Genomic DNA, 60948 nt, shown 5'->3' on the forward strand with positions numbered 1-60948 from the left:
AAAGAATACATTAGAACCGCTTATAAATATTATTACAGTATTACTTACCTTAATTTTAGTTTTCGTAAAACCAAACAAATATTTTGTCATCGATCACAAGCAAGTGATTCCTTTTAGCAGATAGCAAACAATTGGTAACAAACATTTGTTGCTATGGGTGTTGTTAATAAAACCAAAGCAACGAGAAAAAGCTGCAAACTTCCTACGTCACAGAGCATCGTGCCGTCCCTTGCCCTGCACAACAAAAGCTTTTACTCCACTTCGCCTACTGTTGATCATTAGCGTTTCACCATGCTCTATACATCATGATTACAACATTATTTAAAAAGATACATTGGCGTTGACCAGCATCATTCACCCAGCAAATTATGATTATTTAACATTTTTGGAGTTCTTCTCGATTTGTGTTATTTTTGCAGGAGAATGTTTTTAATGCAAGTACGATTGCTACAGAGTCCTTTTACCTTCGGGTACGATGGAGGTTGCTTATCAGTGATTAGCGCTGTTATAGTGATAACCTAAGCGACTATTGGAGTCTGCAGGCTAATAATTATTAATTTTAATATTCAATGGACTTAGTAAACAACTTTGTTTGTATGTATGTCTGCTTGTGATACCCCCAGTAAATATTTTTTCTCATTAACTCACTTATTCAACTGTTTAATAGTCAAAATGCAAATAGTAAGAGATTAATATGCTATTCTACAACTATTTAAATGCGGTTTTGCAATGGGGTGAAAACGGTACTTTTGTTTACTCAAAACCCAAGGAATAATTTTGATTTTACAAACGTTTATTCGATAAAGTTTTATTCAGCGCATGCTGTACAGCCGCTTTTAAAGAATACAAAGCATTACTGGTTAATACTTGTACAATTTATGTTTCCATTTTTCTAAAGTAAAAGATTCATTTATTTCAAATCAAATGTTTGTTGTATCACTCGGAGTGATTCACTCCTAATTATTCAGCTAGTTTCCACTGCATTTGACAAGGAATTTCCTCGCTTTCAATTCTTCGTCTTTGGACTTTTTTGCCTGCCTAGAGCGAGGTTTATCATCACCACTGAAATCTTTAACAACTCGAAATAATTTCCAACACAATTTTCCAGTAGAATCATTGTCGTTATGAGTGGTCGTCGTCGTGGTGAGTCAGGTTGGTGAATAGCTGGATAATTATCTGGCAACTCCTATCCTTGCCTCCTCGTGCTACCAACCGAAATACGAGTTACCTTAGAGGAGACCCCGGTGGAAACTAAGGTCGTATACCGTCAGAGATCCCCAGTGTCTCGGCACCTAAGATGGCAACCCCATCACGAGACTTGGTAGCGTGGCTCTAGTAAGACAACCTACCCAGATTAGTTACTACGGAGATTCAAGCGAATATGGATCGGAATATTCGGCATCAACCTAGGCGACGAAACAAGGACGATGAATGGTAACTCGGTACTTAGAACTGCAGATCGTAAAATTTTACATTTTTTTTGGGTGTTGCTCGAACAGTTTAAAACCTGTAAGTTCGGCATCGTAGCTCTGTAGAAAATTGGTCGCAAAGGAGAAAAAGTTAGAAAGTTTCGCGGTGGAAAGTCCCAGTTTTACCAGAGGACTGGTACTACCTACGAACTAGGAACGGGCTGTGTAGTGTAGGGCAGAATGCAGAATCGCGTGATAGATTGGAAGGCGATATATGAGAGAATGTTTCTATTGAGCATAAAGGGCCGTTTCTTCAATTACAGCATCATCAATGTGCGCTACGGTAGACCTGACGATGAGAAGGAAGCGTTCTACGCGAGGATGTAAGCAATATACAACAGCTACGTGTCACCGGAAATCAAGATCGTCATCAGGGATATGAACGCCCAGGTCAGTAGGAAAGAAATGTATAGATATATGTGCGCTCAATTCTATCAACTGGGTACCAGACACTACCAAAGCCGTCCGCCTTCGCTAAACACCAGACAGCTAGATAATCCGCAATTTGCCGAGAATTACGCACGAATGCTTCAAAGTTCGAAGACGGTTGGGGCAGAATACACTCATTATCGAAGAGGCCGCTACCGCAAAAGAAAGGCACTAAGTAAACGTCCCCGGAGTATACAAAATGATTGGTTAGATGGGGAATGCCAACCAGCGGTGGCCAGCGCCAAAAAGGAGGACAGAGATAGTGATAATTTAAAAAAAAAAACTATGTCGAGCTAATGTCAAGCGTAAGTTTTACGAGAAGCAGTTCTTCGATGAACAACTCAGTGGCGAAGTTGCAGAAGGAGGCTATACGGAAGTCAACCTAGGAGTCCGCATGGAAGATAGTAATGTCCGACCAATTGATCTCCAAGAACTCTAAGAACGAGAAATCGGGTTGCTAAAAACCAACAAAGCCGCTGGTAAGAACCGCCTACCGGTAGAGCTTTATAAACATGGCCGAGAAATGCTGGCAACGGCTCTACGCTGGGTTATTTCCAAGATTTAGGAGCAAGAGAAGCTACCGGAGGAATGTATGGAAAGAGTGGTTTTTTCTAAAGGATGGTCTGCTAGACTGCTGCACCGGTAAACATCGTCTACAAGGTACTCTCCTAGATCATATTACGCCGGCTGTCATCGATAGCACAGGGTTTCTCAGGGAATTACCAGGCGGGCTTCATGGGGACTAAGTTTTTACCATCCGACAGATCTTGCTGAAATATCGGGAGTACAACGTGCCCACGTATCACATCTTTATTGACTTCAAAGCCTTATATGATACAGTCGATCGAAACCAGCTATGGCAGATAATGCACGAACACAGTTTTCTGGATAAACTAACACGACTGATCAGAGCTACTTTGTAGCGCGTGATGTGTTTCTTGCGCATCTCGGAGACACTCTCGAGTCCCTTTGAGACGCGGCAAGGATTAAGACAAGGTGAAGACTTATCCTGCGTGCTGTTAAACATCAGTTCTTGAGAGGGTGATCCGACGAGCGGGCATCGCAACGAGAGGAGCGATTTTCTCCAAGGGTCGCCAATTCCTAGGCGGAGGCAATCTACGCCAAACTGAAAGCGGAGTCTATGAGGATCGCGGTAACAATAAATGCGTCGAAGACCAAATACAAAGAAACAGACTGAAAGGAAACAAACGCGTACCTCCTACGGACGATAACCGTTGACGACGCCGAACTGGAAGTGGCAGATGAGTTCGTGATTTGGGATCGCTGGTGACCGCGGACAATAACACTAGTAAAGGTGATTCAGCGGCCCATTCAAGAGTGAAATCATGCCTACTTTGCTGTTCGGAAAAAGCTATACGATCAAGAAGCACACCGCTGCACAGTGGGGCGACTCCATACAAATGCTGGCCAAGCAAAAAAATATCTTTAAATCAAGGATGATATGTGGTTCTTAAGTAATTTTGGGGTGCTGAGCCCGAATTTCAGGTTTATTTTGCATTAGAACGTATATTTTTTGTGTGAGGGAGAATTTTCAACTATTTTTCAAGTATTTTTTAAGTATAATGCCGTATAAGAAATGAGAGTCACTTGGAAAACTATTGCAGATGGATTTTTATAGGACAAAACATTATATAAAACAAAACAAAGCAAGTATGAGCTTCAATAATCAACACAAAATCCATATAAGTTAATATTAAACAAAAATCAAAACTTTTCCCCTTATTAGTTTTCTTAATCTTCTTCATCTCCATCTTCTTTTTCTTCTTCTTCTTTTTCTTCTTTTTCTTCTTCTTCTTCTTTTTCTCCTTCTGCAGAATCACTCGTTTCACGTTTCGTCTTCAATAGTAATATAGCGTTCTCAGAAAGATTTTTCTAATTACATTTTTTCGTTTCGAAGAAACTATAAGCTTCATCCGGCGAAATAAGAAGACGAGTAATTCTATCACGATTTATATTTTTACACTCATTTTTGCATGTAAAACATTGTTTTGTATTTTTATCACTATTTTTAGCATAAGGCAATAACCTTATTTTCGTGATACACTCAAGTCTTTTTTTACACGGTTTGTTTTTTTCGATTACTCGAAAACGGTGCAGCTAAAGAACTATTTACAATCTACGTGAGGAATGTCGAGCTACTCCCAAATGTATTGAGAAATAAATGAATGGTCTCTAATTTACCCCGTTCTTAATACTCAAAAAACTAAACCGTGTAAAAAAAGTACTTGGGTGTAGTCAATACCGGTGTAGTGGCTAACATTCACGCCTCTCACACCGAGGACCGTGGTTCAATTCCCAACCCCGCAGAAGTCACGAATGACCCGAGTTGTTAAAGTGACTATAATTAAACAAAAAAACTCCTATCAGCAATATAGTCCTATCCGCAATATAGTTGTCTAGATTCATTTATGACCGCGAATACGAATTCTTTGCATTGCAGTGGACGCATTATATGAGGACTATACCCTGATATAAAGGTTTTTGGTATGCAAACAATAAGTTCCGAATTTTTCTGAAATAATGTGTTCAAGAACTTGCTATAAGAAAGTTTCTCAACCTTTTAATTAATTTCATATCTATACCCGTGATTTCAGAACTAATACCAGAATTGGCATAAGATCTTCGAGCTGTATTTCCGTCATTACTATCGCTGTATCCTCCAGATTTCCTCCAACCTCTAAAATCTAGTCAATATGCAATATGGACCATACATTCGAAGCAGCTTATCCAACCATGTAAAGGAGATATCCCATAATTAAGATATCCTACGTTTACTTGGAGTGTTTGCATTTTGCCTATATTGTTGAATTCTGATATAGTAGCCTTACAAGAGTAATATTTGTGCTCTGCGCTACTCTGCGCTAAATGAGACTATATCCATTTGAAAGCTCATATTTTACGCTAATTTTTACCGGTAGTGTCAATAGTGGCGAACCGTGGCTTCAAAACTTTTAAGCGTGTTTTACGCGAAAATATGGCACTTTTTTAATGAAAATTAAAATTGTGGCATACTATGATAAAATTACTGCATACTCAATTAATGGGTTTTATTCAGCACTATTTTTTGAAGAACTTTTCCTTAGACACCGTTGAAATCCGAGCTACCATTAGACCTCTAGCATGTTTTGAAATATTGGGTTATTTTTCAAAAAAACGCTAAAACCTGCTGAGATAGCATACTTTCATGATTCATAGAAAATTCAAATTTTGTCATATTGATCTAATATTTTGGATTTGAACACTTCAATAGTATAGAATCACAGGAAAAATACAACGGAGAGTCGAAATGAACTTTCATTTTTTGGCTGCTGGCCAGCGATTCCCCACTGTGCGCTGTATGAAGCTGACAATGTACAAAACGCTTATTAGACCGGTAGTTCTTATGGACCTAAAGCCGTGATGCTGCTCACGGAGGACATATGTGCCCGTACCGCGTTCGAGCGGGAGGTACTGTATGAATCACGAATCACGAGGAAGTATTGTATGGAGAGATTCCCATCGTACATCTGGCGAAAGTCAGTAGACTACGGTGGGCCGGACCCGTCGTTACACTCAAAATATTCTGCACATAACTAATAGTAAATTTCCATATGAAATTCCCTATAATTATCATGAGCCGCATATAAACACAATTCTCCTAGAAATACACATAAAACTTATATGCATATGAATAGTATGTGCAATTATACACATAAACAATATACACATATGAATAGTATGTGCAAAAGTTTCGTGTACCCATAAATTATAACTGTTTGGCATATAAAGTTCATTAACTGGGCACATTGCAAAAATCTATGTGTGGGACTCATAGAAACTATACGAAAAGTTTTCTCAGTGTAGGATGCCGGACAACAGTGTGACGAAAACAGTTCTCTTCGGCAACCCCACCGGCACCAGGAACAGGTGGGCTCTACGTGTAAGATGCCTCGACCAGGTCGAAAAAGATTTACGACTTTTGAAACGTCTGAGAAATTGGCGATGAGCTGCCTCGAAATTTTCCTTACACACGGCTCATCATCCTTTGCACTGAAAAACGGTCAGGCCAAATTCCCTTTTTGTTGCATTTCGGCATTCTCAGTTCTATAGTTCCAGTTATTCCTCCGTCGGCGTAGGCTTCTGGATATTGGCCGCTTTCCACTTGTTGGGCACTGCGATTAACGTTGCACCACTGTTTGGTTGAATTTGAATAGTGACGGTTAGTGCCAAGTAGGAACTCAAAAGGTAGTGCAACCTGGTTCATAGCCCAGGAGTTATGAAAGCGACGTACTCGGGATTTTATGAGTTATATCATTTTTATAATCATTTGTTTATCCTTTTGTTTCAGCCGATGGGATTAAAAATAACTGCGATGCAGCCTACGCACTGGTGAAATGCCTACACAAGAACAACCCAAAATATTTCTTCGCTTAGCTAGGAGCACACCCTCTTCCCTTGTGCGTCCGTGGTTCTGTACGTATTCTGACAATTTATGATTCTGTCAATGGATTGTGTTGTGTATATAGTTTCCGTAATAAATTATACCGGCAAGCAAAATAAAAATGAAACTATGAGTCGTTTTTTATATATCAAATATATCACATATATTTTCTTCTGGTGCCTAATCTACACACATAACATTTAAAAACTTCTTACTCAGTAAGTATATTGCGTTATTTAAATCGTTTGCCAAAAACGTTAGCCTGCGGTTTGCGTGGATTATTCAAGGGAAGATAAACTTAGGATTGTTGGCGTAAAAACAGTTTAGTAAAACATAAGCCGATTCGCAGTGGTCCTTCACTCCTTGAGCTGTAAAAGAAGACGGTAACTGTTGATCAACCTGAAGTCGCTAACTTAATGATAAGAAATTGAAGTTTTGGACAGGCTTGATTGTAAATTTTGAAGTTCTATCTTTAACTTAAAACTGTGTTTACTTACTATATTTCCTCTATCGAGGTTTACCTACCAGCATCCTTGCATGCATCCAATCCCTGTCGATAGGAAGGCTTGAAGTCTTCAGGTAGGAGCTGATCAATTTGCTTGAGAGATTTTTCGTAATTTATTTTACCTTTTTTCGTCTGGAAAAGTCAAACGTATTTTTAATTTTTATTTTTTTGAATTACCAATATTCACATCAAGTAGGGAGAAATTGAAGTTTTCGTGCAATCTGTTTCAATTTGAGTGACGTAATTAGTGATTGTTCATTCGATATTTCTTATACCACAGTTCTTTTTAGAAAGTGATAAACGATTATAAAAATTGAAATTTTTATAAACAGACGTTGATGAAAGCTGCAAATCGTTGACGCAATGCACTAGCCAACTGTTAGAATAAAATATTTAATAGAATTTAACCCCCAAAAAATTTCGATTTTTCTTTATTTACTCTGAACAAAGAAACTTAAGTTTACTGTCTTCAGAATTTTCTTCAACAAGTAAAAATCTGTCATGAATGCTTGTAGTAGAAGTAGTTTCATCTGATCACGCCATAAAGTCTACATTTTAGAGAATACTTCGGTGTTAAAATGATATAGACCTTAGAGGGGTTGGTTTAATTAACTTAGAAGTCAAGTAACAATTGCATTGGCTCACCACTTGCATCATATCCATCAGACAGCTTACGTAACATTTAAAATTCTTTGTTTCAGGGAAAATTCCACTTTTACCACCTTCCAAAATTTCTGTAAAAAGAACGAATATTGTCATGTTCATGGTTCGTGCGGAAGCATTTGCTGCGAAAGTTTATCACCTACCGTCCGATAGTTTGTGTTTTGGTTGGCACACCTGGCGAAACATTTGGGCCGTTTTTTCCATCTGCTCCTTGCTAACACCCTGTAGAGACACCATCAAAAATGAATACATCAATCACTTTCATTAGTTATATGCATCATTCAATAACAATAAATTTAAAGACGAATGAGAAAAATCACACTTGAAGAGGTAGGTGAATTGCAAATAACAACTCATTGCATCCCCTATTTGTAAACACCTACACAGTCATGTTGACCGAACAGGCTGCACCAAATGAGGGTTGTCAGCACTAGAAACCACTGGTTGAGTTCCATATCTCTTTACTCCGTCACGCGATGCTTCTTCACTGGGGACGTCATCTTTTAGGGGGAGGAATCACGCAATTCGGAATGGGATTTCGGGTTCGGTCAGAGCGCACTTACAGCCACTTTTAACAAGTCATCACTCGCTCGAATAACGGTCGGGGTGTAACCCACCCTAGTTGGGTTCGGCAAAGTACTTTTATGGGCTCTCTAATGGGCGGGATTTATCTCTGATTGGTTGCACTTGAGATTGAATTGTTTTCACTTAAGATTGACACCTACACTCGAACTGATTAGCTTGCTCCGGAGGGGATTTCGTTTTATAGCTGCTGACAGCTGCAGGGTATTGGAATTAAATTAATTGATTAATTAGGAAGTTGAAAATATGTGGTGAGCTGCTAATTGCCCGTTTAATATCCGATTTCAAAATGACTTACTGTATCTTGAGTGGGGCAGCAATCGTGCTCAGCATAGGTAGTGATTAAACATGTCAGCATGTGAAATTGATTATCATTGGTTTCAACGATGCAATTTAATGCATTATCATTAAATCCTCTTGAGATTTCGTAAATGGTACTTTCTTATCTGGCTGCTGAATTATAGACATTTGTATTTGCTATGTGGAAGTTTATTAAATTTAAAGTGTATTCAATAAAACAAAAAACAAAATAAAGGAATGTTTTACCCATTTATAAATAATCTTAGTGGAAAATTTTCCTTTATTGGAAAAATGGAAATGTCTAGGCTGAAGCTGATTACATGTACGAATTTCTACAAACATGCCTTTTTTGTCTATGCCATGGTTGACACAACTTAGATATGTTTTTGAAGTCATATATTTTTAAAGTCATGTGTTTTTGAAGTCTCAGACAAGTGTAGTTCTTGGTAGGCATGGTGATGCTAATTCGTGCTTCTAAGCTAACAACATTTTTTGTTTTTCCGAATGAATTATAACTGCGAACGTAAAACCGATCCTTTCAGAGTAAACAAAATTTTAAATCTTTTTCTTTAAATTCATAACTTTTGTACCACTGATTCAGTTTTATTTATTGGTAAATGATAGCAGAAAGTAATGAAACATTGATGTCTTATAGTATCATCAGGGCGGGGTAAGACGTGAAGAAGAAAGCGCGGGAAACTAAGTAAGGGGTGGGTAATTGAAACCGCACTCATAGTTCTTTCCTCCTATTTACCAAACTGGGAGATCCGCAAAATGTTGTTCCGCAGAATGTTGAGTTTTATAATTATAATGCAAGGTACGATAATATTAAGGTGCTACGGTACTGAATCTTAACATGGCCGGAAAAATGGCGTCCATGTGAGGATATAGTACAGAGACTATATATTACAGAGGCGACAACTCAAGTAACAATTTGGGTTTTATTACACTCTTATGATGACTATAGATTACAGAGGCGACAACCCAAGTAACAATTTGGGTTTTATTACACTCTTATGATGGAATTTAAGACCAAAATTGGTCTTGAAGACCACCATAAGAGTACAATAAAACTCACATTGCTGCTTGGGAAGGCACTCACAAACCGCTAAATTTTGAATGATAGCGGAGAGTTACCTTTATTTATGATGGTACTCTCCGCTGTGATTCAAAATTTAGCGGATTTGAGCACCTTGTCGCCTCTGTAATCTATAGTCTCTGAAGGATATAGGTGCCATCGATGGTCATGTTGGGTTCAGGTGAAACGGTACCTTAACAGGCATTTTAACACTCCCCCTTTTCCACTTACTTTTCTGAAAAGAACAGAATGAAATTTTGTTAATGAAGGTTAGATCCTCTGATTCATAGCCTCTAGCCTGATGAAGTATGCCATCAAATTCTGAGCAGATGATGTGGCACGTGCTATCGATAAATTAAATTGTCATTGCAGCAAGTCGTATTGAAGTGTCTTACGCTTAGTGCTTTAAAGTTTAGAAGTATCTTCTCACTAATGACTTAATAAATCAGCAGTAAAAAAGTAAATGGCTGAACAGCTGTAGTTTAATCGCTGCGCGAATTATGCACCACATTTTCGATTACATTTCTAACTAAAATGACTTTCAGTTTTCAAGCATCAACGCTAGGCCCATAATTATTTTACTTCAACTTGAGCTGCGGGAATCTGAACAGTACAATGCTTTAATCGTCGATGCAGCTTGTTCACTTTTTGCGACAATTGACAGTGAAACCTGCTATCGTGAACAGCGCGACGACAGCTACTGATTTTTGGATATGAAAAAATTGGCTGTCAATTCGATTTCAACAACAAAATTTTCAACAATTCAATTTAATAATTTTATCCCATTTAATGGCCAAAATAGTTAATAATTATACCACTTAAGAATTCCAGTAATTCATAGGTACAGAGAAAATTATGGGGTGCCAAGTTTTTTCGTATACACAGACCTGAACTTGTGGCAATGTGATTCGTATAAATGTTATAAGTACTCCAGCTACCCAATTTAGTTTGTATTTAACCTTCTGATTTCGGTGGAAAGAAGATCCGGGATGTTGCGAACTGGTGTGCTAGTGACAATTGCAACATTAGCATTGTTGGCGGAACGTGATGGTGTCCTGGGCGGTATGACACAGGCAGATATGGATCGAACTGCAAAGGCAATGAGGAGTGCGTGCCAGCCCAAATTTAGTATTTCCGATGGTAAGACCGAAAGTGACCTTGGTAGGTGCTGTAGTAAGATGTACACTTATATTTTTCGTTTTCAACCGTACGCAGATATTGCTTCCGGTGCGTCAAAAGGGGAGTTTCCGGACACGCGAGACTTTAAGGTAAATTGTTTCCAATGAAATCATACCCAGAATGGATGACAAAGCAAAAGTCTATTCATCGTTTCAGTGCTATGCAGCGTGTTTGATGGATCTCACGCAAACCGTAAGCCGTTACAATGTTTAATCTAATGGTTGCTGCTTAAAATGTTTGTTTTTGATTTAGGCTAAGAAGGGAAAATTAAACTATGAGGCGGCCGTCAAGCAGATCGAGCTTCTCCCAGACCACTATAAGGAACCATTCCGTCTCGGATTGGATGCATGCCGTCAAGCGGCAGATGGAATTGAAGACCATTGTGATACAGCGTATGCACTTTTGAAGTGTTTCTTCAAAGCGAGTCCAGAATTCTATTTTCCGTGAGCTGCAGACCACGGAAATTGTGCTTTGAGCTAAGTTTTCTACTTGTCAAATAAAATGTTTTGGTGACAATTGATTCGCAGCGTTTAGTTTTTGTTGTTGCAAGGGTTTGGTGATTCGAAAGTTGATATTATCCTCTGGAAATCAATTAAACCTGCTATAACTGAAATAAAAACTATAGTTGCCAGCAGCAGTTAAAACGGAAGTACAATCCGGATGCCTAAAATCGGTCGATCTTCGTATCTTAAACACCAAGATCGCCTCGCTCTCCGCTTTTCAATCCGTATGAGGATAGAAATGTGTACCGCGTCTGATCCAATGCCAGGGGCGGAACTTGACGAATTGACATTTCCTTAACCAATCCTGAATTTGTTGCACGACGTCGGCCGTCTATACACGTACCAGCGGGGTGCTATCCGTATCTTAACGAACGGTGTTTGACAGTCCACTTAACGAAGGGCGCTATTTCAAAAAATGCAAGAAATAGCGCCCGTCTGACAGGTAGATTTGCTGCCAACCTTTGTCGAGATGTGCTGAGATGTTGGCAACAAAAACATGGCACCCATCGCAAGCCCCTGACACGTACGTACATGTTGGCCGAAAATGTTGGTGAATTCATGTTCGTCCAACACGCTCGCTTGTGTGTGAGTGCCACGAACCAAACTGGCAGAAGAAAATGTTCGGCTCGGCGCTCGGTTGGAATGAACCTCCAACATTTTGTTCATTTCCAACCCAACATATGCGTACGTGTATGGGGGGCTTTGTCAATCGCGAACTGGTTTACCGCAAAAAAATGTTCGACGAAATGTTTCCCAACTCAACCTCAGTATGGCTTGGCCATAGACTTTTCCTCTCTAGTGATGGATTAATTCCTTAGAACTAGTGGTCAAATGTATGAATAGTAAAAAATTAAACATAAACAATAGTAAACAGAAACGGGTAAACAAATTAATTGGACCGGCTGAAGAAACAGTTGTAGGGATGGGAACTATCATTAAAAATCGCTACTGATAACTATCAGTAATTTCAGTACGTTACTGATAACTATCAGTAAATATCAGTAATTTTACTCATCAGGGCATATTGAAGTAAAAAATGGAAAATTGTAATATTATAACTGCGTTCTTCACTGTAAGTTTACTTTGTAGTTTACCAAGCTGGTTTTATGGAGGCTCGCGCAACTACGAACCAGATTTTTACCACCCAGTAAATATGATCGGAGCACCTCATACCTACGCATGACATGAATCAGTCGATCAAGACCAGCAATTGCACTTACTGGATGAACACGGTTTCCCAGATAAACTGACACTACTGATCAGAGCTATTGGATCGAGTGGTGTGTTTTGTGTACATCTCAGGGACACACCCGTCGAGACACGGCGAGGGTTGAGACAAGGTGACAAGATGACTGATATCATAGCTAGGAACCTTGCGATGGTGGAGGCAACCTACGCCAGGTTGAAAGCAGTAGTCTAGGAAGATCAAATTAATAATAAATACGTCAAAGATCACATACATGAAAGGAAGAGGCTCCAAGGAACCAAACGCGTACCTCTCACGGATAGTAACCCTCGACGGCGACGAACTAGAAGTGGTAGATGAACTCGTTTATTTTGGATTGCTGGTGACCGTGGACAACATTAGTAAGGCAATCCAGCGGCGAAGTCAAGCGGGAAATCGAGCTTACTTTGCCCTTCGCTATACGCTACGATCAAGAAGCATATGCTACCGTACGAAGCTAATAATGCACAAATCTTTTATTAGGTCAGTAGTTCTTTATGGACTCGTAAGGTCGCTCACGGAGGATATACGCACCCTTGCCGTGTCCGAACGAAAGGGTACTGCGGATACTTGGCGGAGTTCAAACTGAAAGCGAAGAGTGGTGGAGACATATTAATCACGAGCTACAGGCATTGTTTGGAGAGAATCCTATCGTACATTTGGCGAAAGTCAGTAGGCTACGGTGGGCCAGACGCGTCGTAAGAATGTCGGACGATAGTGCGACGGAAACAGTTGTCTTCAACAACCGTACTGGCATCAGGAACAGGGGCTCAATGTGCAAGATGGCACGATCACGTCGAAAGTGATTTTTGACTTTTGAGACGACTGGAAAATTGGCGACGAGTGGCCAAAGTTCGAGTTAAATGGAGGCGACTGCTTGTATCAGCACGAGCTATCCCGGCTTTAGGCTACTGACGATGACTACAATATATTGTGTCAGCCACGTTTATCATACGCAACTACCGACTAATAAGTTTAATCCAATTAATTTTTCTAACGGGAGAACGTGTAACTATATCAGTAAATATCAATAATAGTGAAACCTTACTGATATTTAGTGATATTATTGCTTACTGATAACTATCAGTAGTTAATGACTAACTAAACAGTTGAATCGCTCACGTAGGGTTTGCGTGAGAGGTGGAAATCGAATATGGACGCTACTTTGTCAAACGTCCTCTGGAGACCGCTGACGGCTCCGTATTTGCTATAGTTCGTACAGTAATGTGATATTATCAACATAGCAGTATTTCGGAGAAATCTAGACTGCATAGGCCGAATTTGAGGGTAGTCCGTTTTTCCTCGGAGACTGCCGAGAACTGTCAGGGCTTTAGATATTTTAGCGCCTCCTAAAAAATAGTGCGCACAACTTCGCCAAACGTCAGCCGAACAAAATGCACACTTCGTCTGAAACTGTAAAATTCTAAAATTGAGACGAATATCACTTTTCTTGTTTATGACTGGTCTGTTTTGGTATGGTAATGATTCCTCACAATTTTTTCTCATTTATCCGTGAGTTCTACTGCGTCGCTCGAAAATAATTTATAAGTATAGACGATGTGCATGATTCAAGTGATTCAGCGAAGACTACAGAACTCAAGTCCAAGATTGCGCATAATGTCAAATGTCTACGGATAGGGTTAATCACAGAGACAATTATAGAATACAGAGACCACACGACAATATGTTCGCATGTCTTTGGGACCTTTAAACACAAATTTTGTTGGCTGGTACTAATTCTGTATTGTACAACATGTTCGTTCTTGGGGACCTTAAATTAAAATTTGCCAAAAAACAATTTTCTACTCGCGGCACTTCAATTTTATGTTACGTGGTAATTATCTGGGCCTTGAATATTTGACAGGGGAACTTCCCCGTCTGATTTAAGCGGTGAGTGTCTTGACGCCTCTGTATTCTACAGTCTCTCTAAGGAACCCTTGTAGGGATAATGGCGTATGTTAGTGCTGTCGAGGTGTAGGTATGGTATGGGCCAAATCAGATCATCAAATAGCATTCGTGTCGGATAGCATTCTGCTCCACCTTTAAGGTTTGTCCAGTCTTGAGTTAATCTTTGGATTCAGCTTTCAGCAATGAAAAAGACAAACGGCTTCTGATAATCAGATTCAGCCGTTCGAATTGACAATGACTGACTCGAGTGGTGTTTTCTGAATCAATTTACATGATAGAGTTCATATCTTCTTCTTCTATACCTATAAAAATGGATTTCTGTCTGTCTGTCCCTATGCTCCTTATAGAATCGAAAACTACTGAACCGATCGGCGTGAAAATTTGCATGTAGGGGTTTTTGGGGCCAGGGAAGGTTCTTATGATGGTTAGAGACCCCTCCCCCCAGTAAGAGGGGGGGGAGGTTCCCATACAAATGAAACCCTAATTTCTGCATAACTCGAGAACTAATCAAGCAAATGGAACAAAATATGGCATGTGGGTGTTTTTGGAGACAAGAACGTTTTTTATGGTGAATTGAAACCTCTGCCGCTTCAGGAGGAGGGGCTCCTATACAAATGAAATACAAATTTCCTCATACCTCGAAAACTAATCAAGCAAATGGAACCAAATTTGGCATGTGGGGAGTTTTGGAGGCGTGAATTTTTTTAATGATAGTTTGAGACACCTCCCCCCTAAGAGGGGGGGCTTCCGTGCAAATGAAGTACAAATTTCCTCATAACTTGAGAACTAATCAAGCAAATGGAACCAAATTTAGCATGTGAGGCTTTTGGGAGGCAGAATTTTTTTCTCCCTCTTTAAAGAGGGTGGCTCTCATACAAATGAAATACAAATTTCCTCATAACTGGAGAACTAATCAAGTAAATGGAACCGAATTTGGCATCTGGGGGATTTTCGAGTCTTGAATTTATTTTATGATGGTTAGAGATCTCTTATACAAATGCAACAGAAATGCAACTCGAGAAACTATCATAAGAACATTCCCCGGCCCCAAATGCAAATTTTCACGCCGATCAGCTTAGTAGTCTTCGATTCTATAAGAAACATACCGACAGACAGACACAAATCCATTTTTATAGGTATAGATGTTTTAATACATTACATTTATTAAACACTATTCATTATAAACCTGTTTTTTGTAAATAACCTTCAATAAAACAATAGGTTGGAAAGCTTTTGTAACTTTAATATTGGTCGAGTACAATTTTGTTCTATACATTCTCGGTTTTAGTTGTTCATTATTATGAAATTACCATGAATAACTTACTGCTTGATTAAACCGGATGATATTCCACGCAATGCGATCAATCATGGAACAGCTGGTATAAAAATTGAAGCTTAATCATCTTAATTGATTTAATAGAGCATATTAATTCAACAAGAAGTAAGTATCTATATTTGCAATTGAGTAAGGTTCCGTTAAAAATCATGGAGATTATCAAGCCATTTTGCATCTGATATTTAACCAAACCGATAAATTATTCGATAGTAATTCAAATATGCTGGTTCTAGTCTTTATTAGAAAGCTTTAATCAAAAGCTGCACTGCACTATAAAGTTATTTTCCCGAGCTTTGTATTAACATACACATTACATCTGCCAAAATGAACGTTCTTTCAATAGATCTCATCAGAGACCCATTCACTAGTGCACTTTTCGCTTTTCTCAATCATTTTATTTTAACTTACTTATCTGACTACTATGGTATATGCATCATTAGAACGGAAATAGATAACGTTTACATAAACGTTTCAATTCCAACGACGGTGATTGTAGTGGACGAAAACTTTAAAGATACTATGTTCCTAGCGGTCGAAAACGGTTGCCAGTCGTTTGTAGTGTTCGAAAGTGCCCTAATTTCGTTCCTAGACGTGTTTGTGGAAGTCCATGATCTGGCCGACCAGAGATCGGCCAGCAAAAAACTAATCGCTGTGATGGATTCATTTAACATATCAACGATGGAAGAAATGAAAGACCATCCCAATATTAAGGAAATACCGGATACGACTTTTGTTTCCTTGCGCGAAATGGATTCCTCTATTCAGCTCTACACAATAGGACTTTCGAATAATGGAACACGTGGTACGGTTGATGTAACGATTCGACCATTTACAGTTATTAGTCAACTTCCGGATCCTATTAATAATATGGGAGGAATGCCAATTCGCTTATGTATGCTGATGTATCCACCATTTATATATTACAAAGAAGTGGTAAGTGAAATATTTGATAATAATCTTTTCCAGAACTAATAATTTAATATTCCGGTACCAGGACGATCCAAAAGAAGCAAACGCCCGGTATAACCCGAAGTATAAACAGGAGGACACGCCATTATTTTTGGATGGAACTGAAGTAACGTTACTGTTTGAATTTTGTAGCAGACATAATTGCACCATTGAAGCTACGATTGGTAAGTAAGTTGATGTTAATAACTTGTTGATGTACTCAGTTTGTCTTGGTAGATGAAGTTAGCTTCTGGGGTGAAGTCTTCGATAATCACACGGGAACTGGATTACTGGGAGCCGTTGTCGAGCGTCGTGCGGATATTTCCATGGCTGCCGTCTACTATTGGTAAGTCTATTTTATAATTTTGCACCAACATGGAGTATCAGTTCTTTTCACACTGAGTGTCTTATCAATAGGAGACAACCGTATAAATACGCGACTTACACCCTGCCGATTAGTCGTTCTGGAATCACGGTACTAGTCCCGAAGCCCCGGGCGTTAGAACCATGGCGAACTCCATTTCTCTCCTTCAGTGGGTATCTTTGGATAGCTGTTGCCGTGGCATTCTGTGTTGGGGCTCTGGCAGTTTGGTTGATTGAAAAAGTGCGGTTCCAAATACTGAGTCCCCCTGAAATGCCCATCACAATTAGCGATGCGATGTTGACCATGATTGGATTCTACATGGAACAGAACGCTCGCATGCGAACGGATATTGCATCGTGCGTATTTTTGTTTACGTCTCTGCTTTTTGCCGGATTTATGGTCGGTAATAGCTACGGATGTGGCCTAGCAGGTGTCATGACCCTAGCGCAATATGAAAAACCTATCGATACCACTAGAGATTTGGCGGCTAGTGGAATGCTATTTGCCGGTGGTGCTCTTTCGTGGATTTACTCAATGTTGAAATCGCCTCAGGTATACTATTATATTATCCTAAATTTAAGGCTGCATGGTTAAAACGTACTCATTTTTTCAGCCACATATACAAACCTTGGTGAAAAACTTTCGTATTAGAAATGACGACTATCTCAGTCAGCATACTAAAACTCATGACCTGGGTTTCATATGTGAATATACGGAGTTTTCTCATTTTGTGCCATCGTATTTTCTCGATAATGAAGCTTCTACCATGCTGCAGCTGTTAAAAGATGATCTCTACTGGGAAGCGGCAACGGCCTTAGTGACCAAGACATGTCCATTTCGTCAAGCACTAAATGATCTCATAATGCAGGTGAAGCAGTCAGGAATTCAACACTATTGGGAATTGCGCGTAGGTTGTTTTGATCTTTTTTATGTATCTTCTTCCTTTCATCTTGTTTTTATATTTTACAGACTGCAAATCGATATCTTCATACTACCGCCCAGCGTAATATCTGGAATGCTCGCTCGTTTGGATCTGGGGACGAAGTGGTCAAACTCACGATATCTCACTATTTAGGTGCTTACATGATCCTAGGAGCAGGATTGGGGCTCGCGACTTTGGCATTTGCCATAGAGCACCTCCGGTTTCGGTTGAAAAATTCCAATAAAAAAAGAAATAACGCTTGGACGAAGTGATTAAAATCTTAAAATCATCGTTTTGGTATCGTTTATAGGCAATGACAACAAATAGCCGGCATTAGTACGCACGTTTCGTAAATCAGTTATTCAATAGGATGTATCCACGATTAACTATTCTTAACTTTTAACTATCGAACTCATCTACACTATTCTATTAGAACAAATGTTAATAAACAATGTAAAGATATTTATCGTCAATTCTATAGCCTCGTTACAATGTCATAGAGCTATAATGAATAAAGTTGTTGGTTGTAGTATTGATTGAAAATCATCTATATTTCATCGTTTTTTCTAGATTATAAAATAATTTGAAGAATTTAAGAGTTCTTCGATGCATTTTTAACAATAAATGTTGAGCTCGAAAAAAACCCGTAGCTAGTGGACAGAGCTGACAGCTGAATTTAATTTCTTCAGTTTTTTTTTCAGTCGACGAGTCGACTAGAATTACTCAATAGGCATGCTTACCTAGCGGTAATTGGACGAAATCCAGTCCTTGAGAATTACTGGGACGCCATTGTCGTTGTACCACTGTTTGATGAATTCAGGTAGCGATAGTTTGTCTAGGCGGGACAGAAAAGGCAATCAATTTCAGGCAGCTTCGTCGTTGGCAGCAAAAAGTTGGGGTGGATCGTGCTACTTCAAGTAATCGTCTCCATTCAACTTAATCATAGGCTACTCTTCGCTAATTTCGTAGGCATCTCAGAAGTGCAGGTAGCCTTCGACCTGGTCGAGCCATCTCACACGTTGTCCCCCTCTGCTACCAGTGGGGTTGTTGAAGGGAACCGTTTTTACCACACTCTCGTCTGACATCGTTGTGACGTGTCCGGGCCACCATTGTCAGTACCTTGGACAAATAGTTTTGATTGTGATTTTGATTGATTGTTGACATTGAAATTGACAAATTGATCCATAAATGTATGCGTTATATTGTGATGACTTGAGCAGTGTTATTATATTTGTAAATTGCAATCAACAGAAACATCGGAGGAACGTAGCTGCTAAACCTGTGCGAGATTTTGCGAAATTTCAAGTTTACCGAGATTTAACGAAATCGTACGAAATTTAGCATAGGTTTTATGGAAGATCAGTATTAAACTACAGTTGAATCAATGGTAAATTTCGTTTGATTTCGGTAAAGACGAAATTTAGTGAGATCTCGCACAGCCTTAGTAGTTGCATATCATAGGGTTACTTAGCATTAGGAGAATACTTAGGCGCTTTTGTCTAATACTCCGGTTATCTTGAAGTGACCAGTTTTTTTTCTGGATGAATCCGGGACGGCACAGGCAATCTACGTCAGACTGAAAGCAAAGTCTATAGGAGGATTGGGCTAAAAAAGCGTCGAAGACCAAATACATGAAAGCAAGTGGCTCAAAAAAAGGCTTCTTTTTATCGTTTCAGGTATTCTACTAAGACGCTCAAATAAACATTAGTAAACTAGTAAAGAGATCCAGCGACGCATTCAAGCGGGAAATCGAGCCTGCTTTGCCATACGCCAAACACTTCGGTCAAGAAGTACACGCCACCGTACGAAGCTAACGAAGTATGGTGTAAAACACTCATTAGACCGATAGTTCTTTATGCACTTGAAGCTGTGATGTTGCTCACGGAGGACATAAACGCCCTTGCCATGTTCGAACGGCAGGTGCTTACTTACTTACTTAAGTGGTTTGCCGTCCTACCTAAGACAAAGCCTGTTGAACAAGGTTTCTCCAGTTAACTCGGTTGTGGGCTGCCGCTGTCCGATTCCTCGAACACCGAGTACTCTCTGGCAGATATCTTTACCTGGTCTAACCATCCATCCAGCTTTAGCCACCTTTTGGATATTGGGTTCGCCATAGAACTGTGCGAGTTCATGGTTCATCCTCCGCCTCCCTACTTCGTTCTCCTGTACGCCGCCAAAAACCGTTCTAAGCACTTGTCTTTCGAATACTCCAAGCAGTCGCCGGTCTGCCTCGTGAATTGTCCATGTACGGGCATGACGTAGAGGACAACCGGTCTAATAAGCGTCTTAAGGGTAAATTTTGACGGGGGCTTAGTCTGCTCGACCGCAATTGTTCGTGAAGCACATATGTTGGGATGTTCCGCATCCCAAATTCTAACAATTAGCCGGTGCATGTAAACGGCCAACATTACTGGTTCCATTTTAATGAGCTCCGCTCCGATGCCATCTTTCCCAGCTGATTTATTGTTCTTTAGCCGTATGATGGCCTCGTTAACTTCGCTTATCGGGGCGGGCATCTCTTACTTGTTTGTTGCACCGTCGAAAATGCTTTCCCCGTTGCCATGGTTCTCCGCCTGGGCGCCTTTCAGGTTTTCATCGGTGTGCTGCTTCCACCTATCGGTCACTTCACGATCGTCCGTCAGAATACTGCCAGTCTTATCCCGACATATTTCGGCTCGCGGCACTAAACCTTTGCGGGATCCGTTCAGTTCCTGGTGGAACTTTCACGTTTTCTGAGAACGATGCAGCCGTTCCAACTCCACATAGTTCAGCTCTTTCAGGCAGCGCTTTTTCTCCCGGAAGATATGGTTTCGCTACATCGTCTTCGGTTTGTGCACGTTCTGACGTGTAGCATTACGCATCACGCATTACTATATTCATCGCAAACCAATCGTTCCGTTGATTCCGTGTCACATGCCCAATAGAGTTCTTCGCTACACTGCTGATAGCTGTTTTAACGGTGTTCCAAAAGTCCTCGAGAGGGGCCTCGTCCAGCTCGTCCTCTTCCGGCAGCGCAGCTTTGAATAAGTGCACGTAGTTTGCGGTGACGTCTGGCTGCTTCAGCCGCGCAAGATCTAACCGAGACTGGCGTCGGTACTTAATGATATTCACAACGGAGAATTTTGGGCGCACCTTAACCATCACTAGGTAGTGGCCCGAGTCAACGTAAGCGCTTCGATAGGATCTGATGTCGATAATGTCTGAGAAGTACCGACAGTCGATCAAAACGTGGTCAATCTGTGATTCTGTTTGATTTGGTGATCTCTAGGTGTACTTGTGTAGGAGTCCGTGCTGGAAGAAGGTACTACGTACGGCCATGTTCTTGGATGCGGCAAAGTCGGCCCATTTCATTGCCCAGTTGGTGTGCGCTGAACCCTCCAATCACCGGTTTGTGTTCCTCCTCCAGTGCGACCTGAGCGTTGAAATCCCCGATGATGATCTTGATATCATGTTTCGGGTAGCGGTTGTATTCACTCTCCAACTGAGCGTAGAATTCATGCTTGTCATCGTTACTTCTGAGGTGAGAGCTGTGCACGTTGATGATGTGTACGTTGAAGATCCAGCCCTCTTAACCTGCACATTCGAGGATTGATTGGCCGTTCACCCAATCACCTGCTTCCGCATCTCGCCCATTACACTCATGTCTTTTTTTACACGGTTTGTTTTTTTTAGATTACTCAAGAATGGTGCAGCTTAGGGACCAATTACAAAATACGCGACGAATGTCGAGCCTCTCCCAAATGTATTGAGAAATAAATGAATGATCCCTAAGTAGCCCTGTTATTATCATTCAAAAAAAAACAATCCGTGTAAAAAAAGTACTTGAGTGTACTATGAAAGCTGTACTCAGCTCGTGTGTGTTGCCGCAGCTCTGGTAGATGGTTTGTCCAGCTCTGAACGTACGTACCGTTGAGCTCTTCCAACACATTGCTTAATTCTGTCTAAAACATGCTCCCCCGTATCCTGGTCTGTAGACTGAGAACGTTCACGGAGTTCGGATCAGATGTTTACCCTGCGTCAGTTACTAAACAAGTTCCAGGAGTACAACTTGCAAACTCATTATCTGCCGGTGGACTTCAAGGCGGCGTACGATTTAGTCAAACGAAATGAGCTGTAGCCTATAATGCTAGAACATGGTTTTAAGACAAAACTAGTTAAGCTGTTTCGAGCGACACTGGATGGGTCAAAATCATGCGTCAGAATAACAGGTGAGACCTCAACCGCTTTCGTGACACTGGTTGAACTGAAGAAGGAGGAACCTGCTACATTCAACATTGCCTTGGAAGGTGCGAAGAGCAATTGTGAAAAGGTACGGGATTATCACCGCGAAATCTCACATGCTTTTTGTTTTGCCGATGTCGTCGATATCATCGGAATCAACCTTAGAGCAGGCCTCACCGTTAACACTGCTAAAACGAAGTACATTCATGGTTACTGGCAGAGAACGTGGGAGTCCAAGTGGTATTGGTGCCTAGGTGGGGCTGGACGGGGGGCGATATGAAGTAGTAAAAGTAATGACTAGGTACTACATTCCGTTATCCAAACTTGATCTTCTGTTTTTTATACGACAGACTTCGCAGCCAGCTGTTAGAGTGCAGGACAATTGCAGGGCCAGTTGCTACGATCCTATTGACTCTAACGGCCTCTCCCAGTCGAGATTCGAACATACGACGACTGGCTTATTAGGCCAGCGACATATCTCAAAGCCAACTGGGAGGGATATGAAGTAGTGGAGGAATTCATATACCTTAGTATGTTCGTTACATGTGCCAACAATGTAAACCTTTCTACGGAATGCGCAGCCAGCAGAAGTTCAGTGGTTTGCAAATTCGCACAAAATTGGTGCTCTACAGAAAACTAATTTTACCAGTGGCCCTTTACGGATATCAAGGATGCTAAAGGAAACTGATCGACGAGTGCTTGACGTTTTTGAGCGTACAATCATACGATCTATACTTGGTAGCAAGATGGAAAATGGAGTGTAACGCGGACGCATGAATACAAATATGCTGATATAGTGAAGGTAGTACAATGTGACAGGTTGCGGTGTGCTGGACACGTGACCAGAATACCCGACGAGCGGTAGAAAACCAGGAAGAGTTCGTAGACTTCGGGGCAGACCCCGCAGCCGATGGCTGTGCGCTGTCGAGGACGACGAGGTTTAGTTGGTGGTCGAGGGAATTGGCGAACGGCCGCTCATGACCATAATTCGTTCAGCGCAGGATCGATAACGGAACGTCGCCTTTAAAGTAAAGTAAAGTAAATAAAAAATACTCTTAACATTACAACTATAATAATAAATTTTACTTTGTTTTAATTGACATATTGGTTTTAAATCTGTTATTTTTTATCTAATAATGAAGTCGAACGAAAGGAATGAATAAAATATTACTGGTAGGTATGACAGTCTACAGACTGTCTGAGATTTTCCTGCGCACCGATGTTAACGTGAAGTTGCTCAATATTATTATGATATTTCAATTGCTTAATTATTTTGATGGTAGTTCAATTTGAATAATAAAATCCGATTGTGTACCTGTGGAGAAAGGTCGATGAAAAAGCAGCATTACCAATTAATCGTAGCACGTTACGCTTCTCGGAAATTATTTGTATATCAAATTAATGTGCTCGTTAATCACTCTGTCTGTTATCGTTTGTAAAACTAGTTTATAATAGAGCTAATTCAGCACATAAAAGAATGCTGGCTTCCCCGAACACCCACTAGTCAACAATGTTACAGCAAACATTATTAAGCACGCAATCCGATGTGGCCGATTCGCCTGCAACGTACCTTATCAGTTATCTTGTATTAACGTACCTGTCTGAGTATTATTGTATCTGTGTTATTAAAACAAACGAAGATTTGATAAAATTTGAAGTTGATTTCCCATCGATTATAATCAATGCAGATGCAAATTTCAATAGAAGTTTTCAGCATGGTGTAGATAATGGTTGTCAGTCGTTCGTGGTGTACGAAAATGCCTTATGGTACTTTCTGAATGCCTTCATCGTAGTGCACGACGATTCAGATCAAAGATCTGCTCGGAAAAAACTTATTATTGTAACTACTTTTCTGGATTCTGAGACCGTTAACAAATTATCTGAACATCAAGCCATCAGAGGTGTGTAATTTGCTCCAAATAAATTAAACGAAAGGTTATAAAATGTAAACATTCACAGAACTACCGGATTTACTGCTGGTTGTTGTTAATAAGCATAATCTTCAGCCTGAAGAATTTTATACAACGGAAATTTTCAGTAACGGCTCTAGGGGCTCAGTCATCGTGGAGCTGCGTCCAATAGATCCTCCCGAATATTTTCCAGATAAATCCTTCAATATGAAGGGAATTCCGATTCGGTTTCGCACGGTTATGTACCCTCCATTTTCGTACTATGAAGAGTCGGTAAGATACAATTACATCTATACATCTTGTCAGAAAATGGGAAAACTTTTAAATAATTTGCAGACTCCGGAAAAATCCAATGCACGATATGATCCTCAGTTTAATGATACGGACGATACTCCGTTGTTTGTTGATGGAACGGAACCAAGGTTGCTGGTGGAGTTCTGTCGTCGACACAACTGCACAATTGAAACCTATTTTGGTATGCTGTCGAAAATTTATAACAGTTACTTTTGCTTTGTGATTTATAAAATATTAACTTTTGTTCCTTAGACGAAGTCGAGGCTTGGGGTGAAGTCTATGCAAATCATACTGGAATTGGCATTCTCGGAGCAGTCGCTACTCGCAAGGCCGATTTCGCCGTCTCCGCTATTTATTACTGGTTTGTGAAATTTGTTCGGTAAGTTGATTCATCATTTTGTGTTGCATTTTATTTCCAGGCTCGAACCTTACCGATTTGCGTCATACACTGCTGCGATCAGCCGATCTGGAGTGACAGCACTGGTACCGAAACCGAGAACGCTCCCACCCTGGCGTACTCCATTTCTTTCGTTTTCCAAAAATCTCTGGATGGCGGTCGCCATAACGTTCATAGTTGCAGTCTTGGCCGTTTGGTTGATGGATAAAGGCCGCCGTCGCACGTTCGATATACCCGAGCAAGAAGCAATAACGCTAAGCGATAGCGTATTGACTATGATTGGGTTCTATATGGAACAGAATGCTTACTTAAGGAACGATGTCATGTCCAGCGTAATATTGTTTACCTCACTTTTGTTCACAGGATTCATGATCGGTAACCTGTACGGAGCTGGGTTGGCGGGTATTATGACCATTCCTCAGTACGAACACGCGATTGATACAACTTTCGATCTGGCCAGCAGCGGAATGCTGTGGGGTGGAACCTGTCTAAATTGGATGTTCGCTGTCATGAACGCTCCTGAGGTGGCAATGTAAAATATTTATTTCATAAAATCATTACTTTTTTTAATCAATAGCCCCACGTGAAAACTTTGGTGAGCAACTACCGAGTTGTCGATATGGACTACCTCATACAGCATCGGAACACCCGTGACTTCGGCTATGTTGGTGAACGCACCGAATTTGGCCACTTTGCCCCGATCGACTATCTGGATGCTGAGTCGTCGAAAATGACGCGTCTCTTGAAGGACGATTTGTTCTGGCAGAGCTGTACGGCTGCTGTGACCAAAACAAGTCCATTCAAGCAAAGCTTTGACACTATGCTCATGAACATCAGACAATCTGGCATCCAGCATTTTTGGGAGATTCAGGTGCGGTCCTTTCGATTTGATTAATTGTTATACCCCACTGAATGTATTTCCGGCTTAGGTGGTGAATAACTATTTAAACTCTACCCACGAGCAGCGCATACTCAATGGCAGACAGTCAGCATCGGACAGCGATGTGACGGTTCTTACTCCATCACATCTGATGGGTGCCTTTCTCATACTTGCCACGGGTTTAACTGGTGGTGCTCTTTTATTTTTTGCCGAATGTTTGTATATTAAATTTAGTACACAGCAGCTGACGAAGGTTCAGTATTTTTGAATCAGATAAGTGATAATGCGTTTGAAGTAAAACCAATATCTACAGAGTTAACCATTTTGGGAGTTAACCCATTACATTTTACGAAGAAACATTGAGGTTGCGAATCGATGTTTACGAGCGGTCTATTAGCCGAAAACTTTAATTTTTTTATTTATTGGAGATAGAAGAAACAGTCACACTAGAAAATTGAATGAGATGCAAAGAAAATGCGGTTGCATAATAAATTCAAATGATACCAAAGTAATAGTTATCAAAAGCACAAAGCAGAAAATTCATGCACACCGCTGTTTTTTATAATTCTCTGTTGTAGTAGTTATGTGGAAATGTGGCAAATAAAATAGTGCATAACCAAGTGGTATATTGGTTTTTTGCCTTCCGATAAAGATAACTTTGACGTAGGAATTAGTAACGTTTCTGAAAGCTTTAGCTTTACTGCGGTGCCTCTGCGAAACAGAATTTGAAGGAGCGGCTTTATCTGTGTTCCTACCGAAGATCACTGAAAAATATCATTTATTATGGATACACGTTTAACGCTGCAGTTCCCAATCCCGCCATTTTGCGCTTTAAAAAAATACTCTTCTTTTTAAAGTAACCTAATTGCTCCATAAATTGGAATAATTGCAATAATAAAAGGGCTTACAGAAGAAAAACGTAAACCGATTGTGATCAAATACTGTAATGAAACTGTATTATCGATGAGAAAACTGGTGAAGAACGAAGGAGTTAGTCTTCACGGTCCAAAATGCGTTTAATCGGTTTGGTATACATTACACATTGAAAAATTCACCTAGTCAGGATTGAAAAACTGTTCCATCTAATCCAGATTTGGACAAAAAGATTTGTAAGATGTTGGAAAGAACAAAGGAGATATCAGTTAGCGATTGCGCTAAAAAGTGTAGAACATATAACATATTGATAACAATAGGAATGGTTTCGCACGCAACTCTCTTAAGAACTACAAAAAGCAAAAATATCCTAGAGGCAACAAAATTCAAGTTTACTTACTTTACTTTTTCAGCATAGAGCCAACGTGGCTCGTACTGTATCAAGAACATTGCCTCCACTGTACTCGGTTCTGGGCTACTCGTCGCCAATTCCTTGAGCGTCTCGACGCGCGCAAGTCGGTTTCATACTGGTGGAGTTGTCTAGCACGTTGGGCCCCTCTATTGCTGATGCCGGGTTCTTGAAAAGAGAACTGATTTCACTGCATATTTGTTATTCTTGCGACGTAGCATACTGCATACTGTAGTCTCCCGACTTACGTCAAATGTACAATGGGAATTTCTCCAAGTAGTGTCTGCAGCTCGGGGGCTCATTCGTCTCCGCCACTCTTTGCTTTCCTTTTGCAAAGCAATGCCTAGGTGCTACATTCCGTTATCGAAACTTGAGCTTCTGTTTTTATACGACAGACTTCGCAGTCAGTTGTTAGAGTACAGGAGAATAGTAAGGCCAGCGGCTGCGATCTTATTGACTCTAACAGGCTTTCCCAGCTGAGATTCGAACATACGACGACATCATACCTCGAAACCAACTGGGAGGCTTTCCTTTAGTACACCGCCATAAATAGTCCTCAACACCTTTCGCGTGTGTCTTTCGTAACAATAGTTACAGTCTCAAGTCCGTAGTGAAATTCGGTCTGATTAGCGTTTTGTATATTAGGCCTGACTTCCAGCTTGAGTGCGTCGTTAAATCTCTTTACTCGTATTGCTGTCGGCGGTGACTAGAAATCCCAAATATATGAACTCATCAACCACATCCAGTTGATCACAGTCGGCAGTCGCTGCCGTGGAAGGCGAACGTGGTAACCTTTGAAGCAACTTAATACCATATATATGGTTTTTAGCGCATTGACGTATAACCCAAATCTCCAACTTACTTACTTACTTATGTGTCCATGTCCGCCGGTCCGGCAGAACAAATGGATGAAATCAGAGATCTCCACTGCTGACGGTTACCCGCCATGGCTTTTACCTGTCGCCAGAACAGGTTCTCGTCTTCAGCCCGGATGTCATTGGCTAAGCTCCGTCGCCATGAGCCTCTGGGTCTACCTCTTCTACGCTGTCCTTGTGGATTCCAGTCGAGTGCTTCTCTGCAAACCTCGTTCGCTCCTTTCCTCAAGGTGTGTCCGATCCACTTCCACCTACGTTCACGAATTTCTGTGGCTATTGGCCGTTGATGACACCGACAATGGAGTTCCTCATTGGATATCCAGTTATCAGGCCACCAGGCACGAATGATATATCGCAGGCACCGGTTAATGAATACCTGCAGTTTTTGCGTTGTCTCCGCTGAGACGCACCACGTTTCGCAGGCATACAGCAGTACGGATTTAACGTTTGAATTAAAGATTCGGGTTTTCGTACGTAGAGTGATGGTTTGAGCGCCAAATGTTTCGCAGACCTGCAAAGGCACCCCTGGCCTTCCTGATCCGTGTGACTATATCAGTTTTGGTACCACCATCGGGCGTTGTTTGGCTACCAAGATATTGAAAGGCGTCTACCTGCTCAACTTGTTGTCCCGCTACTGCGAAGTTGGTGGAATTGTCAGTGTTCACTACCATAGACTTAGTTTTCGCTACATTGACTGTGATACCTGCTGCGTGGGAGCTCTCGGAGAGGTCGTCTAACTTGCTCTGCATATCGTTTCGGCGTTGTGCGAGCAAGACAATGTCGTCGGCTAGGTCGAGGTCATTTAACTGCTCCATCGTTAGAGGATTCCAAGGCAATCCTCGATTTGGTCTACTATCAATTGCTGTCAATTGTCAATCCATAACGATGAGAAACAGAAGCGGTGATAAAATGCAGCCCTGTCTCACGCCAGCAGTAACCCTTATGGGGTCGGACAAGACGCCGTCGTGCAAAACCTTGCACGAGAACGCCTCGTAGTGAGCCTCGATGAGATGGACTAGCTTATCTGGAACTCCTCTACGCCTAAGTGCGCTCCAGATGTTTTCGTGATTGAGTCGGTCGAACGCCTTTTCGAAGTCAATGAACACCAGCAGAAGAGAGTCCTGGAATTCGTTGATCTGCTCCAATATAATGCGGAGCGTTGTGATATGGTCTACACATGATCGGCCAGCACGGAATCCAGCTTGCTGCTGCCGGAGAGTAGCGTCGATCTTCTCCTGGATCCGGTTGAGGATTAGCTTACAGATTACTTTGAGAGTAATACAGAGCAACGTGATGCCACGCCAGTTACCGCATTCAGTTAGGTCTCCTTTCTTAGGGACTTTGACCAATATGCCCTGCATCCATTCCACCGGAAAAGTTGCGGTTTCCCAAATATTCCTGAAAAGCTGATGCATCATCTGGGCTGACAAAGATGGGTCAGCTTTGAGCATTTCGGCTGAAATACAATCTATCCCTAGCGCTCTATTGGATTTCATACTCTTGATGGCTGCTGCAATTTCATCCAGCGATGGCGCCTTCGAGTTCACGCGATTGATTCGACGAACTGTAGCCGTCATACGCTGCTGGTTTTGTTGGTCTCTGACATTTGAAACTCGGAAGAGTTGTTCAAAATGTTCAGTCCATCGCTTAAGCTGTTCTGTACGGTCAGTCAATAGCTGACCAGCTCTGTCCTTTAGCGACATCTTTGTATTCATCCTGGCACCACTAAGGCGGCGAGAAATATCGTACAACAAACGGATATCACCATTAACGGCGGCGGTTTCTCCTTGTTCGACTAGGGAGTTAGTCCAGGCTCTCTTGTCCCGCCTACAAGCACGTTTAACAGCCCTCTCCAGTTCGGCGTATCGTTAACGGGCAGCTGTCTTAGCCGATCTTGTCCGCGCTCGCTCAATGCCGGCTTTTGCCTCTCTCCGCTCGTCGATCTTCCTCCGAGTTTCATCCGAAATCCACTCCCTCCGCCCGCTGCGCGCTTCACCTCAGGATTCTCCAATCGGCGGACGTCGTAGCGGCATCCAACTTTTTCCTCCCGTCGTTGGACACGTGCGACGCGCGGACATATCTCAGCGATAACAAGATGATGGTCGGATGCAATATCAGCGCTGCGTTTGTTGCGTACATCAAGAAGGCTCCTTCTCCATTTCCGGCTGATGCAGATGTGGTCGATTTGGTTTTCTGTTCGGCCGTCGCGGGAAACCCACGTGACTTTATGTACTGGTCTATGGGGGAAGAGCGATCCACCAATGACCATGTCGTTATTACCCCAGAACTCTGTAAACAGCTCCCCGTTTTCGCTCATCTCTCCTAGGCCATGGCGTCCCATGACGCGTTCAAGCTTCGCGTTGTTTGAGACAATCTTCGCGTTGAAGTTGCCTATGTGGATTTGGATGTCCCCCTTAGGGATTTTCTCAACCACCGCTCCAACACTCTGGTAAAATTGGGCCTTTTCGTCTTTGCGACAGATCTCCTGCAGTGCCATAATGCCGAACTATCGAGGTTCTAGTTGTTTGAGCAGCACCTTGCCGCCACCCACGAAATTTAGTGATCTGCTGCTTCAAGTATTAAGGATGCCTTTATTTCGTCGCTTTATCCATACCGAATGTTCCGAGTAGTATTTTCTTAAATATTCATAGGTTGTTTTACTAGAACCACGCTATCGAGTTTCATGATGAGGCTACCATTTTAGCTTTAATGCCGACACATCACGTTTCTTAATTCATCTACCCGTTTCAGGTCAGACGCTGTCGTGAGCCGCTCCTAACTTAGAATGACGCTCGCTAGGATGAGGAAACGATGTTCCACCTTGAAGTGGAATCATCGCCAAGAGAGCCGTCTCTAACATGAAATCAGACACTTGAGATTGGCAATGACAAGGCTATATTCTCATGCCAACACACTTTACTTCCATGACTGCCTCCTTTCCTGTTAGCATTTCACCATAGTTTCCAGTGGGGTTGGTTTATCGATCTTCACTAAGGTTGCTTATATTCCGAAAGGTACAAAAAGGAGGTAGTGCTAAGACTGATTGCAATTTTAGTAAATAGATACGATGGGCCTCAAATTACACAATATAGCATCTAGGCACCAAAGTTCGGGATAGCTTGTTGAGGTTTGTCGCTTTCTTGGACATTTAAATCTCTTACACAATTCGTTACAAGTTACAACATAAAATATTTCCTGATTCTGGTCACATAGAAAGATTAAATAATAGAACATTTCAGCAGTTCGGTTAGTTCGGCAGGATTTTTAAATTTATTTTTTTTAACTTACGTGCCATTTATGAGGGCACTTGAACTTCTTCCTTTTCCGTATAACCCCTCAACCCTATAAGTTACAAGGGTGTAGCCAAGCCAGAACGATAACAGTGCTTTGAAGATGAAGACTATATCTATGTAACTGAACCTCACGTTATGTGTTATTGATAACGAAAATAAGTTATTTGTTTCCTTGGACAAAGCATTGTTACTGGCACTAACTGTGAACTGGAAAAATGTTTATGCTCTGTTATGCTATTTCCATCAGTACAAGAAAACGCATTTTTTACTTTACTTTGTGCAGAAATAGTTTATTTGTGCCAGTTGATATCACTAGGCTTTTTGAAGGCATTTGACCAGTAACGTTATGAGTACTAATTTAACAGTTTAGAAAAGATGTTTTTTACTCTTCAGACTTCTAGCTCTTCCCTATACTCTCTATTACACTGTACGAGAAAGATGAGTGGCTTGTATGTAATTATCGTTTTTTCGTGAAACAATAAAAAAAAGTCCACTGAAACATTTGACGAGAAATGTTTGATCATAGTTCAATTTTGAAACGACTAATAGTACTTTATGATGTGAAATAAATAATTATTGTGACAGAAATTTTTCTCGATTACTTTATCTGTGAGTTGATGAGTTATTTAAGTTGTTTAGTTTCTATCGTACAGTGTAATTATCTTTCACTCGAGATACAATGCATAATGCTTTAACTTACAACCTTACACCTAAACTTCCTGCATGGAATTCCTACACTACTAGACTAGACATTACATTTCACCAATGATGTTTTGAATGGTACGGACGGAATAAACACTGGTTGAGAAAGGCACCAACAGTTTATAGTTATTGGACTTTTATCGGCTTGAATCGAAAACAAAATGGACCCGCAGAAACAACCTACAAAAATCCATGCTCGTTAAGAAACTCGTCGCTTATTTCCTGCTCATTGATATTTATCAAATTGCCAAAATCTTGCTCGTCGAAGTTGCCCATATCGGGCAGGAAATATGGGATGGTTTCGACGATCACGTTCGGTCCATTCTGAGCGGCCTGCTGACCGTTAGTACCGAAGAACGGTACAATGATATCGTCGTTTGCCGGTTGCGGAATTTCGTTGCCTGAGAAGATCTGTTAGTGAAGGACAATGGGTCAGAATTACTTCTATTCAAACGATATAAAACTTACCTCGTCAACATTCAGATTTGTAAAAATGCTGTTACCGGTTTCAGCATTGATAATTGAGTCAAAATTGATGTTACAGTTTTCCACCAATGAACTGGTTTTGATCAGTTGTTGCTCAAGAATTTCGATTGATGGCGATTCATCTAGATTACATGGCTGGTTTTCCGTAGAACTCACGACATTTGTATCGACGGCATTGATACAGTTTACGGTTTGCGCAATCGTATCATCTACGGTCGAGATTTCGGCACTGGCATTTACATGGCTTGTTGGTGGATTGCAATGGTTGTTGTTTCCGTCCGGGATCTTCGATGACGAATCATCTTCATCCAGGCTTAGATTATTGTTAACTGTCAACTCGTTGTTGTTGTTGTTGTTACTGGTTGTTCTGCGCAGACGATTGCGGCTTCGAATGGAGGGAACCGACCCTTTTCCTCGATTACGTTGTCTTACTCGTACTCGCTTTCTCTCGCTTTTGGCCACGTCCATTGAAAGTTCCCAATAACCACCCTTTCCTTTTTCATCTTTGGCTCGAGATACTTTGGTGAAGTAGAAGCTTAATGATAAGTTGTGTCGTATGGAATTCTGGGAATATAGAAATAATGTTAATTTTATGACTTCCAGTTATATGTATGATTGCCAATTACATTCCAATTTTTGTGAACTTTGTAGTACGAGAATTTCTCTTGAATCCACTTGCAAATCTGCTTTAGAGTCATCCGGCCTTCGTCCAGCATAGCCATAGCGATAATTTGGGCATAGTTGAACGGTGGTTTTTCTTCCGAGTTTGAGATGGAAGTGTATTGCTCTTTCCGTTTATCGTAAGATTCGCGGCTTCTGTAAGTTGGAGAATTTCATCTTTGTTAGGTATATACTATTATTGTACAGACACCTTGTCAATATACCTTCGAACTTGAGCGATGAACTTATTAAATCGCGCAGTAGGAAGATCCGTCAAAGGAATATCCGAGGGCGTCAGATTGGTAATGTTTTTCAACTCTGTCAACCAGGATAGGTTAGTGAGCTCCGGTTCGGAATCGTCTTCGGCTTCCATTTCATCTGCCTCGCAGTCTGCTTCGTGAATGCTTCCGGATGTGTTCGCTACAGATTCAGCTAGCTGTTCGCTGCTGTTGCTGCTAATGGCACTGCAGGTGTCCTCATGACCATTTTGGACGGATTCGTTTGATGTTGATGTGCTCGGTGATCCAAGCGGCAGCTCCGAAGGGATGGTTTCTACGTTGATTGAAACAGTATCGTTCAAATCGAACGATTCATTCGCTAGAGCTGCACTGCCGGTACTGGCTAGAGGAATTGAATTGTGACCATTGAGGACATAATTGTAGGCTGCAATTTGAAAGTACGTACACATTGGTAAACAAATACATCACTGGAAATAATTTAAAATGCATCAAATATTCACACGGTACGGTAATTTAGGCAATCATATACTAATTTAAATGCGGATAGAGAGGGATTATTGGATAATGACTGTGTATTGAGACAACTTCAAATGACATGTCTTTTATTCAGGTTTGATAAGAATAAAACTCTGTACCTTCTCTAATCTATTAGAAATAAAAAATTTGGTATAATTCAGGTAGCGAGCTGCAAGGCATTTATTGTATCTATATGAATTTTTGTCTGTCTGTCTGTATGTACCTTAAGACTCGGAAACTACTGAACCGATCGGCGTGAAAATTTATATGCAGGGAATTTTGGGGCCTGGGAAGTTCTTATGATGGTTAGAGACCCCTCCTCCCTTTAAGAAGGGGTGGGGGGGGGGTCTAGCATACAAATGAAATGCAAATTTACTCATTACTCAAGAACTAATCAAGCAAATGGGACTAAATTTTGCATGTCAGGGTTTTTGGAGGTAGGAATTTTTCTATGGTGAATTGAGATCCCTGCTTTCTCTAAGGGGGGGGGGGGGGCTCCTATACAAAAGAAGCACCAATTTCTGCATGATCCGAGAACTAATCAAGCAAATGGAACTAAATTGGGTACGTGCAGATCTTTGAAGGTATTTTTTTTTCTATGGTGATTGGCATGTCGGGGTTTCTGAAAGCAGAATTTTTTTCTATGGTTGTTTGAACCAAATTGGTATACGGAAGTTTTTGGAGGCAGGAAATTCTGCTATGGTGAATTAAAACCCTTCCCCCCTTTAAGAGGTGGGACTGGGGATTCCATACAAATGAAATACAAATTCCCTCATAACTCGAGAAATAATCAAGCAAATGGAACCAAATTCGCCATGCGGTGTTTTTGAAAGCAGAATTTTTTATGGTGGTTTGAGACCCCTTCCCCTTCTGAGAGGGGAGAAGGAGGTGGAACGGAAGTTAACCTAGGAGCGCCCATGGAAGATAGTAATGTCCTAGCACCTGATCTCCAAGAAGTCAAACGGAAATCGGGCTGCTGAAGACCAATAAAGCCGCTGGGCAGGACCGCCTACCGGCAGAGCTTTATAAACATGGCGGAGAAACGCTAGCAAAGGCTCTACACTGAGTTATTTCGAGGATTTGGGAGGAGGAAAAGCTACCGGAGGAATGGATGGAAGAAGTGGTTTGTCCTATCTACAAAAAGGGTGATCGGCTAGACTGCTGCAACTATCGTGGCTGGTAAACGCCGCCTACAGATCCTGTTACGCCGGCTGTCACCGATAGCACAAGGTTTCGTAGGGAATTATCAGCCGGGTTTCATGGGGGCTCGCGCAACTACGGACTAAATTTTTACTATCCGACAGATCTTGCAGAAATGTCGGGAGTACAACGTGCTCATGCATCACATCTTTATTGATTTCAAAGCAGCATACGATACAGTCGATCGAGACAAGCTATGGCAGATAATGCGCGAATAATCAGAGCTACATTGGATCGAGTGATGTGTTTCGAACGCATCTCTGGGACACTCTCGAGTCCCTTCGAGACGCGGCGAGGGTTGAGACACGGTGACGGTTTATCCTGCATGCTGTTCAACATCGCTCTTGAGGGGGTGTTCCGACGAGCGGGCATCGAAACGAGAGGCACGATTTTTACCAAGGGTAGCCAACTTCTAGGTTTTGCAGATGACTTCGATATCATAGCCAGGAACTTTGCGATGGCGGAGGCAATCTACGCCAGATTGAAAGCGGAGTCTAGGAGAATTGGCTAAAAATAAATGCGTCGAAGACCAAATACATGAAAGGAAGAGGCTCAAAGGAAACAAACGCGCGCCCACGGACGGTAACCGTTGACGGCGCCGAACTAGAAGTGGTAGAGGAGTTCGTGTATTTGGGACCGCTGGTGACCGCGGACAACAACACTAGTAAGGAGATCCAGTGGCGCATCCAAGCGGGAAATCAGGCCTACTTTGCCCTTCGTAAAACGCTACGATCAGAAAACATACGCCGCCGCACGAAGCTAACAATGTACAAAACTTTTATTAGACCGGTAGTTCTTTATGGACTTATAGCCGTGACGCTGCTCACGGAGGACATACGCGCCCTTGCCGTGTTCGAGCGGAAAGTGCTGCGGACGATATTTGGCGGAGTACAAACTGAAAGCGGAGAGTAGCGGAGGCGTATGAACCACGAGCTACAGGCACTGCTTGGGGAGACTCCCATCGTACATCTAGCGAAAGTTAGCAGGCTACGGTGGGCCGGACACGTCGTAAGGATACCGGACGACAGTGCGACGAAAATAGTCCTCTTCAACAACTGCACCGATCGAAAGCGATTTGCGACTTCTGAGACGAGTAGGAAATTGGCGACGAGTGGCCCCAGACCGAGTTGAATGGAGACGAGTGCTTGAAACAGCATGAGCCACAACGGCTCTATGCTGAAGAAGAAGAAGAAGAAGAAGAAGAAGAAGAAGAAGAAGAAGAAGTAAAACAACGAAGGGTAATAGCCTTCGCTTGCTGCCATATAACGCAGAGCTGTTAGACATCATACGAGACAATGCCGAAATAGCTGTGGAACCCTTCTTGTAGGCATAGTCGACGTGGCTCTCGAACTTGAGCTTGTCGTCGACCATGACTCCCAGGAGTTTTAAGGACCGCGTCGACAAAATAGTGCAGTCCCCGACGCTGATATTTGCTTGCTGCACTGACTTGCGGTTGTTCACCACGAAACCTCCGTTTTATGATGCGCTAGCTGCAGTTTCCTGGAGCGCATCCAGTCTTTAACAATGCTTATAGAGTGAGCAGCCGGCAACTCAACCTATCTGATAGATTCACCTTTCAAAGGTGATGTCGTCCGCAAAGCCGACAATCACAACCCCTATCGGGAACTTTAGCTTCAACACCTCGTCATACATGATGTTCCACAACACCGGGCCCAGTATGGAACCTTGCGGAACTCCTGCGATGATTGGAACGCACTTCTGACCCTCCTCCGTGTTGTAGCATAGCACACGATTCTGGAAATAATTTTCCAATAATCTTGTACAGCGACACCAGCACTTGGACGTTCCGAAGCGAGTTGGCTATGGAGTCCCAACTAGCGCTATTAAATGCATATCTCACGTCGAGCGAGACAACTGCGCAATAGCGGATACTCGTCCTCTAGCGTTGGATTGGCACCTCGGCTGTTTTAGTGACAGACAAGATGGTATCCACCGTAGATTTGCCTTTTCGGTAGCCGAATTGGCTCGTTGAGTGACCGTTTGTACCCTCAGTGCACTGTACGAGTCTGTTAAGGATAACCCTCTCTAGCACCTTGCCGGCAGTATCGAGTAGACAGATCGGCCTATATGACGACGGAAAACCCGGAGGTTTTCCCAGCTTCGGCAATAGGACCAGGTACTGTTGCTTCCATCTGTCCGGGAAAAGGCCATCTTCCAGGCATCTACTCATTACTGCTCCGAATAATTCGGGAGCCTCTAAAATAGCCGCTTTAGTGGCCAAATTCGGGGTTCCTTCTGGTCCTGGTACCTTGCTCACCTTCAGGGATTTAGCGGTCTCAATGAGTTCTTCGGTTGTAACCGTCACTTCCTCCCCGACCTCTAAACCGCCGTCGCCCACGTTACTTTGGATGTTCGGCTGGGAGGCCGACCGTCTTACGCTATGGTCTGAGATACTGGAACATCGGCCGTGGGACGACTCAGCAGCTTGAGCCCAGGCCCTTGGCTCGTGGCGCGGAAAGAAGCCCTCGATGATCCACTCCAGCATCTCTGGCGATCGCTCAGCGGGCGCCATCACGCCCTTGGTCTTTGCCTTTACGGCCCTGTAGGCATCACTCCACGGGTTCGTTTTGGCACTAGCACATAACCTTTCAAAGCAGGCTCGTTTACTAGCTTTTACCCAATCTTAAGCGCTGCGCACGCAGCAACAAGCGCTACCCGGCATTCAGCCTTGCCTTCGTCCGAACGAGCTCTTTACATAATTCTCCTCACACGAAAGCACGCTCCGCGGAGTTCCGCAATTTCATCTGTCCACCAGTAAGCCGGTGACCTCCTAGGATACCTAGGACGGTCTTTCCTAGGCAAAGTAGCGTCACAAGCTCGTGACAGTACCTCAACCAAATGATCAGCGTTCGGATCGGATATGCCGCGATCACCTCACTCTCTTCGGATCGCTTCCATAAATACTTCGGGATCGAAGTATGATGTCTTCCATCCAGGGGTGGTTGGATTGTCGGTTCTTCTCGCCGCCTGCCGCCTGGTCATCTGACCGACACCATAGCAGACCGCCTGATGGTCACTGTGAGTGTAGATTGTGTAGCCATTGTCTACCCTCCAGTCTCCTATCAGACCAGGACTGTCACCACTGTCGAATGTAACGTCGATGATAGACTCCGCACCGTTCCTACTGAAGGTACTTGTGGTGCTGACATTGGCCAGATCTACGTTGAGCTTTGCCAGAGCCTCAAGCAGAATCCGACCCCTATGCGACGACTTCCCCACTCACCCCGCCCAAGCGTTAAAGTCGTCCACCCCTACCACCGGCCTTAGACCAGTCAGTACAACTGATACTCAGTCTACCATCCGCGTAAACTGTTCGATAGACCAACTCGGCGGAGCATAACAGCTGCAGTAGACCCTCGTCTGCAGTTGACACAACCTATTGAATCGGGAACCTGCTTGTCGTCCATATAGCCGCCGTCCCGGACCTATCCGAGACCCAGTTGCCGTTTCTGGCAGGGACGTGATATGGGTTCGAGATGAAGGCAATGTCCGTTGCTGACTCAGAAACTGTTTAGTGTAACAGCTGCTGAGCCGTGCTGCTGTGGTACAGGTTGAGTTGTGTCACTTGCACTATGAACATGGCTTGGTCGCCGGTACACCGGCCGGGTACCTTGGACCTCCCGTTACGTGCCTTGCGTCCCGTTTACCGGAACAGATCAAGTTTACCGGTACACTTGGGAGGCTACGCGCAGTTTCTTGCTTTATGGTCAGCACGGCCACATCTCCTGCACAATTGGCTCCTATCTGGCCCCTTGTAGATCCTGGGGTTATGTCCGTGCTCGAAGCACCGGAAGCAAGCCTCCGACTGCTTGAACACGCTCAGTGGGCATACCGACCACCCCGAGCCAGTTTGCCTGGAAATCATTATCCGTGCCATTGCTGGTCTCCATCGATTATATCGTATGCGCATACCGCTTTGAAGTCGATAAATATAGAATGTGCAGCTATTATGCGAGATTTGCTGAAAGGTGAATATTTGGTCCGAAGTCGCATCAGCGCTTATGAAGCCCGCTTGATGCTTCCTTACGAATCTTTAGGCTATCGGTGATAGCCTATATAACAAGATCTAGAAAACTAATTTGTAGGCGGTGTTTATCAGTATCATGCTGCACCTGCGATAGTTGCAGCAGTTAACCCTATCACTCTTCCAATTCCTTCCATTCACTCCTCTGTTAGCGTCTTCTTCTTCCAGTTCCTGAAAATCATCCACTCTTTACAGTAGTCGCAGTCGTTTTCTACCGAATTTGTAGAGCTCTGCTGTTAGTCGAGTCTTTCCAGTGGCCATGTTGGTCTTCAGTAATCCGATTTCTCATTCAACCTCTTTGAGGTTTGGTGCTGTGACACTACTATCTTCCATGGGCACTCTTATATTAGCTTCCCTTTCGTCTCCCTGCACAATCGTCATTAAGATGTTCATTTAATAACATTCAGTAATCGTTTATTGTTTGAAAACCCCTACAAACGCCATTTTTATGAAAAATGACTTTTTGGCAGTTTTTGAATCCTTGAGAATTCCTACATCTTCTCTCTAGATTCAAGAAAAAGTTAGTTCCACGATCTCCTTTTAATTGGGGTTGCGAATATCCGTTTGTTTGGGAAACCCGACGATCGGCACTTCTATAAGTACGACACTTTCATGCATTGTTTAAGTCCAATTTTGTGAGCAGAATAAAAAATGTCTTTGGATTCGGAAAACACTTGTCGAACATAGCCAAAAAGCGGAAACGAAAAGCTTTTCGGTGAAAAACGGAATATACAACGGAAATTATTAAAAGAGCAAAAAAATATTGACAAAGTTTTATTGGTTTCAAAAATAATTCCATACTACCAAGCAATGGAACTTTGGGTTGGGCCCCAAAATCAAAAATATTGCATGTGGATAAAGTAAATTTCAGGACTAAAAATCCTGCCTGTCGCAAATCCAAATTGCTTATGAAGATATCTATTGTTAGCCAAATCCACAGTGCGAGCAAGTCTACTAAAACAAACAAATTACGAAGGTAGACTATTAGGTATCATTTCATTTTCTTTGTTTTGTAAGTATACCAAGAGATCATTATACTACCTAAAACAAACACAGTATCAATGAGTTGAAATTATCTACATATGCCCAGAAGGATGTAAAATTATACAATTAATATTAATTTTAGATGACGGTTCGTGCAAACATTGTCTGGAATATGTGCAATTTCTTATGGCAAATAAAGGAGAAAGTTTATCTACAATCAATGCGTGGCGTGCCAATGTTGTCATTATCTGAAAACTGCACAGAAAATATTTTTTTGAACATCCAAATTACCTTGACAGAAAAGGGAGAAGTAGGTCATTTAACCCGAAGCATAAAAAGGCATGCCATAAGTCGAAAATGGGCCATTCAAATCATGAATACCACTTTGTTTCTCTTACCAAGCGCTCCATACGAGCTCGCGCTATCGTCGCTGTTCGTTCATATTTGTAAGTATGATAGTTTGATGTCAGTACGAAATTTATAAATTTCTTCCATAGTTACTACATACTTTATCGGCGTCTACGCGACCTGCATTTTATCAAACAGCACAAGTTCACAACTTCTCCGAAGCATTCCTTTCATCTCCGAGAATGCTTGGGTTTCCCTGGATATAAATTTTCTACGCGGAACGAGCTACGATCCTCGGTTAACCATTGCCATCGATTTGGGTTGCCATGCTTTTCTGATGGATCAGCACACCGCGATCACTTTTTTAGATTCATTCTTGCACAGCCATGATTACGCTCTGTATAGGAATCCCAACAAAACCCTAATCATTTTGTTCGATCCCAACATCGAGGACAACAATGGTTTCGATAGCTTGCTGGAGATTCGTCAACATCCAGCTTTGCAAGAAATTCCTCGAACTTTGCTGTTGCTTCTTAGTGAAGACAGAATCGAAATTTGGACACATAATTTTAAATCATCACCGGAAGAAGCACAAAAGTTAATACCATTGGATTCCTATCATGTGACCGATGAGTCATTTATGTTGGATGCTGATTTATTTCCAAATAAAATGCTCAATATGCAGCGTCGTATGTTCCGTTTGGCTAGTTTCCTTTGGGGGCCACATTTTACCTACGCTCCAACCAACAGTGCTCAATGGTTGGCAAAGTATAAAAATCAAACGATCACGGTGGATGGAATGGGTGGACTGGTGATGGTGGAGTTTTGCAAGAAGTATAATTGTACGTGGGATATAAAGATTGGTAGGATTCCTTTGACACACTTTGAGAAGCTGACGATAACAGTTCGTTTCTTCGTAGATCAAGCGGGAGAATGGGGAACTATTTACAACAATTGGACCGGAAATGGTATTATCGGAACAATAGCGGAACGAAGGGCAGACGTTGGTGTGGGATCGCTCCTAACTTGGCAAACTGTTTATCAATTTCTTGGATTCACTGCTACTATTCGGAAAGTTGGAGTTACTTGTTTTGCACCTCGACCTCAGTAAGCCTGCTAACACAATCAACGAAATCAATTTTCTCAAAATATTTTTTACAGCTTAATACCTACTTGGCAGACCATTGCGCTAGTATTTCATAGAGATGTTTGGATTTGCGTCCTCGTTAGCATGGTTTCGTGCATTGTCATGTACCGTTGGATATCACATATTAAATCGCATCCCTATTTTGGACAAAACAGTGTCGCTTGGTATGTTCTGAATGTTACGGCGATCGTTTTATTTCAGGCGGCGGAAATTTTGCACCGCTCCACACCGGAAACAATACTCTCAATTGCATTGCTGATATTTGCCATCAATCTTGGAAATATCTTCGTAGGAAAAAACGCTAGCCTGCGTACATTCCCGCTGTTTGAAACACCGATCGACACCTTTCAGGATATGGCGGAAAGAGATACGATTTGGACTCAAACCCACGAAGCTTGGGTTCACTCACTCTTGTTAACTCAGAATGTATTATTTGGTATTCTTTTCTTTTAATAAGAAATTAATCATCTGTTCTTTTTTACAGCCTTCTCTGCAACTTGTTAGACAAAATTTCAGAATTCACAGTGTTGAGGAATTGGAGGTTCTAGCGGACCAAGGTCACATGGCTTTCGGTGTGAGTAGGCTAAACTATGGTCACTACATGATTGGCTCATTCATCACGGCTAACAATGTTATGCTGTATCGATTGATGAAAGAAGATCTATACTCCGAATATGAAGTGTCAATGACTACCAAGACGTGTCCCTTGCGAGATCAGCTGTCCGATTTGATTCTACGTATCGTCGAGTCCGGCATTCGGGCCTATCAAGAACCGATTGTGGCTAAACGTTACATGGACTACGGAGTTCAGATCAAGATTTACCATTCTCAGGACCGCGAGCAGACGGCTCCGTATCCGATGAGCTGTGAAGATTTGTTAAGTGCTTTTATTATCCTCGGAGTAGGTGTCCTCTTTGCGATCGTTATTTTCTTAGGAGAATTATTCTATGATAGATATACGAAGCAAAGAGAATTATGTTTTGCTAAAAGCAGGGGTGAATATTTGCATTAAATATTTAAATAACTGTCGGTTATTTGTTACGACTACAATGATGGTTCAGTTGTAATTTAAAAACACATTACATAAATATGTTCTCACAATGTTAAAGTAAATGAATATTAATTGATGATTGCACCAACAAATGAATTTTTTTGTAATCAAAACAAAACAGGTTGATGTGCCATGAAAATGAAAATCATATGATATTCTAAAGTATGTATAATTTTTACCTTTGTTATACTATAACAAAGGTTTAAAAATTGGTCGATAAACACGAAATTGATCCGAGGCCCGGAGGGCCAAGTCACATATACCAATCGATAGGGTTCGACGATTTGAGCAATGTCTGTGTGTGTGTGTGTGTGCGTGTATGTATGTAATGATTTTTTCTATCGCCTGTTTCTCAAAGATGGCTGAACCGAATCGTTCGCTATTACTTTTGTTTGAAAGGTATTATTGTCTAGTAGATCACTATTGAGTTGCTTCGTGACACGACGTTTCGTTTAAAAGTTATAAGCAAAAATGTGAAAAATACGTGACACGGGTTTCTCTAGAACTACATGACCGATTTCAACGATCTTAGTATCAAATGAAAGCCCTTATTAAAGCTAAATTATTCAGAAATTTTTAATTGAAAACAAACAAGTAGTTTAAAAGTTATGCTTAAAAAACCTGTTTTGACAAGGAAATAATTATCGCCTGTTTCTTAGAGATGGCCAAACCGATTTATGCGCTATTAGTCTCATTTGAAAGATAATATATGCTAATAGATCACAATTGAATGGTTTTTTGATTGGACGTTTAATTTGAAAGTTATGAGCAACCGTATACACCACACCAAAATTAACAATAATTTATAATGATTTTAACCAAGAAAATTTACCTAATTTCAATTATTTTAATATCAATCGAGAGGTTTTGACTCTACGAATATATATGCAAAATTTCATAAGAATTGGTTGTACCGGTCAAAAGATATTAACCCTCGAACACTCGCGCCAACTTTTGCAACACAGTTACTCGCGCGCACTATAATCCCAAACCAAAGAAAACGTGCGCACTAGAGGTTTGACTGGGAAAACTTGGTTTTAGGTTTATCGAACCTTTAGAATAGTTTCTTGAAATTAAAAGCTCTATCGTCTGGTGGAATCTAAATTTTGATTAATCCCCCTAAAAGTGAAATAAAAAAAATTATTTTTCTTCAGTGTCAATATAACAAATTGATGTGCTCTGCAAAGTTATAGAGCATATTATTACAAGAAATTTTGCTAGAGACAGTAACCTTCCATCTCTGCAGCTAAGATAGAAAAATCTTATTTATTGTATATGAATTTGTAAACTCAGTTTTTATATTTTTGCTCTTTTTGTAATTGTTGTATGACTTTTTCTTGTATTACAAAATTGTACAAATGATAAAAATACACAACTTTGCTGAATATAGTATACCTCTATGTTTGCTTGTTTAGGAACTGTAGAACTTTGATTATAAAAAATACCTTAATTTTGATTACGAATTACTCGACTACCAGCAGACGGATACATTTTAAACATTTTACATTGGCTAGTTTTGCTGCACACAGACACCATTTTTCCATATGAAGAAACGAAAGAAAATTCCACTTGGGGTCAATTGCGGTACACCTCGCATGCTGATTGTTTCGTTTCTGTGATGACGGTTTATGCTGATCTATTTTTCCAACAATTTAAATTATTAATGCATTGAATAATTATGACATTTTGCTCAGAATAAGTTTATTGAAGAATATTCGTTAGTTAAACAACGATTTGTAACTTTATAACAATATGGTGTTGAAAAACCTACACGTGTTGTACAAAATACAACAGCGTGAGTAACCGAAGGTTAATAAAAATTGATTAAAATTATTCAAGTAAACTCTATTGATGTGAATCAAATAGAATGGCATTACAGGAAATTATGCATAGTTCAAAAACCTATAAACTAGACCTTTACTAGGCAATGTATATGTTAAAGAATAAGATTTCGTCTTACAACTTACTTTTATTTGCACTTACTCAAATTAATAACAACTTACTTATCCTTACTCAGGAATTACATGAAAATAGGATCTATCAAAATTTAAAAGTGTTCCTATTTTGTTCAAAATTTGTAAACTTATTCAATTTTCAAAAATTTTATGTAAACCAACGCATTACGCAACGTTAACCAATAGATGAATTATGTTCCGAAAACGTATCGATTTCTATCTCAAATATCAAGTAAGACCGTATAACAAAGGTTCCTTTCACCACTAGGTGGATTAAATCGGGTTTTTTCCTGGAATTCGAATGGTTCAATCTGTGCATTTAATGGTTGTAAAGTCAGTCTTTTAACATAAAACTTTCCGACCAACTCTCGGCAGAACTATACAAAAGTGGCAAAGAACCACTAGTGACAGCACTTCACCGGATAGTTTCAAGGATTTGAGAGGAAAAACTATCGGAAGAGTGGATGGAAGGTGTGGTTTGTCCCATCTATAAAAAGCGATCGGCTTGATTGTTGTAAATACCGGGGCCTTACGCTGATCAGCGCTGTCTGCAAGGTGCTCTCCCAGATCTTGTTACGTCGTCTATCTCCAATAGCAAGATAATTTGTAAGACAGTATCAAGCGGGCTTTATGAGGATCCGTGCTACTACAGATCAAATTTTCAATCTCTGACAAATCTTCTAAAAATGTCGGTAGTAGGTACAACGTGCCCACTCATTATATTTTTGTGGATTTTGGGGCTGCATACGGTACAATCGAGCACGGCAGATGGCAGATAATGCACGAAAACGGTTTTCCGGACAGACTGACACAGCTGATGAACGCTGCCCTGGAGTGAGTGCTGAGCTACATGCGTGTTTCGGGGGCATTCTAGAGGCCCTTCGAATTGCGCAGAGGTTTGCGGCAAAGAGATGGTCTGTCCTGTATGTTATTTACCATCGCTATTGAAGGTGTGATCTGGCGAAAGGGCATCGAACGTTCTTCGGTAAAAGTAGCTCCTCCTCCTCCTCCTAGCCTTCACAGACGACTTTAACATCACTACTAGAGACCTTGGGATGATGGAGGCAATTTACGCAAGACTAAAAACGGTGGATAGGAGGATAGGGTTACAAATCAATGCATCGAAAATCAACTATCTATATGGAATATATGGTTGGATGAGGTTTCAGAGAAAACAGCGTTCGCCTCCTACGGACAATGACTATATTGAGTGCAATAAACTAAAAGTGGTTGATGAGTTCATATATTTGGTATCTCTGGTCACCGCCAATAATAATACGAATAAGTAAATTTAACGGCGCATTCAAGTTGCAAGTTTGGGTTACTTTTTGGCACCGTTGTTACAAATCGTCCTTAGTTTTTTCTATAGTGCTAGTTTTTTAAACAACTATTGTTTTTCTGTATTAGTAATTGTTAGTAAAATTAGTTGATGTAAATAAAAATATTATTGTTTGTTTAATAGATTAGTACGAAACACAAATACATAAATTGTTAGAATTAATAAGGCAAAAAGGAGGACATCGACTGTAGCTACAGGAAAATTCAACCCTGAAGGGGGTGGGTGTAGTTAATAGCGAAAGGAGAAGAAAATGGTGTGTGGTAAAGAAAGGGTAATGAGATCATAGAAAAACCGCCAAACCGTCAGATATATGGTGGCGTTCGTGTGTGAATCAGTAACGAACCTCAGCGCTTAACCCCAATTTAGTCAACCAACCAGTGCTGATTTCCTTTTATCAAGAAACATATGTGGCAAGTTTGATGAAGAACCCTCTAGGAGCTTCAGAGTAGAGATGGTCGAGTCTCGGGTTTTCAGACCCGAAACCCGAAAAAAACCCGAACCCGTCGGGTTCGGGTCGGGAACGGGCTTGACACTTTTACCAGGTGTCGGGTTCGGGTCGGGCTCGGGTTTGGCCAAAAAAAAAATTCGGATTCGGGTCGGGTTCGGGCTTAGCGAAAAAAATTAGTCCGGGTTTCGGGTTTGGGTAATGAGAAACCGAACCATATCCACATTCAGTTGTTGTAAAAGTATTATTTTAACATAATAAAATAAACAGTACTTTAATGATATTTAGTATGACTCAGATATCAGCTTCATTGGACTGGTTGCTTTTTAGACGGTTTAGTGTTTTCAGATTTAGATCGAGTTTAGACCAAAAGTTACATAATCCAGAATTCGTTAGTTGGTTCATGTCATAACTGCGCCCAAACTAGTGATTGGGTGGACTGACAGAAGACTACAGTTGTCTGCTATCATAAATTATTGGTTTCTATTTCGATTTCCAAAAAGTTTCGTGCCTCGGAATAGTTGTAGTTTAGCTGTCTTTAACACTATCATATCGTACATCTACACATATCGTCGTGAAGGGGTCATTTGACCCATTGCTTTTCCGGTCTTCTCGCGAAAATTATTTATAGAGTGAAGTCGATATGTTTAGTGTTAAAATCAATCCCTTTTATGTTTGCTACCTTTAAACTAAAGTGCTAGTGCTTTAGACTAAGAACTAGCTTTCAGCTATTAGATACCGGTATAACATAATGAAACAAGATCCAAGTATTTCAAAATAATTTTTCATGTAAATTTTTCTTTTCGCTTTTTACAGGTTTCATAGAAAACTTAAGAGATATTCCCGCGAAAAGTAAAAGACACGATTCTGGTGTATACTTTAATTTTTTACAATTTTCAATTCAGTTCCAAAAGAAAGGTGAAAAAACCTAAAATTTTAAATGAATTTTATAGCTCGAACGTTATAGAGAATACGAAAAGAAAACTGCCGAGATTCAAATCGAGGTGTGAGTTTTATGAAAATTAATATAAAATTCAAGTTCAGGACGGGATCAAATTTAACATAATATAAAAATTAGGGTTCGGATCGGGTTTTGGTTTGGCCGAAAAAAAAATTCGGGTTCGGGTCGGGTCGGGTTCGGGCTTAGCGAAAAAAATAAATCCGGGCTCGGGTCGGGTTCGGGTTTGATTGAAAATAAAATTTCGGGTTCGGGTAGGGCTCGGGTTTGAAAACAAAAATAAAAATTCGGGTTCGGGTCGGGTCCGGGTTCGACAGCAAAAAAATTTTCGACCCGGGTCGGGTTCGGGCTTGGAAAATATGAAACCCGACCATCTCTACTTCAGAGTTATGGCGGAATATGCAAACATACAAACTCACGCTCACTTTTATTAGATTGATCTATTACTACAGTATTCCTCAGCAAGCCCGCATTTGTGTTTCTAGACAAAGACGTTTCAATATTTTTCTCCTGGGTTCTTGCTAACTTGTGTGGTCCCCGTGGCTCTGTGGTAAGTGACGTCGATTGATTTATTCCCCGAACACGGCACATCATCCTTTGCACTAGCGATTTCCCCACTTGTTTGGCAATCAAATTCCATTTTCGCTTCTCGACACAGTTGCACCTTCTCATTTCCTTGTCGGTTTGCCCTTTACAATCAATCGTCCTTAGCTTCAGGGTATTGGCCGGATTCTACTCCTTGGGAACCACAGCGGGGCTATTGTCGTTGTACTACTATTACCATCACTAGGATTTGGGACAGAAAACCATTCATAAAGACAAAATCGTATTTCGAAAGTCAATGATTCTGGACCGTTTTTGTCTGCAGAGTTTGCTTTGCGTTACAATTCGGTACAACTTGTGACTTGAACCTTGTCAAGTCCTCCCTCTTCTTTGTTTTCTGGACATACGATTTGGAAACTCTTGCTAATTTCGCCGGGTCTTTCGTCCATAACTTTGGGTTCCTTTTGAAAAAAGCCACCACTTTCGACGTAGCTTTAGAATCAACCGATTTTCTTTTCTGCAACTTTTGGGTCTCCGGTCGATAGTCAGACATTCCCCAAATCGTTTCACAGCATCACACATAGGTAGAATTCGCTAGCTTAGCTGCCACACGAGGGGATAGTCCGAAATTTTTATTACGAATGTGCCGAAACGAATCGTAACGTGCTTATTGCGGTGATACCATACACTTCTTAATGTAATTCCGTGAAATTTTGACAGTTTTACTGATAAAATAAATAACGGATGGCAACTAAAATTTAGGAATTTTTTCGCGGCCCTTATGCTCAACAACTAAACGAGCTCAGAGCGAAATGAGAGTATGTATGTGTTAGCTCTCTCTCTCTCTCGTCTTTTTGTTAATATTTTTTGTTTTGTTTATGCTTGCCCAGTTTTGCTAAAAATGGCGTCGGAACAAGAAGCATTTCGGAAGCGCGTTGTACACTTCTACGAACTGCAACAGAAATCTCGGCCAAAAGTATACGGTACAACATTTAAAAAGCAAATATGTTGCGGCTTCGACTGTTTACCATATCCTAAGATGCCCAACAACTACTCGCAAGCAAGGTAGTGGAAAACCAGCCAAAATTATGGACGCAGACGGACATCGTTCTCTTTCTCGTTTCTTCAACAACAAGTCCTCTGGTATCCGTGCCATAGCTGGTCTCCATCGATTATATCGTATGCGCATGCCGCTTTGAAGTCGATAAATATAGAATGTGCAGCTATTATGCGAGATTTGCTGAAAGGTGAATATTTGGTCCGAAGTCGCATTAGCGCTTATGAAGCCCGCTTGATGCTTCCTTACGAATCTTTAGGCTATCGGTGACAGCCTATATAACAAGATCTAGAAAAATAATTTGTAGGCGGTGTTTATCAGTATCATGCTGCACCTGCGATAGTTGCAGCAGTTAACCCTATCACTTTTCCAATTCCTTCCATTCACTCCTCTGTTAGCGTCTTCTTCTTCCAGTTCCTGAAAATCACTCACTCTTTACAGCAGTCGCTAGCGTTTTTCTACCGAATTTGTAGAGCTCAGCTGTTAGTCGAGTCTTTCCAGTGGCCATGTTGGTCTTCATTAATCCGATTTCTCATTCAACCTCTTTGAGGTTTGGTGCTGTGATACTACTATCTTCCATGGGCACTCTTATATTAGCTTCCCTTTCGTCTCCCTGCACAATCGTCATTAAGATATTCATTTAATAACATTTAATAATCGTTTATTGTTTGAAAAACCACAGAAACGCCATTTTTATGAAAAATGACTTTTTGGCAGTTTTTGAATCCTCATGAATTCCTACATTTTCTCTCTAGATTCCAGACAAAGTTAGTTCCACGATTCCCTTTTAATTGCGGTTGCGAATCTCCGTTGGTTTGAGAAACCCATAAATCAATGGTTCCGACTTCGATAAGTACGACATTTTCATTCATTGTTAAAGTCCAATTTTATGAGCAGAATAAAAAATGTCTTGGATTCGGAAAACACTTGTCGAACATAATCAAAAAGCGGAAACGAAAAGTTTTTCGGTGAAAACGGAATATAAAATGGAAATTATGTAAGTATGAGAAAGCTCACACTGCCCTGCTGGCTCGCTTTATCTTCTCAGGGTCGTAGCGTGTTCGGGGGACTCAGCACATTCGACTACTTACCGTCTCAATCAAACAAAGCGGAACAACGAACGAGGGATCAGAGGAAAAGGGATCGGCTCTTTAAACTTAAAATCTAGAACTCCATTTTACTTATTTATTAATTCGAGCTTAGAGTTGAAAATCACGTTGCGGTACCGGTTACGATGCGTTGGGGCCCATCGGCGACATGCAGGAAAACGGATGAAAGAGAGAGTGTACATACCTCGACCGCTTCACGGTCGATTTTTAAGATGCTGGCACGATGACGTACTAGATCGAGGTTAAGGTTGACAGGAACTATGCTTCCGGTGACTTCCAGGAATCCAGATGGGGAGCATTGCATTACGTTTTCCACCCTTCAGGAACACTCAGCGTTGCCTTAAGCTGTTTGCCGTCCAGATTGGCAATGGGGTCACACGTGGTTCCACGTAACACCTGCTATACGATGGCTGATTCCGTAGTTGAAATAGGTATGGATCACAACGTCCGACTGCTTCTGGCCGCTGTCTGTCACATCCAATACGTTGGTACACGGACAGCCATACTGTCTTAGCCGTCTCAATATGAATTCAGCTCTTCGGCTTTAAGAAAGACTACGCTTCGGATGACTAGCTACTTTTGCACAGCTTTGAATTTTTAGCTCTCTGGCGTTGGGTGTAGTTCACCGTATGGTTCGAGCTCGACTGTCCCCTCCTTTTGGGCCTTTCAACCTTCGACCCACCTTCATCCTATATCTCCCTCTCGTCGACTATCTCTCTCCTCCCTTCTCTCTATCTGGACACAGTGGGTTCGCTATCGAATTTCCCTTCGTTTGCTGATAGGCGAACCGGTTGAGAGTTCCCAGGGTTGTGCCGTGATCAATGGGTTAGTTTATTAGTTGGAAATTTTAGTGCGGACTATTTTGCCGTCTTTTGCCGTTGCGGTTTTTCCGGTACATGCCTTTAATTAAATTTGTGACCGTTTACAAGTTTTGGCTGCCCTCTGGGAAATAAATAACGGCTCCTTGTGAAGCACGTCCAACGCCCCAACGTCTGGTCTGCACGTTCCGGGGTGTGCTCAGAAGGCCCAGATTATCATGCGGCAGAGATCCCACGGACTTGTAAGCGGCCACAATACAATACTCATTTTTTTCGCAATTTGTCGTTGCCTAATTATAGGGTTTTCTTTTATGTTAGTGTGTTAGCAAGGACTTAAACCTAGGTTAAACAAAAATAACAAATTTTAATAAGCAAAAGAAATTAACAAACTAAAGACAATAATTCAGAGCCAATCAAAACAAAACAAAATAATTACAAACTTAAAACTAAAACGCTAAACTGAACCAACTACTTCATTGTGCCGATCAATTTAAAAGTGATCGGTAACAATTATTAAAAAAGCAAGAAAAAAAATATTGACGAAGTTATTTCGCAATCATAATTCCATACTACCAAACAATGGAACTTTGAGTTGGGCTCCAAAATCAAAAATATTGCATGTGGATAAAGTACATTTTAGGACTAAAAATAGGACGTGGTTCCATGTCAAAAATTCTACCTGTTGCAAATCCAGCAGACTTGATTATGAAGATATCTGTTGTTAGCCAAATCCACAGTGCGAGCAAGTCTACTAAAACAAACAAATTATAAGGTAGACTAGGTATTAGGTATTATTTCATTTTCTTTGTTTTGTGAGTATACCAAAAGATCAATATAGGTACTACCTAAAACAAACACAGTATCAATGAGTTGAAATTATCTACATATGTCCAAGGATGTAAAATTATACAATTAATATTAATTTTAGATGACGGTTCGTGCAAACATTGTCTGGAATATGTGCAATTTCTTATGGCAAATAAAGGAGAAAGTTTATCTACAATCAATGCGTGGCGTGCCAATGTTGTCATTATCTGAAAACTGCACAGAAAATATTTTTTTTGAACAACCAAATTACCTTGACAGAAAAGGGAAAAGTAGGTCATTTAACCCGAACCATAAAAAGGCATGCCATAAGTCGAAAATGGGCCATTCAAATCATGAATACCACTTTGTTTCTCTTACCAAGCGCTCCATACGAGCTCGCGCTATCGTCGCTGTTCGTTCATATTTGTAAGTATGATAGTTTGATGTCAATACGAAAATTATAAATTTCTTCCATAGTTACTACATACTTTATCGGCGTCTACGCGACCTGCATTTTATCAAACAGCACAAGTTCACAACTTCTCCGAAGCATTCCTTTCATCTCCGAGAATGCTTGGGTTTCCCTGGATATAAATTTTCTACACGGAACGAGCTACGATCCTCGGTTAACCATTGCCATCGATTTGGGTTGCCATGCTTTTTTGATGGATCAGCACACCGCGCTCACTTTTTTAGATTCATTCTTGCACAGCCATGATTACGCTCTGTACAGGAATCCCAACAAAACCCTAATTATTTTGTTCGATCCCAACATCGAGGACAACAACGGTTTTGATAGCTTGCTGGAGATTCGTCAACATCCAGCTTTGCAAGAAATTCCTCGAACTTTGCTGTTGCTTCTTAGTGAAGACAGAATCGAAATTTGGACACATAATTTTAAATCATCACCGGAAGAAGCACAAAAGTTAATACTATTGGATTCCTATCATGTGACCGATGAGTCATTTATGTTGGATGCTGATTTGTTTCCGAATAAAATGCTCAATATGCAGCGTCGTATGTTCCGTTTGGCTAGTTTCCTATGGGGGCCACATTTTACCTACGCTCCCACCAACAGTGCTCAATGGTTGGCAAAGTATAAAAATCAAACGATCACGGTGGATGGAATGGGTGGACTGGTGATGGTGGAGTTTTGCAAGAAGTATAATTGTACGTGGGATATAAAGATTGGTAGGATTCCTTTGAAAAATGACACACTTTGAGAAGCTGACGATAACAGTTCGTTTCTTCGTAGATCAAGCGGGAGAATGGGGAACTATTTACAACAATTGGACCGGAAATGGTATTATCGGAACAATAGCGGAACGAAGGGCAGACGTTGGTGTGGGATCCCTCCTAACTTGGCAAAGTGTTTATCAATTTCTTGGATTCACTGCAACTATTCGGAAAGTTGGAATTACTTGTTTTGCACCTCGACCTCAGTAAACCTGCTAACACAATCAAAGAAAATTATTTTCTCAAAATATTGTTTACAGCTTAATACCTACATGGCAGACCATTGCGCTAGTATTTCATAGAGATGTTTGGATTTGTGTCCTCGTTAGCATGGTTTCGTGCATTGTCATGTACCGTTGGATATCACACATTAAATCGCATCCCTATTTCGGACAAAACAGTGTCGTTTGGTATGTTCTGAATGTTACGGCGATCGTTTTATTTCAGGCGGCGGAAATTTTGCACCGCTCCACACCGGAAACAATACTCTCAATTGCATTGCTGATATTTGCCATCAATCTTGGAAATATCTTCGTAGGAAAAAACGCAAGCCTGCGTACATTCCCGCTGTTTGAAACACCGATCGACACCTTTCAGGATATGGCCGAAAGAGATATGATTTGGACTCAAACCCACGAAGCTTGGGTTCACTCACTCTTGTTAACTCAGAATGTATTATTTGGTATTCCTTTCTTTTAATAAGAAATTAATCATCTGTTCTTTTTTACAGCCTTCTCTGCAAATTGTTATGCAAAATTTCAGAATTCACAGTGTTGAGGAATTGGAGGTTCTAGCGGACCAAGGCCACATTGCTTTTGGTGTGAGTAAGCTCAACTATGGTCACTACATGATTGGCTCATTCATCACGGCTAACAATGTTATGCTGTATCGATTGATGAAAGAAGATCTGTACTTCGAATATGAAGTGTCAATGACTACCAAGACGTGTCCCTTGCGAGATCAGCTGTCCGATTTGATTTTACGTATTGTCGAGTCCGGCATTCGGGCCTATCAAGAACCGATTGTGGCTAAACGTTACATGGACTACGGAGTTCAGATCAAGATTTACCATTCTCAGGACCGTGAGCAGACGGCTCCGTATCCGATGAGCTGTGAGGATTTGTTAAGCGCTTTTATTGTCCTCGGAGTAGGAGTCCTCTTTGCGATCGTTATTTTCTTAGGAGAATTATTCTATGATAGATATACGAAGCGAAGAGAATTATGTTTTGCTAGAAGCAGGGGTGAATATTTGCATTGAATATTTAGAACGTGAATTATATAACTGTCGGTTATTTGTTACGACTACAATGATGGTTCAGTTGTAATGTAAAAACACATTACATAAATATGTTCTCACAATGTTAAAGTAAATGAATATTAATTGATGATTGCACCAACAAATGAATTTTTTTGTAATCAGAACAAAACAGGTTGATGTGCCATGAAAATGAAAAGCATATGATATTCTGAAGTATGTATAATTTTTTTCCTGGAATTCGCATGGTTCAATCTGTGCATTTAACGGTTGTAAAGTCTGTCTTTTAACATAAAACTCTCCGACTGACTCTCAGCAGGAATATACAAAAGTGGCAAAGAACCACTAGTGACAGCACTTCACCGGATAGTTTCAAGGATTTGAGAGGAAAAACTATCGGAAGAGCGGATGGAAGGTGTGGTTTGTCCCATCTACAAAAAAGCGATCGGCTTGATTGTTGTAAATACCGGGGCCTTACGCTGATCAGCGCTGTCTGCAAGGTGCTCTCCCAGATCTTGTTACGTCGTCTATCTCCAATAGGAAGATAATTTGTAAGACAGTATCAAGCGGGCTTTATGAGGATCCCTGCTACTACAGATCAAATTTTCAATCTCTGACAAATCTTCTAAAAATGTCGGTAGTAGGTACAACGTGCCCACTCATTATATTTTTGTGGATTTTGGGGCTGCATACGATACAATCGAGCACGGCAGATGGCAGATAATGCACGAAAACGGTTTTCCGGACAGACTGACACAGCTGATGAAAGCTGCCCTGGAGTGAGTGCTGAGCTACATGCGTGTTTCGGGGGCATTCTAGAGGCCTTTCGAATTGCGCAGAGGTTTGCGGCAAAGAGATGGTCTCTCCTGTATGTTATTTACCATCGCTATTGAAGGTGTGATCTGGCGAAAGGGCATCGAACGTTCTTCGGTAAAAGTAGCTAACTCCTAGCCTTCACAGACGACTTTAACATCACTACTAGAGACCTTGGGATGATGGAGGCAATCTACGCAAGACTGAAAACGGTGGATAGGACGATAGGGTTACAAATCAATGCATCGAAAATCAACTATCTATATGGAATATATGGTGGGATGAGGTTTCAGAGAAAACAGCGTTCGCCTCTTACGGACAATGACTATATTGAGTGTAAATGAACTAAAAGTCGTTGATGAGTTCATATATTTGGTATCTCTGGTCACCGCCAATAATAATACGAATAAGTAAATTCAACGGCGCATTCAAGTTGCAAGTTTGGTTTACTTTTTGGTACCGTTGTTACAAATCGTCCTTAGTTTTTTCTATGGTGCTAGTTTTTTAAACAACTATTGTTTTTCTGTATTAGTAATTGTTAGTAAAATTAGTTGATGTAAATAAAAATATTATTGTTTGTTTAATAGATTAGTACGAAACACAAGTACATAAATTGTTAGAATTAATAAGGCAAAAAGGAGGACATCGACTGTAGCTACAGGAAAATTCAACCCTGAAGGGGGTGGGCATAGTTAATAGCGAAAAGGAGAAGAAAATGGTGTGTGGTAAAGAAAGGGTAATGAGATCATAGAAAAACCGCCAAATCGTCAGATATATGGTGGCGTTCGTGTGTGAATCAGTAACGAACCTCAGCGCTGTAGATCCGGTACGTATCGCAGTGAAAACCCCAGTTGTCCCGGAAAACACTACACACCCACACGCACACTTTTACGGTAATAAAATATCAAGAGCTAAAATAGAGTTTGAAATTTCCAAAATTCGTACAGCCTAGGAATACCGTAGTTGTTGCACGATTTCTCCACGTAGCCCCTCCGATTGCCCAGTGCAAGCCGACCCGGTGATCCAAGATCTACGGTGTCTTCCTCTGTGAGCTTTCCCAGGAGATCTGTTGACCCGAACAGTATTATTTTCCTTCCGCCGCACAAAACTGATCAAAACGCACAAAAATGGTCAAAACGCTAATCTGACCGGAGTCCTCTATGGACTACTAGAGACTGTAACTTTGGTTACAAAAGGCCTGCGTGCACTTGCCGTATGTGAACGAACGGTATCGCGGACTATTTTTGGTGGAGTACAAGCGGGGAGTGGGGCAGGCGTATGAACTATGAGTTGCCGTGCAAGAGAAATGCACCCCTTTACCTATTTAAACTTTCCTCTCCTTGTAAGAGACCATTTCCCTCTTTTGTCAACCCCTTGCGCTTACGCTTTTGTGTCAAAAAATATGTTTTTGACCTACAATGTTTGACGAAGACCCGTCCAGACGTGCCGGAGTTACGGCGGAACATACATTCATACTATCGTTCCTCGTCCCCTCGCTTCTGTTGGCACCCTTCCAGTCAGCAACCCCTTCTTTCGCGTAGGTTATTATGCATCTGTTTGCTCTCTGGAAATTCCGAAAGAAAAACAAACCCTTTTTTCTAGATATCCTTCCTCGGTGGACCTCCCTCTCTTCCATTACCTCTCCATACCATCTTGTCTCGCAGCCACTTGTGCAACTGCAATCGGTCCAAATGCAAGAGAAACGCAACCCCGTTTACTTATTTGGACCTCCCCCCCTTGTTAGGAACCCCAATTTTGTCAACCAACCAGTGCTGATTTCCTTTTATTAAGAAACATATGTGCCAAGTTTGACGAAGAACCCTCTAGGAGCTTCAGAGTTATGGAGGAATATGCAAACATACAAACTCACGCTCACTTTTATATATAGATTAATACATTACTACAGTATTCCTCAGCAAGCCCGCATTTGTGTTTCTAGACAAAGACATTTCAATGTTTTCCTCTTGGGTTCTTGCTAACTTCCCGAGCAGGAGCGAAGAGCAAAATAATATAAAAACAATATCAAACTGTGTTATAATACTATATTTTGTTATTGAATTGATAAGGAGATACATTGATAACACATTTTTTTATTGAGTAGATATTTAAAACATGGTCGTAAGATGAGTATAGTAACTAATTTTGTTATCATATCTTATTTTGACCTTAAAATGACATTCGATGTATCTCATAAATTTTGTTTTATTGATTAAAGAGATTTTAGATTATAAATATTTTAGAAAATGATGTTTGAATATCTCATATGCTACTGCATTTGTTATTCAATACCCTAATAATACTAAAATATGTTATTGTAATCTCAGAATACAGTTATTCAAATAACACAAGTAGTTATTCTTTTGGCCTTGAAGGGGCAAAATTTTGATATTATTTTTTGTTATTTTACCAACTATGTCAGCGAAAACAAGACCAAATATTGATATGAGTTATTCGATTTCCATAACATATTTTGATATTATTTTGCTCTTCGCTCCTGCTCGGGCTGTGTGGTCCCCGTGGCTCTGTGGTAAGTGACGTCGATTGATTTATTCCCCGAACACGGCACATCATCCTTTGCACTAGCGATTTCCCCACTTGTTTGGCAATCAAATTCCATTTTCGCTTCTCGACACAGTTGCACCTTCTCATTTCCTTGTCGGTTTGCCCTTTACAATCAATCAGTAAGCTTCAATCGTCCTTAGCTTCAGGGTATTGGCAGGATTCTACTCCTTGGGAACCACAGCGGGGCTATTGTCGTTGTAGTACTATTACCATCACTAGGATTTGGGACAGAAAACCATTCATAAAGACAAAATCGTATTTCGAAAGTCAATGATTCTGGACCGTTTTTGTCTGCAGAGTTTGCTTTGCGTTACAATTCGGTACAACTTGTGACTTGAACCTTGTCAAGTCCTCCCTCTTCTTTGTTTTCTGGACATACGATTTGGAAACTCTTGCTAATTTCGCCGGGTCTTTCGTCCATAACTTTGGGTTCCTTTTGAAAAAAAGCCACCACTTTCGACGTAGCTTTAGAATCAACCGATTTGCTTTTCTGCAACTTTTGGGTCTCCGGTCGATAGTCAGACATTCCCCAAATCGTTTCACAGCATCACACATCGGTAGAATTCGCTAGCTTAGCTGCCTCACGAGTGGATAGTCCGAAATTTTTATTACGAATGTGCCGAAACGAATCGTAACGTGCTTATTGCGGTGATACCATACACTTCTTAATGTAATTCCGTGAAATTTTGACAGTTTTACTGATAAAATAAATAACGGATGGCAACTAAAATTTAGGAATTTTTTCGCGGCCCTTATGCTCAACAACTAAACGAGCTCAGAGCGAAATGAGAGTTATGTTATGTTAATATTTTTTGTTTTGTTTATGCTTGCCCAGTTTTGCTAAAAATGGCGTTGGAACAAGAAGCATTTCGGAAGCGCGTTGTATACTTCTACGAACTGCAACAGAAATCTCGGCCAAAAGTATACGGTACAACATTTAAAAAGCAAATATGTTGCGGCTTCGACTGTCTACCATATCCTAAGATGCCCAACAACTACTCGCAAGCAAGGTAGTGGAAAACCAGCCAAAATTATGGACGCAGACGGACATCGTTCTCTTTCTCGTTTCTTCAACAACAAGTCCTCTGGTTTGGCTATCAATTAAGATGCACCAGACGAATGTTTTAACAAAAATTTTGATCCCGTTTCTACAAAAACATTATGCAGATGGACAATACGTGTTTTGACCGGATAGAGCATCATCGCATTACGCCAAAAAAACACAATCGTTCCTGAATACCCATTCGATCCCATTTTTACCCAAAAACCACGACCCGAAAAATCTGTCTCAGTGCGCCCAATCGAAGATTTCTTCGGGATTTTGAGTTCCTTGGTGTACAAAAATAACTGGAAAGCCTCGAATTGCAAACAGTTGATTGGTAGAATCAAGAGATGCATTCGTAAAGTTGACATGACGGTCGTACAACGCTCGTGTTTTGACGTCAAACGTCAAAACGTCTTCGCCGAGCTGCCGATTACGGACCGTTTTCAAATATACACTAATTTTTTTTCAACAATGGATAATGTATCTTTAATTTCGGTAAATCAGATCTTCTTCATGTATATTTGTCTTTTTTTGACAGCTTGAAAAAAAAATCCAAAATTTTAGTTGCCACCTGTTACGTGACAGCATTTTTTGAGTGTCCAGATTTTTTCATGTACAACTTTTATGTTGGGTCCTCATGGTGAAAAATGAGTTTTATTAGTTTTACGTTTTTGTTCATAACTTTTAAGCAAAAGTTCAATCAAGACAATGTAATAATCAAATCGTATAAAATACATTTTTTGCATAGCAACACTGCACGTAATTATTGCACCCGAAAATAACCTTCAAATTATATTATCGCACGCTTCGCGCCCAATTGTTATACAGCTTTTGTTTTGACTTTTCCTCATAATTACAATTGCCAAGTTGTTTTGTTTGTGGACAAAATCACTTACATATACTACAGCATTACCCTTAACATCCATTGTGGACCAGGAAATCTAGCAATAAACGGGAAAAACTACGGCTACCACCGCTTGCGTTGATAAACAAAAAGCAACACCGCAGAGAAGTGATCTGTTAAATGCGCGTTGCAGAAAAAAGCGGTAAGGACGTGCGCAATAAAATTGAAAGGAGTGTTTTTCGTTGTTTTAATTTTTGAACTTACGAATTTATCGGCCATTTGTATTGTAAAGACCCAATTTTATTTACTTATTGAGTATTCAGCTTTGCAGCAATTTCAAAAGTTCTACGCAAATTCATATTTGAACGTTAATTATCTTTTAGGTACTCAACAATACATTGAAGATATTCCTGCCAAACAAAGAGGTGTACAGAGGTGCCAAATTGGAGGTAAATAGAAACGTCAAATTGCTAAATTGCAAATGTGTATATGAGACGCAAAAAACACCCTAATAATAGAAGGTGGATTATCTGCAATATAGTAAGTTTCTACCAAATCTACGAACCCCTTATAACATGTTTATTTCATCTAATGTTCGGTAAAAGCTTATTTTGTAAATCAACTTTCTAATTTTGACAAGAAAATCATTTGCAGTAGTTCATACACTTGTGTTATGCTTATGGTTATGCTTAGAAGCAATACCTTTTTAAACATACCTATACTATTAATAAACAGCACGTGCGTTGTTTTGAGGCTATTAAATCCAGATATTAGTGCTTCAATTAGTTTATCCATTGAAATCGGCGTATTCGAGTAATCTATTTATATTTATTCATTTTGTAATCTATTAATATTCATTTTACACATTTTAATTGCAAAAGGCTTTGGAGTTCTCAAAGACGGGAATGAAACCTTTGTATTCTTATCACGGATAGAGAATTTATGGAACTTTTTCAATGCACTATTTTTGCGTTTAAATATATATGGCAATATTAACGGACGAAATTGAATGTAAATTTCCAACAATAACGTATTACTTATTCTATTCTTGCGAAACGCAGTTGCTTTCTGCTTTCGTAAAATTATGCAAATGAGCATTATTACGCATTAAAGCAGCGATTTACCAACCGTACTTACTATTTAGGTCATTGTTGTAGATAATGATCGTCCCTGGAAACTTGAGTAAATTGTTCAGCAGAACATCATCCTCCAACTGCGTCATCCTACCGTTACCGGGATAGTTCCGGTTACCTTCAAACACGGGATAAAATAAGTCCTTTTGCGGATATGGCGTCGATTGAGTACTTGTTCACTTTTCCTTATTTCAAACACTGGAAATTTCTGTTACGCGTCAGCAAAATTTCACGTTTACTGGCTTTCTTGATTTCAGCCTATTTTATGACATTTGCCAATGACATTTGAGCACTTTTAAAACACATCACTGCTTCCTGGTAAATTAAAAATTATTATTCCACCAATTTGACGCATAATACGTTTTTCACTGAGCTTGTAATTTTAATGCTGAGGATGTTGATTTCCGTTTCTTAACTGATAAAATTATTCAGTTTGAGCACAAAATTTGAAATATTCCATTACAGTGAGCATTTCGGGCACAATCCGAATAATATTGCTGAGATAATTCCAAGGATTCTGAAAAACGCACAAAATTTTCACCAATCGACAAGTGCTGAGGTGGCCATCTTTTGTTCGTCGTTTTTGTTCGTTGAAGAGAGCCAGGGCTTTCAGGACGCGGCGACGCGTCACCGGACACTTGCACTGG

The 60948-nt window shown here is 40.9% G+C and overlaps 5 protein-coding genes across 5 annotated transcripts in view; 3 read left to right on the top strand and 2 right to left on the bottom strand.

Annotated features, from left to right (window-relative positions):
* LOC128739609 (general odorant-binding protein 72-like) overlaps positions 1-6332 on the top strand; it is an 8027-nt gene extending 1695 nt beyond the window's left edge. The window contains exon 4 of the mRNA XM_053835105.1: positions 6247-6332. Within this exon, the coding sequence (XP_053691080.1) occupies positions 6247-6332 (86 nt within the window). The remainder of the gene's footprint in view (positions 1-6246) is intronic.
* Positions 6333-6621: 289 nt separating this feature from the next.
* LOC128744254 (general odorant-binding protein 72-like) lies at positions 6622-7962 on the bottom strand. The gene is made up of 5 exons (XM_053841112.1): positions 7891-7962; positions 7651-7729; positions 7490-7578; positions 6865-6976; positions 6622-6707 (listed from the first exon to the last, which is right to left on the bottom strand). Exons 1-5 carry the CDS (start codon positions 7960-7962, stop codon positions 6622-6624), a joined length of 438 nt encoding a protein of 145 aa, XP_053697087.1.
* Positions 7963-10456: 2494 nt separating this feature from the next.
* Positions 10457-11093, top strand: LOC128739610 (general odorant-binding protein 72-like). Its single transcript, XM_053835106.1, has 4 exons — positions 10457-10607; positions 10683-10735; positions 10803-10838; positions 10899-11093. The coding sequence occupies exons 1-4, from the start codon at positions 10457-10459 to the stop codon at positions 11091-11093; spliced, it is 435 nt and encodes a 144-aa protein (XP_053691081.1).
* Positions 11094-15942: 4849 nt separating this feature from the next.
* On the top strand, positions 15943-25822 carry LOC128739611 (uncharacterized). Its single transcript, XM_053835107.1, has 13 exons — positions 15943-16548; positions 16613-16751; positions 16804-16912; positions 16984-17482; positions 17544-17837; positions 17900-18072; positions 23607-23974; positions 24033-24256; positions 24320-24458; positions 24530-24638; positions 24697-25198; positions 25252-25545; positions 25604-25822. Exons 1-13 carry the CDS (start codon positions 15943-15945, stop codon positions 25820-25822), a joined length of 3675 nt encoding a protein of 1224 aa, XP_053691082.1.
* Positions 25823-31886: 6064 nt separating this feature from the next.
* On the bottom strand, positions 31887-60390 carry LOC128741715 (forkhead box protein J3). Its single transcript, XM_053837700.1, has 5 exons — positions 60306-60390; positions 33077-33515; positions 32819-33008; positions 32175-32756; positions 31887-32117 (listed from the first exon to the last, which is right to left on the bottom strand). The coding sequence occupies exons 1-5, from the start codon at positions 60388-60390 to the stop codon at positions 31887-31889; spliced, it is 1527 nt and encodes a 508-aa protein (XP_053693675.1).
* Between the last annotated feature and the right edge of the window lie 558 nt (positions 60391-60948).

The sequence above is a fragment of the Sabethes cyaneus genome, chromosome 3, assembly GCF_943734655.1.
Source record: "Sabethes cyaneus chromosome 3, idSabCyanKW18_F2, whole genome shotgun sequence".
NCBI lineage: Eukaryota > Metazoa > Arthropoda > Insecta > Diptera > Culicidae > Sabethes > Sabethes cyaneus.

What these genes read in the sequence shown, in the direction of transcription:
- LOC128739611 (XM_053835107.1), top strand. Translation starts at nt 15,943, where the DNA reads ATGAACGTTCTTTCAATAGATCTCATCAGAGACCCATTCACTAGTGCA. An exon ending in AACACTATTGGGAATTGCGC is followed by an intron (nt 17,838 to 17,899) that starts GTAGGTTGTTTT and finishes TATATTTTACAG; the next exon opens with ACTGCAAATCGATATCTTCA. An exon ending in AGCATTTTTGGGAGATTCAG is followed by an intron (nt 25,546 to 25,603) that starts GTGCGGTCCTTT and finishes TTTCCGGCTTAG; the next exon opens with GTGGTGAATAACTATTTAAA.
- LOC128741715 (XM_053837700.1), bottom strand. Translation starts at nt 60,390, where the DNA reads ATGACGCAGTTGGAGGATGATGTTCTGCTGAACAATTTACTCAAGTTT. An exon ending in CTACAACAATGACCTAAATA is followed by an intron (nt 33,516 to 60,305) that starts GTAAGTACGGTT and finishes TTCAAATTGCAG; the next exon opens with CCTACAATTATGTCCTCAAT. An exon ending in TTCATCGCTCAAGTTCGAAG is followed by an intron (nt 33,009 to 33,076) that starts GTATATTGACAA and finishes TCCAACTTACAG; the next exon opens with AAGCCGCGAATCTTACGATA.
- LOC128744254 (XM_053841112.1), bottom strand. Translation starts at nt 7,962, where the DNA reads ATGGAACTCAACCAGTGGTTTCTAGTGCTGACAACCCTCATTTGGTGC. An exon ending in TGATGGATATGATGCAAGTG is followed by an intron (nt 6,977 to 7,489) that starts GTGAGCCAATGC and finishes TGACTTTTCCAG; the next exon opens with ACGAAAAAAGGTAAAATAAA. An exon ending in GGATGCATGCAAGGATGCTG is followed by an intron (nt 6,708 to 6,864) that starts GTAGGTAAACCT and finishes CTTCTTTTACAG; the next exon opens with CTCAAGGAGTGAAGGACCAC.
- LOC128739610 (XM_053835106.1), top strand. Translation starts at nt 10,457, where the DNA reads ATGTTGCGAACTGGTGTGCTAGTGACAATTGCAACATTAGCATTGTTG. An exon ending in CGGACACGCGAGACTTTAAG is followed by an intron (nt 10,736 to 10,802) that starts GTAAATTGTTTC and finishes TCATCGTTTCAG; the next exon opens with TGCTATGCAGCGTGTTTGAT. An exon ending in TGATGGATCTCACGCAAACC is followed by an intron (nt 10,839 to 10,898) that starts GTAAGCCGTTAC and finishes TTTTTGATTTAG; the next exon opens with GCTAAGAAGGGAAAATTAAA.